This window comes from Melospiza melodia, chromosome 6, assembly GCF_035770615.1.
Source record: "Melospiza melodia melodia isolate bMelMel2 chromosome 6, bMelMel2.pri, whole genome shotgun sequence".
Lineage (NCBI taxonomy): Eukaryota > Metazoa > Chordata > Aves > Passeriformes > Passerellidae > Melospiza > Melospiza melodia.
Genome location: NC_086199.1, coordinates 28,693,732 through 28,765,820, shown reverse-complemented (window position 1 = coordinate 28,765,820; position 72,089 = coordinate 28,693,732).

The window sequence follows — 72,089 nt, the reverse complement described above, 5'->3', positions numbered from 1 at the left end:
CTGCAACCTCCCTGCTCCAGCAGGGCCATCCTAGAGCACGTGGCACAGGACTGATCCTGACAGCTCTTGAACATCTCCAGTGAGGGAGACTCCACAACTCCCTGCACAACCTGTTCCAGTGCCCGGTCACCCTCACAGGAAAGAAGTTCTTCCTCATATCCTGGTGAAGCTTCCTGTGCATCAGTTTCTGCCCATTGCCTCATGTCCAATTGTTTGGCAGCACCAAGAAGAGCCTTTAGATAAGAATACTAAACATTATTATGAGATTTGAAATGCTAAGGGAAAAATAAATTATAAGTTAAACCATTGCACTTTTCTTTTTAAAAATCCATTTTCTAGTAGAAATTAAAGATTCAGGAAAGTAATACAACTTATCAGTGCAATGCTTGGGATAAACAATCCTAAAATAAAACTTCTCAAAATCAGATGTTATTGCTTAGTTATGAAAACTTTATAATAGTATATGATGTCTGGATAAAAGTGCTAGTGGGCAAAATAATCTTAATTGTCTCCAAGAAAATGTAGCAATTGCTTTGGCATGAGTAGACTATAATGATAAAGATGTTTTAATGTGTCCTTAAGCAATCAGGAATTCTTGATGGCAGACCAATGAAAGAGAAAATTTAAATTTAAAGACTGCTGGTGCAAAGTCATCAAACCAAGATGTACTTCCTGATCTTTTGCAGCTGACATCACTATTATCCTTCCTGCATCTTGCAATTATTTCATCAGGTCTACTGTAGACTAAGATACTATTCATTGATGTTTTTCCCTGTGACACAATCTCCCTATGTGGAAAATCACACTTCATGTGCCACACAAAGTTAAAATAATTTTAACACCTTAAATAAAGAACGACTTAAACTGCCACCAAATGAGCATGGTTGAGAATATAAGCCATACACCAGAGAAAAAAGACAAAGACAACAAAAATTCAGTTTCCATCCTCTAATATGTACTACATCCTAAAGCTTCTGTCATGTGTTTAAAAGACATAATCGTGGCAACAGCTAAACAAGGTTCAATTACTGTATGGGCCATTTGCTTAGAATTTGAACTTGATCCTTGCAGGTCCCTTCCAAGTCAGAATATTCTGTGTCTCCACGATTCTTGCCACACAATATTGATTAATAAGGGTGGGAAAGGGCAGTCTGTTGAATTTTCTGTGATTTCATGACTGAAGTAGCAGGTGCTAGAGTAGATCTTGAAAAGTACCCCTCTTGTTCTCACATCATTTGGAAACAAATGCAGAGGCCAGAACAGGCAACTGAGCAATAGATTGCCTCTGCTGTTCCATGTCATGTCTGTTGTCCAGTAAGGCTAGCAAGGAAACAGCAAGATTTTATGATGTAAGACATAACTTTCATAGAGTCTCTACAGCCTCTAATATTAAATAGGGTCAAGACTTCATCTGAAGAACTTGAATTGAATGCATTTCAAAGATATTACTGATATGTTTTTCTATTATAGTAATTTTTATGGTTGTGTGCAGAATCATAAATAATATGAAACATCTCACTACATGCTCCAAAACAATTGTCTAAGATTACGAGAGGATCCCTCTGTGGACATCACCATATGATACGCTAGCTATACCTTCCTGAAAGGGCTGGTCCTTCATTATCAGCAGCTGAATAATAGTTTCTTGTGGACCGCTATTCTCTTCTACTGTTTCAATTTCTGCATGTCATTAAGGGCCAGGAGAGATCATCTACAGTTTGAAAAGAAAAAAGAGGAAGATGCTCCCAAACAAAAACACGTTTCTGCATCGGCACTGAATTCCTCTGTTGCATCTACAGGTTTCTGTCTTTGATATTTGAGAACTGAGTTGTCAAACTTTTTTTAAGAAACATTTTTGTAGTTTATTTATAGATTTACAGAAGTAATCATATCACAACAAGGGAAATCTTATAAAAAGATACTCAAAAACCTTATCATTAAAAACTAGTAAGCAACATCTTGCTGTGAAACAATCATAGAATGTCCTGGGTTGGAAGGAGCCTTAAAAGATCATCTGATTCCAATCCCCTGCTGTGGACAGTGACATCTTCCACTAGATCAGCTTATTCAGATCAGCTGAAAGCTTCAACCCATACACAGTAACACCACACCTCATCAGAAGGCTTCAGATGTCCACCCACACAGAGTAAAATCACATCACTTCAGAAGGCTGCAAGCATCTGCCCTTCTTGTTCTTTAGCCCAGCCTTTTATACCCCTGATGTTGATGCATTGCACTGAGTGCCCTCTGTTCCCTTTGGTGGTTGGCAGTGCCCCCTGGGCACTCCAGGGCTCATTGCTGTCAGTGCTGCTCACCTGCTGCTCACAGCTGTGCCCACTGGGGATGAGGCTCAGCCCCAGCCCCACTCCCAATTATTCCAAACTGTGTGCCTACACCTCACTACACTCACAGAATTTTTATTTTTTTTTAACTATCTAATCTAAACCTACTCTCAGTTTAAACCATTCCTCCTTGTCCTGTCGTGTTCTTGTAAAAGATCCTTCTTCATTCAGGTACTGGAAGGCCACAATCAGGTCACCCCAAAGGCTTCTCTTTTTCTGGCTGAACAAACCCAATTCAGTTAGCCTTTCCTGATGGGCAAATAATCTTATTATATAATTCTAGAATATATCTGCTTGCCTTCTTATTGCCTATGCCCGTATGTACATATTTGTTCCTAATAATGCTTATTGATTACCCGTTTGATTTACATATTTTAATATGCCTTTTACTTGCCAAAAAAATATGTGCCTGACATCACAGCTCTTCAAATTCTGTATTATTTTGTCAAGCTAAGACAAAAACCCTCATAGATATAACCTGACTAAAAAAGAAAGCACTGAGCTTCCTGAAGACCAGACAATCAATTGGACTTAGTATGAGTAGTGCACTCCATGATTAGAAGGAGTGTAAAACTCCTCAGTGCTCTGCAAAGCGAGCTGGGCAGAAATTTTTGCAAAGTGAACTGAAGAAAACAATGATTTTCAGTTATTTTTTCACACTATCATAACTGTGGTCCTTTCTCTAACCACCAGTTCTATCCCCTAGAGGAGAGTAAAAATCAAAAATCATTAACCAAAACATGTTAATGCAGGTGTATATTAAGTGAAACAAAACTTCTTGGCTTTACAGCCGAAATTCTGAAATGTTATTATACATAGTGTGCTGCTCTGAGGTGCACAGACGAGATTGTGGAGAGGAATAAAGTCTGCTTCAACTTTAAAATTCTCTGCTTTTCCTTACAAGCCCAAAAGCATAATGGGGACTGAATCTTATTCTCAAAGACTAGAAAGGACATCATAACTATTCAGGGCAGCCCTCTATATTCTCCATTAGTAGAATGTCTTCCACAAGTTGGAAATTCCATCTAATTGCGCTTTAATGAAACCATAACCATTCCAAGCCTTCCTATTATTCCATGTATTATTTCTAGAAGAATTAACCTAATTTCAATTCCCTGTAATTACTTTGTGTTCTTTTTCTGACTACATCGTCCAAAAGCTCACTTCTGTCAGATATAAATCCTACATGTAAACACTTATACTCATTTACCAACCCGTCTCTTCAACTTCCCTTCAATACACCAGATAAATTTAATTACTTACACTTCACACTGTAATGCAAGGTTCACAGTTCTGTAATCTTGGTTTTGGGGCTGCTGGGTTTTGATTTGGTTTGTTGGGTTTTTTGGGGGGTTGAGGTTTATTTGGGGGGGATGGGAGGAAAGGGATTTTGGGGGTTCTTGCCGGCTTGGGATTTCTTTTTTTGCATATGTTACCCAGAATTTCTCATCTTCATTCCCCTTTATTATCTATTCAAATATTTTTTTTAACTTTCTGTTCACAGGAGCACAGAAAGCTCAAACCAAGGATGTGATCTATGGTAATACTTAAAATCTAGTTCTAGTCATTTTTATTTTAAGACAGCTTTGATATTCTGTAGATACAAACCACTTTCATGAATTCATGACATATTCCTCTTCAGCTGGGCAGATTAAATAAATTTTTTAAAAACTTAAATCACTTGATTTGGATTACCATAATTGTAACCATCCATTGCATTTTATTATCCTACCAACCTAATAATTAAATTATTATATGTATAATAATTTTCAAACTGTATACTATATACACTGATAAAGCTAGCTTTTTTTTAGCAATTTTCATAATGTGAACCCCTGAGTTCCCTATTTCATTGTAAAAATAAGAATTATCATGTAATAAATCCAATTTTTTTTTTTTTTTGAGTTGCATGCAATTTATGAAAGTATTTTATTTGTGCATGCCCTCCAAGGATCTGGAAACCGGGACTACAAAATATAGGTAGCAAGAGTTTAGAACTGGAACAAAGAAAGGTATCCAAAATATCCTAGATATCAATAACAAAACAGTTTCTAATCCCACTACATCACGCCTATCAATGTCATAACGTAAAAGTATTTGATTCAAAAAGCTTTTACTTCATGTAGTAAGTGAATTAAATCTAAGTGTATATATAAACTCTGTTTGCCATCCCATACCCTAGTCAAAACCAAAACCAAACAGAGAGGTAGGTCACAAAACAGAAAAGGCAAATAAAAAGGACAATCTGAGTAGTAGTAATTATAATCTCTAGTTAATTACCAGAAAAGTTACAAATTAACAAATCCATTATGTATCTGAAATGATGGGTGGGATAGTTAATTTCTTATTCCCTATTATATCCTTTTGTGGATAGTAGGACAATTTTTGCAAATCTCACTCTTTCCCAGTTTACCAAGATAAGTTAAAAATTTGCAATGATTCATTAGTTCCTTTGAGACTTCTGGGCATAAATTACTTAGCAAGTTCATTTGAAACATTCTCATATGGGAGTAGATGTTGTCTTATCAGTGCTTTATTTCAGATAGAAAATGTTATGTTTCCACCAACTACCGAATGGTTTGGCCCAAAACCAGCCATTATCTCAGCTTCTCTTACTCTAAATGAACTTACAACCTTTCTGAGAAAGATACGACACAATGTTCAACCCTCCTTTTTCCTAGTAGATAATTCTGTAATCTTAGAGCTCAGATGAAGTAAAAACATTCAGTAAGTTGTGTACATGCTTCTTTCTCAAACACAGCTTTCCCAAGGAGCTCCTCTCTCGTTCCCTGTCCTCTACAGGACTTTCCTTCCCACCTGAGCTTCTTGGCAAGGAGTCAGAGTCCCACTTCTAAAAGAAAAAGAAAAGCTAATCTTATTTTGTGTTTATCTAGTTTTCTCCCAGATAATGCAGAAATATACACTGAAAAATCCATATTTTAAATTGTTCTCTGCCATGCTGATGGCTTCTTATAAGCTGTGACTTGATTAGACAAAACAAATGACTTTGTTAATTTGTTGAGGTTGGGCTACTTTAAAAAGAGAGGCAAAAAAGAAAGGGCTCAGAGAAGCTACTTTCTTCATTGAAAATGTTGTCTAGGGAGTTAAAACTGGATGTAATGTTAATGTTTTAGAGCAGTACTTTGGCAGGAAGACACTTTTAGTATGTGATATTTCAAAATCAGGAAAACATTCCTAGATGATATTACATATTTTAGAGACTCCCTGTGCTGATAGTGTTTTGTTGATACTTTTATATGTGTTTGGATGTTTTTGTTGGCATCTGTAAATTCCAGAATTATTTCTGCTATCAACAGAATAACAATAGGAATGCCTTAACACTGCTCTTTTCTTTTTGCCTTATTTTTTTCCTTCCACTAAAATAGATATAAAAACATCACACCAAGTTTGGGGAGACAACTGATTTTTTTAGAAAGTTCCCAGTTTCATAGTGGTTTCTTTGGCTATAATCAATGATTCTTCAAGAATTAACCAACTATACAGGAATTTGCAAATAAAAGCTAATAAATCTGGTGACTACATCTGGGAAGAGAAGAAAGGTGATCATCTGGGGAAAGGATTTTGGCTGAAGACAGAGTAATAGAATAAGAATGCCGTGGGAATGGAGAGTGAAAAAGGAAGGAGAGATGGAATGGGTTAGCAAAATTATTGCTGTCAGCTGACCTATAAAATTCTGAAATCAGAACAAACTGAATAAACTGAACAAAGAGAAGAAGCAGGACAGATTTTGCAAAGAAAAAAGTGGCATTGTAAGACAAACCGGGATGAGGAAACTTTGGAAGGTTTGCTAAATAAACAGTGAAAAAGATGGGAGTAAGATAGGAGTGTGAAGACCAGATCAAGGACAAAAGAAACTGTTTGGATGGAGAAATTAAATAAACACAGTTATTATCAACCTAATAGTTATTGGTACATTTTGCTTAAACCCAAAAAATGTGTTTCTCTTTGAGTCTTCATTTCTTCAGTTTAATGTAAAGGAAAATAGATACAAAATTATTTTTAAAATAATACATTAAAAAGATAGGACAGATAAGACCTTGAACAACCTGGTGTAGTGAAGATGTTCCTGCCCATGACAGAGGGTGGGACTAGATGATCTTTAAGGTCCCTTCCAACCCTTAAGGTCCTATGATTCTATGATGTTAGGAAAGCAAGCTAGAGCACTCAGATCTATATTACAGATATTTACTACCAAACTTAAGAGAGTCTACATTCCCCAGTCTGCCAAACCAAAGTACTGTGATACCAACTTTGATTAGATCATGCTCTTCTGCTCTTTCCACAGAAAAAAACTCAGCCAGATTATCAGTGTATTGTATGCATGAAATTAAACCCTAATATACATAAAACAACAGATTATTGAATATCTTCAGGACTACAAAAAAAAACCCCAAAAACATAAAATAAAACATAAAATATGAACTAATATACTTAGGTCTTCAACAGTCTCAAACTCTCAAACTTACGTGTGTTTTACTAATTATTCAGACCTAAATTAAATACTAAGTTAAAATAAAGTAAAATTAAAATATCAGAGAACTGTATTTTACACTTAGACTTTTGAAAAATCCAAATGAGAGCAATTTCTATTAATTCTTTTTCAGACTTCTTATTTAAAGGCAATACTTTCCACTCTGAATACACTCTTTTTATGTAGGATAATTTAAAGTGATTTCAAAGTATCTGAGGGTTTTAAATCTCTTCATCCTATTTTCATACTGATTTACTGTGATTTTTCTGATCCATTAAGTTCATTTAATCAACTATATTATGATAAAACTAAAAAAAAAATTGACACCAGTCAAAGCTTTTTCCAAACATTTTAATATGGTTTTAAAAAAAGCAAACTTTTTGAAACAATGGCTTCACCTCTCTACAATGGAATGAAATAATGCATCGTTGCTCTGAAGTTAGTATTTTGAATGTCTAATAATTCTTAGGATGGACTAAAAGCATCATAAGTTATTAGACATCCTTAATATTCATTTTTATGACTCAGTTCTTTTCCAAAATGTCCAATTTTAAGTTATTCTAATTTTTAAAATAGCGCAGCACTAGGAGAAATTAAAAGGAAAAAGGCATGATACTGTATGTGTAGAAGTAGAAAGACAGTGAACAAATAATGATGGACTCACAAGACATTGGCCCAGATATAGAGGAAAAAATACTTGATGCAAGCAGTAAGGTTTAATTAGGCTGTAACTTTTAACAATTGAATTCAGCTGGGACGTGTCCTGCAGTAGCTCAGACCACAAGGGTGAGCATTACTTATGCTTCCACTCATGGACAGCTGCTGCCAGTATTCACCACTTCACAGTCAGCCAGTTTCTAGGACCTCACATGTAAGAGAGCTGTGAAAGCTGTAAACCCGTTTTCTCTCCTTTAGATATGGCCTTTCTTTCATCTTCTTTAACTCCATTCAAGCTGCCAAGATGTGACAATGCGTGCAGCGCTCTAACCCACTCCAGCAAGCTGTGGCTATAGGGATGGCAGAAATACCTACCATTTGCATTCTGGAGGCATGAGAAATGCTCTATTCCACTTCCAAAGAAAGTGAAGGTGCAGTGTCCATAAAATTGTAAATTTTAATTAACATACTAATTACTATCAACAATAATTGTAATAATAATTCTATAGTAGCCACATCGGAAAGAAAGGGTTCAGTCTGGTGGTGAAGATTTTTGTTGCCTTTTCCTCATGCTGGAGATTAAAAACTGAACACAAAAGAACAGAAAATAAAGGTGTTATATTTGGGCACTTATTCCTTGACAGTTTTGCTAGATATTCTATTCTTATTATTTGAGTGGGCAGATTAATGGCTGCACAGTGCCTACATAAACCCCTATAATGATGTTCAAAGTCTTTTTCATAGGCTGTCTTTGTATTTCTCTCTCTCTCTCTCTCTCTCTGCTGGTACAACTGCCTATGAGATGCTTGAAACACACAATCCATAGTAAACAATGAATAGGAGAAGAAATTCTGTTAAATTCCAAAGAATATTGCAAATCAAATTTTTCTCATTATTTCTCATTAAAATGTAATCTACAGTGTATCTTAAATAAAAGTTGACAAATTATTTTAAGAAGTTTGTTAGCAGATGCCTAAGATACAGCTTAGCAATTTTATATATATCCTTAGCTAAGAAATTAGACTGCAGAATATTAAAAATAAATAAATACATCTTTAATCTCTACCGTTTTAAAACTACAATGAAGAAAGATGGAATAAAGCAAAAAAGTAACCTGCAAAAAAGATCTACAAATTTCTTATCTCTTAGGTCAGAGCATAAATACAGTAGCAGATTTGCCTACTCCTTTCCTGAGAGTAAGATCAAATTATAAGTATTTATAAAAAAGCACAGCCTTTGCTATTTGGAAGTTTTCAATGGGTAAATCTCATAGTATTTTTATTTCCTTTTGTCAACATAGGGAATGGCTCCTTTTCTCCCTCCTGGGAGGAATTTTTCTCTGCTTTTCTATAAAAATGACTAGAACCAGTGAACATCTGAAGCAGGAAAATAAATAAAATCTAAGAAAAGTAAAAAGTTTGAAGGCAACTGGAAATTGACAAATAAGAGCAGAAAACTATGGCAGTTTGCCAACCAGCTGCAAAAACTAATTCAGCTTTAGATAAAGAGATTTTAAAGGGGAAAAGGACAAGAAAACTTCAGAAAAAGGAAGAATAAAGGAGCAAAGAATAAATCCTTAGAGCTGTGTTAAAGAAGAAACATAGGCAGTGCTTTGTTGTTTTAACTGCAGAACTGCAAGAGGGGCTTTTCATTGAGACTTTGAATAGCACCAAAGAAACAGGCAGAATAAAGTGGAAGCACTGAAGTTTTCCTTAATGCAGTAGCTTATAGACAGCCACCCAAAAGGGATTTAAAATAAGCTTTTCTAGACAAACAGAAATTATTAATGTCAGTTAGAGTTTTCTTTGCTAGTCTACATATGGACATAAGAACAACAGTGTTACACACAGTCCTGTGTACAAATTCCTGGTGAAAAGTGACTGAGATTGTTAGACAAAGAAAATTAAGTAGTTGAAAATATCAATGGAGGCCATCTTTCCCTGGAATAGAAAAGTATTTTATATCATCTGCAAGATTGTTTTTCTTTTTAGGTACATCATATTTTTTATTTCATAGTCAGAGAGCATGTAAAAGAATGAAGGGATGAGTGCTGTCTGGTTACAACAGCAGACCAAAATAGCAAGCTGGCATATAAAATAGCATGGAGGAAGGTGGTCACAGGCTTGTCTTCTCGTCTGTCACTGGGCCTTTTCATCAAGCTGTGAATAGCAAGTCAGCATGACATACAGCTGCTGGTTATTGTGCAGAGATCTAATGACTGCATCTACTGTGCCCCACTGCAGCACACTCAGAAGTTCCCTTAGGACAACATCTCCTGACCAGTCAGACTATGCAGAGCGTGTGGGCCGCTCAGGGGCCCTCCAAACACCACCCAGAGCTCACAAGAGGATTCCCTGAGAGTGCCAGGCTCTGAGAGTGAGCTCACACATGCCCTCTGTATGAACCAGATCCTTTCACCTCCATTATTCACGGCGTGACTGCTGCGTGAAATTCCCAGGGCAGCGTAGCATGACTCTGCAGCTTTCATCTGGCATGGGCAGGGGACACCGGCTCTTTCACATTACAGCACGCACCTTAGGCACATACAAATTCTGGCATTAAGAAGGCAAGGGCAATTTTGGCTTGCATCAAATAAAAAGACTAGACATGTGTAACTGCTATGAAAACTGAAGTCCCTCATTTCCAACACGCTTAAGCAAATGAGGGATTGAAGCTATATTTTATTTTTTATGGCTACATTTTCCAGAAGTCAGCTGCTTCAGAATAGCGATAAAATTCCTAATGATAATTGTTTTTCCTTTCGGAAGTTTCTTTGGCAGTTTTTATCTGCTTAATAGTTATTCTGCCACTCATCAGTGCTGAAGGCTATGCTTTCACTGGGGTATAACAAGTGAGTATGTTGCCTTTGTGCCTTCCATGACCCGCAAGCTTCTAAACTTTGTCACCATCCTCATTTTCTCTTGTCTCATCCCATTCCTAATTTTTCATTCTGTATTTCTACTAATGTTTCAAATTAGATATTTGGGACTTTCTCAATAGAAAGTGCTTTAATTAATCTTTTGGCATATTTTTAATAAATATTTCTTCCCTTGGGTATTCATATCTTACAATAAGTATGTTATTTGAATATGTCCCAGCTGTGTGAGTGAACCATACCCAATGATGAACTGCAAGAGAAGGAAAATTATTCAAAAAATGTCATTTTTGTTCACATCCTCCCTATAACATAGAATTTTTTTGCAAAATCTTTTTGGTACATCACCAAATTGGGGGTGGGGGAGGTGGGGTGGAAGAGAAAGAGGAAACAAATTATTTGACAAAACATCTGGGCTGGAAAATTAATCTCACAGGTTTCAAATGGCATTCTTCCCATCAATGTCAGTGAGTCCATCAGAATGTCTTCCTAATTATTATCTGTCATTTGTGATGAGGAGTAAAAACTCCTTGAGTAAAGACAATTTTTATATAGCATTGAGAGTACTTACACCACTTGGTAATGGAAAGGAATTTTATTATCATCTGCTCTAGCATTTAAATGCTGTTATTTGTAATTTGTATGGTAAAGATGCTGCTAGTAACTAAGTGAGAATTTATGAGTCATGAAAAAATAACAGGAAGGCATCTGTTATGACTTTCCACGCTGTTATTCTAAGTATTTAATAATAATTGCTGAAAGTGACCAGGGGTGTCTGTCATTCCATTGTTCCATCAGACAAATGTCTCCACTGACATTAAGGCTTTGACTAATGTGAATAAGGGCTTGTGGACTCAAACTTTGCTTCCCCAGCTAAAGATCTTAATCTGTCACTGACCATATCACAGCTCTGGAACCACAGGAAGAAGAACTGTTGGAGAAGTGGCTGCCCATGTGTGCATCAAGTTCAAAACATTTTACATGTGTTCCAGGATGGTGGGGGTGTTACTGGCACTCTTGTCATCTCCCAAATGCATAAAATCACATTTACACCATATGGATTCTGAATTCCATTTAATATAGATGCTCATGCATGATTCACTACTGTATTACTTCTGGACTGTTCGTTGAGAATAGCATGCCATATTGTTATAATAACGTAACCTTATCTCTGATTGTAGCAGAGATAAGAGTTCCCTTTTTTTTTGTTTAGATTTGTCAGACCATAAAACTGAAATGTTTGTGTTGCCTTTAACAGTATCTAATTAGTAACTGTTCGTATTCAACAACTTTCTTTATTTTTATTGGCTTGAGTTACACTGTGTTTTTTTGAAAGTGTTCCATGAACTGACTTTTTGTACTTACTTTAAAACTTTGTTATATTTTGGATGACAAAGTAATTTTAATTTTTATATTTTTAACCTCCTCTATCTAACTTTTTACTTTGATTTTTCTCTACAGAATTGCATATGCTTACTCATTTATTTAGATAACATTTAATGGAAATTTGCATTTTCATGTGGACACCCTAATACTTTTAGATGAGTTGTGTTTGCTTTCCTAAAGATCATTCTAAAGGCTGGCCCTCTCCAGTCCCCTTTAAAAGTCATTAAACTCTGTCTCTGGGATATAGCTGTGATCGTAGGAGGTGAACAGATTAGCAAAAAAATGAAACACAAATAATTTGCAGCCATGTCAGATAGCTTTGATGGTCTCTGTAAACCACACTGGAGAATAGTCTTCTCCATCACTCAAACAGAGAGATCAGGTACTGCAAGGATTGACTTCTTGGAAATGTAATTTTTGTATCTTAAAGTTACAGATGGAAGCTGAAGAAATGTATAAGATGAGCATCTTGTTGAGAGTAGTTTGATAAGATTTTTCTACCTGTGGAACAGTTTGATAAATTTTTATAACCTTTTGCAAACCTTTTTGCTCTGCCTGTATTCATGGCCTGTTGTGTCTCCAAATCAGAGCTAGAAATTACTTCATCCTTTTTTGGATACTTGATGTTTATCATGAGGGCCTGAATTTTCTGTACAATGGAGAAATCTTTAAAGAATCTCTTCAAAATATTTTGCTTCTAGCATATTTAAACTTTGAGAGTTTTGAAAATGAATGGGTGACAAGGGCCGTGGAGCTATCTAGTTACAAAACAAACAAAAGGTAGCAGAGGCATATGAATTATAAAAGTTCATCAGAAGTGCAGAACTGGAAAACCCCTATAGAGAATTTAAAGAAAAAAATTAATTACTTTGAACATACTAAGATTGCATTTATTGGCTTTTCTTAATAAAATTACAGCTGAACAACAAGGCTATTTCATTTTTTGAAAAAATAATATTAATTTTTTTAGACAAGAAAGCTTTTTAAATTATGAAAAACCTGATTCCTTTCAATTAGTTGAAGGAACTAAATCAAATGTAAATCTCACCAATAAACTCACTGCTGGAATGTAAGTCTTAATCCATGCCAGTGGAGCACTGCAATATTTAATCTTTTTTTTGACAATCTGCATCATTATTTACAAATCACTATGTGTAGAGATGTACAAAGCAACTGCAGGAACTATTTTTAATTGCAGCTGGTTTTTGGTAACATATCTTACCTGCATCAGAGCCTTCAGCTAATAAACAAGCAATTTTCTACCTAGTTTTTCTTGCTATTTTTCCCTCTTTTATGCTTCATGAAAGGTAGAGTGCTGCCAGTGTTCTACCATTCCAGCAATGTGTGGAATATCCTAAAGCACAATATATAATAGAAATACTGCTTGTTCAAGTTAAAGTTATTGATTTGTTTCTTTGTCAAACTTAACACATTTTTATATTTTATCCCCAAGGTTTTTGGTTTACCACCTAAGCCATTAATATTATCTGTCTTTTAAATTATTTTTCAAATTTCTTTGGCCATTGATAGGATACAGTATTAGTTTTGTAATCTGGAAGCCAGTTTTTTCAACTAAGTAAAATATTTTTTATAAAACATAACTCTATCAGAGAATTCTAATAGGTTTATAACTGTATTAGTTTAGAGTTGAGCAGGCTGAAAATGTTCATAAAATTCGCATTGCTATTGGAAAGTACAAGAAGCATCTTCTCCTCCTTTTTAGTGCATTTCTGTTCAGCAATACCTACAAATGATTCAGTGTGCCCATCACACAGGTACTGGATGTAGGAGCCTAAAGCCTGCTTAGATTATGCTCTGAAACCTTGCAGTGTCTCAGGATCTCTGCTTCATATTCCTGTTGTTCAGTATCTTCTATGTAGATGCAAATTAATAGCAAACCAACTAATATGCAGAGCATAATTATTGTATTACAAATTAATACATATTTTCCCCATCATTTAAGTAAATTACTGATTACGACAATTAAAAATTCTTATTCTCCTAAGAGACGTATTATAATTGGCAGCAATATATTAGTAAAGATATTTTTGCAAATGTGCCTAAAGGTGCCATGCAGCCCGGTGGTTGTAGCGCTGGGGTTTCCATGGGTGTCTGGCACTCACTGCCTGTCCCAGCCCCTCTCCTCCGGGCAGGGGACAGCCCCCAGGGCTGGGCCATGGCAGGGGAGGGCAGACCCAGCCGGGGTCCCCCCATGGGGGATGCTCAGGGCAATGCAAGCACTCGGTGCTGTCAGAGCCATTCCAGTTGGAGTGCAATGGTCTTTCCGGCTTTGCTGTCTTGTCAGGTGAAATGTCATCCACAGTAATTGCATCAATGGTATTAGTGGAAATTCTTATCTTAGCCTGTCCGTGATGTTTCAGATGAATAAGTGAGTTTATATACTCTCTATGATTTAGTGCACATAGTCACTGCTGCTGTTACAGACTTGTACTTAAAAATAACATATCACTCCCACAATTTTTATTAGGATCCTTTAAAATAAAAGTGAATATTTTTGAAATTTTTTCTGTATGCTCATTAGTAATTTTGAATAAATGACTTTATGAATTTCACATTACAGATGACTAGATAAAGCTCTGTTACCATTTTTTTGATCTGTAGGCACATCAGAAATCTTAAGTCCTTACATATATAGAATTATTCACATGAGTTTGCTTCTTTCAGTTGATTTATTAGTAAAATTAATTTGTTACTTACATGCTGCTTTATCCTTAATAATTTACTAAGGCAACCCCTTGCACTAAATAATCTTTAGAACTGATTACTAAAAAATAAAAATATAACCTAAGTTTCAAGACAAAAAATCTTTGTGTAATACTATTTGTCTGTGCAGAGAAAATAAACAAATTATTTTTAATAGGTACATGCAGTTCTTCAATTTGGTAGCTGCTTTTGCCCACACTACCCATGCCTTGTGATTCATTGAGGTCTAAAAAATTGCTCCCAGAACATCTGATATACTGTTTTTATCCAATTAAGTCAATAGTCACAAGGATTTGGAGTTCTCCATTAATACTTTGTGGTACAAAATTGGTTGATACTAACCTGTCAGCTCAAGTGGATTAAAAGCTGGATGTCATTAGTAGGTTGTGGAAACACTCTTAATCCATTTTAGAATGAAGCCAGACATGTTAGTTTAAATCATCTTAGCTGGGTTTCAATTAGCCTAAACCCATACTATACTATGTACCAGTATGATGACATCCATATATGTCTTTTTAATCTATATTTGCTTCAGCAGTTTCTTTCTCACATGCATTAGTCAACATCTCTCTTTTGAGCATAAGTGCCCTCCCCTGTCTGCCAGCTGAGCTGCTCCGTGCACTCATATCTGCGCCCACTGCAGTCAAGTTATCAAAATGTGATTATCAGTTCAAGTGTTTCTAAAATTCTTTATAGGGAAGGTGCCACAGAGCTTATATGAGACTAAATTTAAAAATATTAGTTCATTATTTGTGCTACATTAAATTTCCTCTTGCATCTAAAAAGTTACATTTGACAGAAAGAAACTGCATTTAAGTGTTACAAACTGTACTTTGGGAATACTTGCCTGGGATACTTCTGTGTGCCTCCTTAGATATCAGTGGACCTATACTGATACACATAACTGAAAGTGGAGCAGGAGCATCATAACAGTGGAGAATGCATCAAAATGCCTCATGTTCCGGATATTTATGGAACAATATTAATTCTTCTGTCCCCCTAATCAAAACTACCCTATAGCAATTGTTGGAAATAATTTGCCACTCAAGCAATTTACTGTCATCACTTTGGGCAACATTCTAAGTTACTATCCCCTTATTTACTGAGGGAAAACATATTAGATGCGTTCTGATCTCCCACAGCTCCATATGATCCCCCCTGTAGTGACGTGACATGGCCACACACTTTAAACACTTACACTCAGAAAGCAGCACCTCAGACAGCTCAACCCTTTTGTCTGATGATGGATCTCTCCTTCAGGCTCATCTCCTTTTATGCCCACCACCACTCTTAATCTACTTTCTCTCTGTTATTGCCCAGTGATTCACTTGGTCATTAACCTTGTTATCATTCCAAGGGGGCCTTGGTTACAGCTGTTCTGCAGCTTCTCAACCACTCACTCCTCGAGTCCCAGAAAGTGAAATGGTCGCTGAGGAGACATCACAGGAAGCAGCTTAGGCTGGCTCCCAGCTATCTTGTACACTATTAGATATAAACCAGGCATGAGAGGTTACTTTTTGCAAACCCTTCATCATCTGAGGCCCAGTATTAAAACACACCTGATTTTTAGTGTTTGACAGTGTTCAAGGATAAGACAGCAAAGTAACCAAAAATCCTAAATGGCTAATATAGCACTTAAACTTCATAATAGTTGGCTGGTTTAGAGCAGCAAGGATAGGTATTGAATGGATTCAGGAGAGGGATAGAGGGAGAGAAGGAATGACCCAGCAATGTCAGTCTATTTCATGGACTGATACAAACAGTGGCCCTTAAATTACAACTTGCTGTTGCTAAGTTTCTATCCTGCTCTGTGTTTTCTGTCCCCTGGAAGGTGATTCTTTTGAATGAACAAATGAACATTTTTGGATTATATGTGCATAAACAAAAATTTGGAGCTATATCTGCCTTGAGACGGAGGTTTTTTTCACTGGTCACGGTTCTGGGAGCCAACCTAACACTGGTGGAACTGGACAAGGTAAGGCTTCTTTCATTTTTCAATCCTTGTGGAAATGTATTTTCTCAGCACTGCAGCCATCACCATGTGATCTAAAACACAGTGAAGCCTGATTCCTCAGAAGGAAGGGTTCTGCAAGTGTCAGCCCTGCAAACATTATCCATCCCTTTGGGCCAGTCAGTAATGAGATTCAAATTGCAAATCTTTATTAGCCCAACTTACTTTCACCAATGGGAAATTAAAATTTCTTGTTCTCTAAAATATTTGTATAACTATATAAAGTCGTTTTCTGTTCCATTTTCTTTCTTCAATTCCACTGGATCTTCCTCCCTCTTCTTTATTGTAACTGGAAATGGAGAATCAAATAATCTTCCTGATTTATTTTGATCGTGCATAATTTTAAAGTTAGAGCAAAATTTTAGTAATTTTAATAACTTTCAGGCATAGAAAATTTTGATTTTTTTAAAAAAATAAAAGAATATACTAAAATGTGCTTATCAGTGCCTCTCTCTTACTGCCTAGCTCTGCAGTACTTTCTTTGAATTACCAGACGGGAGGAGTTACATAGTTACAATACAACATTTCAGAGTGCAAGGCCTCAAGACAATACACATTGTTCAAGATGCTGTTCATGTTTTATATTTTATATATTTTAGAGTGTTCTCCCTTGGAGCACCGACACAGTGCTTAGAGGATTTATAGAAGAAGTTCTTGGAAGTGAAGTAAAGCAGTACATATAGTATTTTTGAGGTAGGGATTACTTTTTAGACATAACAAAGTCTAAACAAAAATAATGCTTCATGCTGACTGAGACAGAGACAAATCCAGAGTTAAGATGTTAGATGCTTTTATTCCAATAGTAATACACCTGGATATGTTAATCCAAATGATATTGCACTGAATATCACATTATATTCTTTAAATGTGTTTTGTTCTTTTGTTCTTCAAGATTTTCAGTATATAAGAATACTATGGAAGTTATTAAAAAGCCTGACACCAAAATGAGTAAACAGTTTACTTATTTACATGTTTTATTTAATGTAAAAAGTAGGATGTTTTCAATCTCTTGGCATGCAGTTACTGTCTATGGTAACATTATTGTGGTTGAGTCAAAACCACAAGAAAACAAAACTTTTGGTTTTTTTACTACATCTTTTTAATCAGTCTTCAAAGAGTGTGATATGTGTCAGTACTGAAGTATAATTACGTTCCAAACAAGATACAGGATGGTTTAGAGCACAAATAATCTCTTCTCAGTCATTTCTGGCTCTGTGATAGGCCAGCGTGACTCCAGACTATGTTTACTGGGAACCACAAGCCCTGAAGAGCATGGTGCTGAGATATCCCTATAGTTTTAGACTATGACAGCAGATTTCAACTTAGATTATTGGTTTGGGCATTTGGCCAACATCACTGGAGCTTCTGGCAACAGTGTGAGGCAAAGAACTGAAGACAGAAAGCAAGGAGTCAGTAATGAACCCTGGGGCTGGAGCAGAAACTAGTGACAACAAGGTGTGATTGAAAAAGGAGGAGAAACACTACTGAAACACTACTGTGCTACACATTTTATAGGTATTTTAAAACTTCTCCATTTCATAGAGAAAAAAATATACATATTTGCAAGCATGCATATTTTTAGGGGTGTACACACCCAACATACACACATAATCAGAAATATATTGCTGTATAAACATTAATTTTGCACTTATTGTCTATAACATCAGGTGAAATTCCAGCAACAGTTTTGTATTAAACTACAGAGAAGTGTGTTGGTAGACATTTTGAGAGGAAAACGAAGTAAAATGGATATTCTGAGCTACTGCAGTTTGCCAAGCTGTTCAGTTTTATTCAGGACATCTTAGGAATGTATAAATAAAGACAAAGTGGCAAAATATCCAAGTGCTTTCAGATTTAAGGAAACAACATACATTTCCCCTTCCTCAGAAAGCAATTATTTAATTTAAGAATGCTTGCTGGCATCAGTGTTGATTTTACTGGTAGACAGTGAGTAAACAAGCTATAATGCTGTCTACAATATAAACTTTTAATCCTAAAGTCTTAGCTTGCTACTGTCAAATTCAAGGGCAAAGCTCCAGTTGACTTCAGTGAAGCAGGGATGAAGTATGGGACTAAATAAAGTTCAAGCTAGCTTGAAATTTATTGCACAGAGATTCATTTTTATTGTTGTAAATATTTCCTATAAACCACTTTTCTCTACAAAAAGAGAAAAGTTTCTGAGCATCTGTTTAGCATTTGTACCTTACTCAGTGCAGCAGTTTCTATTTCTACCACCAACCTAATTTTTCAGAATTCATGTAAGTAACTAAATTCTTTTTGGTTTGACACTATATTTTGGACTTTTAGCCCCCAAATCGTAGATGTTTACAATAAGATATGCATAAGAAGAATGAAAAATTTGAGACCCAGTTTCCCTTAGTATACCTGTTAATCTGCTTAACTGAATCCTTCTTTCTCTGATCATTTGCCTTATATGTTCATTTTTTCTTCAACATTTGTCGTGGTGCTTATAAAAATTTTTCTCACCCTATGTACTTTACCATGTTGAACTAATAGTCTTCAAATTTCTTATATATCTTAATTCTTGACTAACTTTATATTCAGGTTTGGGTTGCCTTCGAAGTTGCAACTTTGTTTCTATTATCACCAATCCCAATTCTAGGCTTTTTTTAAAGCTATACCTAAAAAGGAATAGTTTTTATAGCTTTAAATAAAACCTAGAAATAAGAAAGTCTACATACAGCATGATCATAAGTCCATGTCCTCAGGTGCTTGTTCAGTTCCTATTTCTTTGTGTTCTGTTTTTCAGCTATTAACAGATCTTTTTCTGCCTGTAAAACCCTGCCTTAGAAATTTTCTGTTAAATTTGGAACAAATTTAAGATTAGCATTCAGTCTAATCCCAGTAATTAAAAAAATGGAACTTTATAACAAAACTTAGTTTCAATTTTGGAAACTCCAGATTACTCATCATTTGGTTTCCTCAATGAAAGCCTAAAATGGGAGAGTTCCTTTTAACTAAAAAACCTTATGAAATAAGGGAAAAGTATTGCTTGTTCCATTTACCTGAGAAACTAAATTCTTCACTTCTCATGAATCCAGAATGTTCATTAATATGTGTGGAAGTTTTTGATCTGTGAAAATTGCAGGACAAGCCCTGATATGCACCACTATTTATAATACAAAAGAAGGTTATCAGAATGCCTTGTTCTCTAAGAGAATAAGTAACTGACCCAGTATTTGTCACTCAGAAATGGAAATAAAAGACGTGTGTTACAGGCACTGTTATAAGTTCCTTTAAAAGGCCTAAAGTAAGTTAAATAAAAAGGCATGTGGGGTTTTTAGTATTGCTTTTTAAGAATGTACAGAAAAGGAAAGAAATCAAGTTTAGAAGCCTTATGTCACCTTCTTTTTTCTTAAACAAAATGTTGTTCACTGATTGATATAACTAAATGATAGAGGGTCTGGGGAGTGAAACATTATCCAGAAATTACTCCCATCCAGGAGATAGGAGACAGCCTAGCAAGTATGCACAACATGGAAGAATAAGAACAGGCCACTGGACCAAGCAGTTGATGAGTCCTTGAAATCTGCTTTCACTTACAGCTTCTGAGCTTAAGCAATTACATGTGCTGCTTTTCTTCAGAGGAAGAAAAAGACTGGAACAATACCTGCAGGGTCCCTCTCTTGATCTAGTCTAGACAAAGATCAGCATAAAATATGTTGTGCTGGCAGGAGGATTGTTGTTCAGCAGGATGCTTGCCTCATCTGGCTTACTGAGGTACTCTAGTTCTCACTTAGATGCTCAAAACACCCATCTGAAGGACATCCATTGACTAAGCAAGAAGACAAGCCTCAGCTTGTGAGAAAAAATATGGAAAAGGGAAAACTTAGAAACCATTTTATTCCAAACCCTGTGCCTCACTTCACCCTCAGGGATTTATTTACCTTTCTTTCTTTACTGCAGCATGGGAGGCAGAGTGAAACTCCCTTATTTTCCATGGCACAGCAAGTGTTTCTTGATGAGTCAGTAGGATTGTACAGACTAGTGCAGTCAAAGGATGAGAGTCCAGTTATTGCCATTCCACTTACTTAACCAGGTTTGCAGGGGAAATATGACAGCTCTGCAAGATCTACTTTTCCATTTCCTACTAAAACTTGTAGGAAAGTTTTAGTAAAAACTCCTGCTACAAGGTTATAGATATTTGTAGATTACATAATGGAATTGGAACTATTACAAAACTAGTACCTTTTTGGTTTTATTTGATTTAGAATTTTTCCAGATTTGTTGTTGATATGATAAATAATTTCTATGTTTGAATTTTCTTTTTTTTTCTTTTGAATTTCTTTGAAAATGTGTGGAAAAAATTACTCTTTTACATTGATAATACTTTGTTCAATGGTTTATTTTTCTCTTGTAGTAGACTAAGATTATATTATATCTGAACAAATTCTAGAAAAGAAAGGATAGACAGATTTTTATTTTAATAAAATAGCTCAACATTTGATATGGTAAAATGTACCTAAGTATTTTGTATACTTCAAGAAGTTTAAGGTGAAGTGGCATTTAAATGAAGTCTAGTCATAGAAGTCATGCTTTCTTTATAAGAATTTTGCATCTTACAAACAAATTAACACCTATTAATACACTTAGAAATGCCAAAAAAATATTGTTTGGCTTTTACATAATCTTTTCCAAGCCTGTGCGGCCCTGAACATTTTTATAAGACATTGCTTGAAATTTTCCCCACAGGTGATCCAAAATGACAATATGAAGACCGCCTTCTTTCCTAGCACTGACTTTACCCAGATTTCAAAATCAAAGACCACTGTATTAAAAAGGGTTGCTTGGAGTTCCCGACACCTTGTGACATACTTACTCTCTGGTAAGGATAAAGCATATCTTTGTAGGGCAGATCTGGATTAAGGTATTATTTTCTCAGAGAGTTAGGAACTATCAATATAGTCAAGCTCAACTGCAAGGAGAATTGCTGTTACTATTTTTCAAGGCGGTTAAATGACCTATTTAAAGGAAATGAAAAAAACCCCAACCAACCAACCAACCAAACAAGCAAAAACCCCACCAACCAAGTAAAAACTCCAAACTAAAATCCAAGAGAAAAAATATACAAGTGAATCAGAAAATAAATCTCCCATTCCTTACTACCATACCAAAATAAACACATGATTGCTTTGATACACAAAAACCAGTATAAAATAAAATAGTCCTACTGCACTGAAGTGTTGGATAAATAACAATCTCATAGAAAATCACACAGCTTGAATAATACTTTGGAAATCCCAAATTTTATATTTTAAACCCACTGTTTAACTGTAAGAAACAATATGTAAAAGACAATGTTCCTAAAATCAATGAGAAATTTCCAAAGAGCCTTTACAAGACCCAGGAATTTGAAGTTTTGATTGGTGCTAAGACATTAGAATTCTCTGCAACTGTAAACCTCAGTGTATTCTGCCTAAACATTAAAAAAAAACCAAAAAAAAGGAACAATGAGAGAGAGCAAGGGTAAGATTAGGAAGAGAGTGTTAGGCAACTATACAAGAAACATCTCTTTTTCCCCTTCAAGCTACATAAATTACTTGTCCTTTGGCATACACTTTCTCAAGTGTTATTTAATTAAAATAAATGAGAAACATTCAAGGTAAATTTAGCATAACAAATTATATTAGCCTCATGATATGATAAGAACATATAATACTGTTTCGAACACTTTTTCTGGTGGATTTATTCTGTTGTGTGAACATCATTCTTGCTCTTCATTTTAGGAAAGGAACTTATTGCTATTTAAATCCTTTTCAGATAAAAGAGAACATTTAGGTAAACATATTATATTATTCTGTCTCTATAACGAATTTTACTACACCGTGCTTTGTGAAGTGCATACATGTAAGCCATTGTAAGATTTATAACTTTGCAGAGGTTTTGCATACTTTGATTGGTCACAATTAGAATATATATATATATATCTTCTGATCCTAGCAAAGTGGGATCTATGTTCCTTTTAAGAATAAAAGGAGAAAAACAACCCCTGGTTATTACAGAAGTAATTTATCTGGATTAAAAATCAGATTTTTATACATAAATGTAGGCCATGCTTTTGCAAAATAATTATAAACTATTCTCATAGCTGCAGGGTTTTATTCCTTATACTTTTTCGTCCCAGTAGATGAATATCAAACCTTAGTGTACTTACAAAAAAATGCAGCTGCTTAAAAAGGTAAAAACTCATCAGATACAGAATTTAAGGTCACCTCAATAGAGTGTATTTTTAAACTCTGGCATGACAAATAGATATTTCCTACTTACTTTTAATAAGTGTAGATTCCTAACTATATTAATAAAGAGGACTTTTTTCCTCTTTTTAGTCCTCTATTGAAATTTGCATTATGAAAAATGAATGCATTCATTTAGGAGGAGAAAGGAATCAATAGTCATGTACTTTGACTTATCTATCTGCATGAAGTCAATTGGATAGAGGGAAAATATTGTTAAAGAAATTCTCAGTGTCTAAAAGAAGAGAGTTACTTCATAATTTGTAGGATGGAAAAATATCTGGTTTAGACTTAAATTTGACTTTTTAGGGTGGCATGAATTACATGGTATGCAAAACATAATTAGAATCAGGAGATATATCATTTATATGTTGTACAAGTTGATTTGCACTCACTAGTTATAACTTATATTTTGTATGTCTTCTAGTATTTTAAGATTTCTAGACGGCCCACTGGGAGGTGGAGGCTTTCACAGGCTGAGATACAAAGTCAGGAAGAGGCTTTAAAGGTATCCTTTTTACCCCCTGGCTATGTAGAAAATTTATGTGTTCAGTCCAGAGGAGTAAATTCAGGTGCCATCTAAAATTTAGGTGGTGCTAGAAGCCCGAGTAAGATCAAATGATTCCTAAGAAGTAAAAGAGGCTGCTTGGGAGTCCTATTCTTAAAAAAAAAAAAAAAACAAAAAAAAAAAAAAAACAAAAAATCAAACAAAAAACCATAAGCCACTAAATAACCAAAAAAACCCCAAACCCAAACCAAACAAAAAATCCAAACAGCCATGTAAGAGTTGTCTTTACTGTGCCAAACGGGACATGAATTTGGCAAAAAGGATTTGGCCATTCTGGAAGCCAAAAACAACTGCTTTCCTTTAATGCAGAAAGCTTTTTAAATTTAAGGTTTCATGTCCATAGTAAAAGATGATATTCAAGTGCAACATGAAGAGCTATGCCTAATGCAAAATTGGAAACCTAATAATAAAGCGAATTAATAAATAAAAAGAATGAAAATACCCACTGGACCTACCAAAATTGTTAATACATATATTGAACTGTAATTAGAAGAAAGAGTGGGTGTCTACAAGCAGCAGGAGCCTAGCTGGAATAAAGGAGAAAGCTGAATCTTTTCTTTTCTCTCTAGGTATTTCAAAATACAGTTGGATCCTTTCAAACACAAGTAATGCAAGACAAGGTGAATTCCTTCCATCTGAGAAATGCTATGCTTTGGACACCTATATATCTGTTGAATAACATATCCAAAATGTTACATTTTGTGCTAATAAGAAATATCTGAGGGTTCATGGGTCATAAATCAATGTTCCAAACATTCCCTTTGTTTTCAAGAATGATTCTAAATATTGATGCTATGCCCCTGTGGATCTCTTGTAAAATAATTCAGTTATCTGAACAGTTTTCCATCTGGGGAATTTAGGTTTTTGTGGAACTGCTTTATTAATAATAGTCTCTGCATAATTTTTTCCCTTTCATTTCCAAGTCAACAGTCTAAATTTATAAAAAAGATGGTGAATTAAGATAATCACTACTTCTCTGTGAGAAGGTTTAAAATCATCCTTCTTAAAGGTTTGATTTCTCATGGAAAAGAAATAATATAGGATTTTAAGCTGGAATTGTACAAGATGAAAAAGTGAGTAAAATGAGAGATAAAGAGGAATCCATAGGACTTAATTTGCAAACAAGCAGAGTATTCGTTTTGACATGCTATTTTTGAAACTGGTTAAGTCACAGGACTTTTGAAACAACACTGTTGACCTTTTATTTTTTTTCAAACAAATAAATTAGAGGGAGAATCTCCATAGTGCAGCTATACTTTAGTAATCAGGAGAGCGATCAAACTGTGCACAACAAGAAAATACAGCATCTTAAATTTCTGTCATTAAAATTTCAGAATAAATGCTAAACATACTGAAACCATGAGTTTTCTCTTTTGGCAGTACAGATTTCCTAAATAAATTAGCTAAGTAGATTTCAGTAACTTCTGAATATTTTAACCAGAATATTTGGGAAACTTAGGGCCATTTTGGAAACTATTTCTTTGCATTATATTTACCTCCAAGCTAAAACACAAGTACAAAAATCTTTACCATCAGAAAAAGGATAGAGATAGAAAACTGTGATATTTGCTCATAAAAAGATCAATGCTAATAAAAAAACCCTTCCTACTGGCATCTTCAAATAATACAAACATGCCAATCTATTTTTAACAAAGATGCAATATATATTTTCTGTTGAAGACCTTTATATCTAACATACAGAATTATGTACCTATGTTAATCAAAATAATGTAAAATAAAAGAAATATAAAAAGTAAAATAAACTGTAGTCAATAAAGTTCCTTGATATTGTGGTGTGTATTTTTGAGCCTGATAATATTGATAAAGCTACTTTGCTACACTTGATCTCAAACCTAAAAAAAATCAAAAATAAGCCCATTTTGCCCAATAATTTTTTTAGGTTATGAGACAGGGTTCCTAATCAACAAATCATTTTCTGATTTGTTTTTTGTTATGCCACCACAAGTAGGCAGTACATTTAACATTGGCACAGAAAACAATTGTACTGGGTTGACCCTGTCTGGATGCTAGAATCCCATGAAGGACACTCTAATACTCCCCTTCTCAGCTAGATGGAAAAGAGAAAATACAACAAAGATCCATGAATTGAGATAAGGACAGGGAGAAAAATCACTCACTCACCAAATACTGTCATGTACATAGCAGGGTCAGCTTGGGGATATTAATTGAATTTATTACTAACAAAATCAGAGCAGGATAATAGTAAGAAAAATTAATCTTAAAAACACCTTTCCCTCACCCTTCCTCCATCCTAAGCTCTACCTCCTTCTCCTTCAGCAGCTAAGGGAGATGGAGAATGGGGGTTATGGTCAGTTCATTACAAGTTGTTTCTGCTACTTCTCAGGGGGAAAACCTCGCGCCTTCTCCAGTGTAGGCTTCCTCCTATAGGTGAGAGTCCTCCAGGAGCTTCTGCAACGTGAGTCCATCCCGTGGGCAACAGTTCTCCACAAACTGCTGCCATGTGAGTCACTCTTCCATTGAGTGCAGTCCTTCAGGCACAGCTTGGTCAAGTGTGAGTCCCCTGGAGCATCACAAGTCCTACCAAGACACCTGCTCCAGTGTGGGCTCTTCTCTCCACAGGCCTACAGGTCTCTGCCTGGAGCCTGACAGGTTTCTCCTGGGTTTACAGCCTCCTTTCAGGCATTCACCTGCTCCAGGGCAATCTCCTCCATGGGTTTCATGGGTTTCTGCATCCCCATGGTCCTCTATGGGCTGTAGGAGCGCAGCTGCTTCACCATGGTCCTCACAACAGGCTGCAGGGGAATCTCAGCTCCAGGGCTTGGAGGACATCCTCCCTCTCCTCCTCCACTGACCTTGGTGTTTGCAAAGCTGTTCCTCTCACATACGGTCACTCTGCTCTTCTCTGGCTGCAATTACATCTCTCCAATAACTTTTGCTTGTTTCTTAAATAGTTTATCACAAACTCATTACCACCATTCTTGAATGACTCGGCCTTGACCAACTCCAAATCCATTCTGGAGCTGGCTGGCAATGGCTCTGCTGGACATGGCAGAAGCTTCTGGCAGTTTCTCACAGAAGTGACCCCCGCAGCCCCCCGCTACCAAAACCTGGCCACACAATACTAAAACCTTACATTGTCTTTGGAAGGCTGTTCTGAAGATGCACTGATGGCCAAATTTGTCCTCTGAACAAGATTGGAAACCTCAATGAGACCCAAATATTGCTGCAGGATGTGCCTTGTTATGTGAAACTAAGTGCTTAAATATACTCGTTGGCTCTGTATATGTTGCTCAAGAGGAAGTTTTTAGATTTGAAGTGAGCTTTTCAGAAGACAAAGTGCTACTGAAGATATTTACTGCTCCCAAAACTTCTGAAAGTACAGAGCAGTTATAGCCCTTTCTCACCCAAATACAAGCCTCTGTCCTTATGATTGGGCATATTCGTTTTCTCAAATACTTACTGTTCTAATAATTGTAACTTGGATGGAAAATATACTATGCTGTGTGCAAGAAGCAGGATAACTTTGTCAAAAAGAAATATTTTCTGAGATCAACAGTCAGAAGGGGAACTTCTTCTCTACGCTTGACTTCTTTATTGTCTTTAGCCTAGAACATTTTGTTTTCAGTCATCTTGCTGCTGCTGCTGATCTATAATGTGCCTAGACCTTAATTTTTGTCTTGTCACAGCCACTGCTTAATGGTACACTGTACATCCACTATGTGTTTCCCTGATGATATATAATGCTATATGTAGTTGTGAATATCATGTATATGTAGAAGTGAGATAAACCTTTGGGTTTTATTTTCACTCTTTTTTTTTTTATTCAATTGCAAATTCAATTCAATTTGTGCCAGCTTCCAGTCATATGTACTGGTTTCCCCTTCTTCAGACCCAAGCTGGCAATTCTCATCCTGAATAGCTTTAAAATTGCTCATAGCAATCAATGACAACTGAGGCATCACTAAAGAATTTCACTTATCTCCAAGCTCCAATTTAGATCTGTCATTAAGCCTGAGTAAGCCTGAGCTGTCATAGCATTGTCCCTCATCGCATGCTGTAAGCACAAAAAGTCAACTTCAAAATAAAATTTTTCTATCTCTTACTACATTTTGTAATGGTCTCGTATGGACAATAAAGTTTACTGAAATAGGACTGTCAATCTTTGGAACACAGGTAACTATACAGACTTTTTATCTAAGGAAGGTTCTCTACCTCAAATCTAATCCACATTTAAGCATTTCCTGATATTTCTTCTTTTATGCTGTTTGATCTTGTTATTGATGCATACTGCATTGCAGTGTAGAGCCTATTTTATATAAGCATGCAATTATCTAAATATGAGAAGGAAAATATCTAAGTGTTTAAACATATGAAGAATATAGGTATTCTTCTGCAGTCTCTCTATAGAAGTTTTCTTTCTTTGGGACCATATTCAGTCTTAAAAGGGACAGTTGCAATCTTCTGCCAAGGTTGTATTTCTGAATTTATACTGAAATTTCAACTGTGTCTTAAAATAAGGTCTGGTACTTTTTTTGATTCTTTTTATTCTTTAGACTCTTTTTCTGAGCAGATTGAAGCTGAAAATAAAAGCGTGTCTTGGATGGTTTTTTTTTGACTTTCTGACAGTTATCTGATTGTTTGGTTAAGGCCTAGTTTGAAGAAAAAGTGCTGTGAACACTCATGATTTACATTTTCTAAATGTTACAATATGCTTCAAATTAAATATTTATATGCTTCAAGTTGTTTTGGCATTTTTTGAAGATCCTAAATGTAGGATGAACAAATTGATGCATTCAAATGATGGGTTTTGGTTGTGTCAAACAAACAATAATTTGCTGGATTAAACACATTTATCAACTCTCCTAAACAGGCAGGGGGGGAAAAAATAAGAGGAAATGCTTGGTAATGAAATGAAGACAAGGAGGTCACTCACCTCCCTTACCTCCTGCCATCACAGGTGAAACAGACTTGATTTGGAGAATATTATTCGATTTCCAACGTAAATAGATTTGGATGGTGAGAAACCGTCCTTTTTTCCCAGTCTCCACTTCAATCCTTCATTCCCAATTCTTCTTCTCAGCAGCCTCTGAGCAGTGCAGAGGGCTTGTGGGGATGCAGGCTGTGGTTTGTAAGTAGCAATTCCTCTCTGCTTCTTGTTTCTTCTCACATTTTCCCCCCTGTTCCTGGATGGGTTCTCTCCACTGTCCTTCAGGAAAAATTCTGTTCCAGTGCGACCTCCCCATGAGCTCACATTCCTTCAGGAGATACCTGTCTGCCCCAACAGTGGGCTGCACTGCTATATCTGCTCCAGAGCTGTCTGATCCATGGGCTGCAGAAGGAATCCCTGCTTCTGGTGCCTTGATTATTGCCTCATACTCATTTTCCAAACCTGAATGTTTGTACTGGTCTCCCACTTTTTCTCCCCTCACTCCTCTGCCTGTCCAGCATATTTGTCCTTTCCTATTTTAAATAAATGGTCTTTTAACCTACAAAATTATCAGAAAGATTGATTTCAGGAATTCCTGTGGAGTAAGGAGCTTCTCAGTGTGAGTAAAGCCAGGATATGACACTAAAATATATATGTTTCTCAGTGAAAATAGAAAATGAAAATATTAGATATATTATTATAAGATCTTCTCTAAGATATTTTCCCACATTTTTCAGTCTCCCATTACAAAATTTAGTTAATAAAATTGGCTGTGATTTTTAAATCATCCCAGAATGCTCAATATTTGTGTGGAAAGATAGTAGCATATAGAGATATGGTTTAGGAAGGTTTTTGTACCATAGCTGAACATATACAATCTAATGCATTCATTTATCACTCCTTCAATTTCCCAAATTTATCTCTTTTTAGGCCTTGTCTTTTTTTATGGAGCTGTTGATTGCAGCAAGTTTCCTCCCACCTTAACAGGTAGAAAAGGACATGGCATTAGATGTAAACATAACCAGACACAGATAATTCTGATTACCTGCTATTCATCTGCAGTTATAGAAAAGTGAATAAATAAAAAGGAAGTAAACTGAAAAGCTTTCAGATGAATACATGTTATGATATATAGAATATACGGAATACAGAGTTGTAAATTGAGATTGGTTCTTAACATCTGTAACCTAGCCAGTGACTGACAGGTTCATTCTTCAGCTTTCGGCCCCCCAATGGTGAACCACAGGATATTCCTTCCTGGGAGATGCGTGTAAATATGTTTTGACTGTGCTGCAATGGTCAATGCAAAAAGGGGGAAGTAAAAAAAAAAAAATGCCACCAAATTTTTCAGAAAATCTTGGTCTGCACTTCCATTAATGCTTTGAAAATTGTTTCACATACTGCACAAAGACGTGATATAAATCTACAACTGGAGATCCACAAATGCTGTGAACAGTCTTTCAGAGAGCTTGCTGGTTTTCTCCCACACTGCAGTTATTTAAATGTTTGATTGCATATTTTATTAATACAAACAAATATCTACTAACTTAGTCTCATTTTCATAGTTCAGATTTATATGAAAGACGAATATTGAATTTTCAAAAATATCTAATGAATTTGATTCTTTTGGGGTTAGGGTTAGCCATTTTAGAATGAGAAGCTGGTAGAATATTTTCCATTTCTCATTTTGTGTCTAAATGCTTAAGACTGATCATAATCAAGAGAAAAATTTGAGAGGAGGAACCATTTTTATTATATATTTATTATATGTATAATATTTATTATAAATATGTCACTGTCTCAAAATGTTAAATAATAGATAAAAATATATTCATATATATTTCCTAATCTGTTCTAATATATCTCATAATTCAATTAACTACAGCACAGTAATTTATATTTAAATTAATATATATACAATTTATATAAATTTAGTAAATATGTACTTTATTAAAACTATATATTTATATATGTTACTATTATATATAATTTATAAAAAAGTATATATGCACACAGTCTAGCTTTTACAGCATAAACCTACCTGCAAGGGGATCCTTTTTTAAAATTTTTACTTCTAATTAAGTCATGTCAGATTTGCTTTGACTAATGGCCTGGATCTTGCAGATCAATAGGTCTCTGAGGAATTCCAAGGTTTGGCTTCAATCCTTCACTATGGAAGTAAAGCAGCAAAGGGTGGACAGTAAAGCCTGAACAACTGCATGTGCAGTGTGACTTCCACATCTTTGTTCAGTGCTCAGCAAATGTTCTAGCTCTGTCAATTAACAGCATTCCCTGACAGAAACACTTTTGCCTTGTGTTCTCAGTTCACAGCAGCATTGGTGGAAAAATCTAGTTTGTGAGCAATCTATATCCACTTTGAACAGCAGTAAATGATGACACGAAGGGAAAGTCAGCGGGGATCACGCCTCAGAGAGTCGCTCTGCTCTGGTGTCTGGCATTCATTTCACAGTCTCAAATTCCCATATAGAATTACATGAGTTCTGAACCTGGCAAAAGGTGCTGAACTGATATCCTTGGGAAAAGAAACTGGGCAACCATGTCATTGCAAATTCCTTCTGTAACAGAAAGAAACAAGATTTTGAATCTTGATTAGATGTCAGTCTCATTTAATTTTGGAGCAAAAGTAGAGACCATTAGCTCAACCACGTAAAAAAATCTTCTAATTTATTCTTGAAAAAGTTAGAACCCAAATAATGGAAGTATCCTAAATGTATTGGGTTTGGCTTCCCTTGGGCCATAAACAAACACAGTGGAAAAAAAAATGTTAATAGATAATTTGGGAATTCAATTTTTTTATGAATCCAGTACTTTTCAGATCCACAGGCTATCAGTAATTAATATGGTATGAAGTAGCAATAGAGCTGCAGTGATATAAATCCAGATTATCAAACTTGTAAAGAAGGAATATGAAGAATTAACTATAAATTGTAGCCATTTATGTGCTTAGTTACTTGTTTTATTGTGTATTGGTATTAATGTTTAATCCTTAAACACTCCTATTTTGTTTCAGATGGCAGAAAATGAAAATATACTAATAATTACTCCTGATACCACTGAGACAATTTAAAAACTGTACTTTTGTGCTGCTGAAACTAAAATTTTGTCCATGGTTATTACTTAAGCCAAAAAATTAGTAAATATCTTCTTTCCACATGTGTACAACATAAATATAGAAATGATGCAAGCTTAAATGCATAGGACTGGTATATTTTCTGACTGCTTTAGCTGAGTTTTATTGAGTTTCTTCTGTGAACTATTACAGACTGCATTTCTTCAAATGAAAATTTAGAATACATGTAAAAATAAGGAGGTTACATAATTATATTAATTTTCAATTATTTTTATTTAAATAAATTCTGAAATATTCTCATTGTCATTCTAATGCCATTCTTCAATTCCAAAAGTACATGTGAATTAGGTCCATGCCTAAATGAGGATTACTCACAGCTCTTTGCAGATACTAAAAAAAGCTTACACATTACAGTTAATCTTACTAGCTAATACTTGCCAACAATATTTAGTAAGGGATTAAGAACAGATTCAGGAAGTTAAATTCAGGGAAAAAAATCCAAAACAAAATAATTCCTCAGAGGTATGAAATATTTTTATTGATATTAGCAAAAGGAGCACTAGAGCCTGCTAAATATAACAAGGGAACCAGACTGACTGAAACAAAAAAAAGCTGCTTCAAAATAATTTTGAAGAAGTCGTTCCAGGATAGCCCAAGGACACAAGTGACTGACAAAGTTCAATCCAGTGACCAGTGCTCACCAGCCAGGCATAAATAACCATGTCTGTTGTGTCTTCAGCTGGTCTCTCTTAGGTGGCTGCATTGATAAAATCTGAGTGATCAGCTTGTTCTTATTTGTGAAGGAAAAATTGACAAAGCAGAAAAGCAGGTTTCTTCTTTATCATCCTATTTTTTTTTCATGTACTTTTCCTTCACTTAAAACCTTCTAAATTAGTGACTCTTTTGTTTACACAGTGCTGACAGTTGCTGAAAACATTTCATCTCATGCAGCACAAGGAAGAATACAAAAGAAAATAGTCAAAAAGGATTTTTATTCTTTTTCAGATTTTCCAGTACCTCTGCTTTCTTGGTGCTACATAACAATGCATTTTACATTACAGAACAAAATACAATATACAGAAGATAAGCTCCAAAGAAAAGAAACATTTTAGATAGTTTTGTTTCCTCCCATATCTTTTCCTTCTAAGATAAATGGGCTTGGTAATGAGTAGCAGCTAAAATTTAGGTCTGTTTTCAAATCACATTCTTCTTTTGACTAAGAGATTTCCAGATGATCAGAATTTAAAGGTAAAAAGACATCCCATCTTTCCTTTTTTCTTAAAAAGTTATTTAAATCTAATGTTAAAGATTTTTGGATACTAAATTGTCCACTGTAGAACAGTACATTGTATTGTAGAAGCTAGAACCTATAAAATCTTAATAAAATAGACATTTTCACATTTGCACTATAAGATTGTTGGCATGGGGGAATATCCACACACGGTTTCTGAGACATTGCCTTTTGTCAGTCAGCAAACAACTTGTAAATGTCCAATCACCAAATGAAGGGTCAAGGTGATTTGGAATGTAAGAGATGTTCAAAAGGAGATGAAGACTGCGCTCCAATCTGTACCCACATTCTCAAAGTATCTTTGACCGATGACCTCAAAAAGAAGGGAAAGCCATTCTTTTCCTTCTCTGTCCAAAAGTCCTTGTAGGTACATAGTTACCTTTCTTGGGTGGTCAGCTGGGATAACATTTTTTTCTCCACCTTCCTCTTTTCCAATCTAAGTCTGAAATATACTTTTTCTTTCTGGGTCTTACTGCCCTTCTAAGGCCTCCAGGGTAACAGAAGGTAAGAAATACTCACAGAATTAAAGATACTAAAATATAAAGAGAATAAAAAATAATCTCTGCATCACTCATGCAGATCAAACACATGCTCTCTGCATGTAGCAGTAAGAGGAGAATGAGTTACATCTTCCTCAGTTATTAATATTATACCTGACCTGTTACAACTTTGTAAAACTACTGTGTGCTTCAGCTCTTCTTTTAGATGTCTGAAGATATCTAGAATACTAATTATAAACATTTTTTATTTCAAAATCTTGAACCAATGTGTGTTTTCCAAAATCACAGTTTGTTGATAAGAAGGCCATACTCAACTTCTACCCTAGTATTTGATTTCTAATCATCAGTAGTGCTTAGTTGGACAAGACTGTCTGTGGCCAGAATACCATGATATTCCCTTTGTACTGCCTCTCAGCCTACAACAGTCTGAGGCCTTGAATGTTTCTAAGCTGGAATTGGCATTTTTATCTTTGAAAATAACATAAAATCTGTTTTTTCCTGGCAATTTGATAGCTTGATAGTGGGAAAAAAGCTTATATACTTACCTGAGTCCTAAAACCTTGCAAATGCATTTATTTTTTGTGTTCATCCCAGGCTATCTGGCATTTCCTGAGTTTTCTGAAGAATATAATTGCAGGAGTTGGAGTTTACATTAGACACATTATTTGCCTAAGACTTGAAGGTTATGAAAGACCTAATGGGATGATTACAAATACCACAGTGGGAGAAGCAGGGAGGGGACATGGTATACAGTGCTGAGTGGCAGCAAATATATATATGACAGACAGTGACTTCTAGTTTGTAATTACTGTAATTACTTAGTTCAAAACTAAGTGGAGACTGAAAATCTTTGTCCTGCTATCATATCACAGCTGTGAGGGACAGCTCCTGCAGAAAGCAAGAAGACTCAAAGACTACATGACACACTGCAGTGCCTTTTTTGTGGCTCTGAGAGGCATCTTTTATCTTACACAAAATACTGTTCATTTCCTGGTGTTTTAAGCTTGCACATATACATGGAGTGAATATTATGCACAACCATAAAACTGGTAGAACCAAGTTCTTTAAGAATTTTCCCAGCAATGCTAAATTCTGTCTAAAGAGTTTGTTCCTACCACTTAGACAGGAAAAGAGTTTTGAGCAGTTTTCATCCAGCCACCTTTGAATTCTCCATCTGTTTGAAATGATCATTAATATTTGAAATCCAACTCTTCTTTTTCTACATCATTCTAACATCCTCAGCAGCAGTAAAGACCACGAAGAAGTGAAAAGTAAGAGGATAACCAGAGGTAGCCAATCTAAGTGAAATTCAGATGGCTGGCAATTCTTGTTTCCTAGTTGTATAAAATGTTTGACATACAAAATGAGGGTCAGCTGGCAGGTATAGCAAATCTACACCAGCGTGGAGCAAGGAGAAATTGTCAAAAGTTCTGTATTTCCCTGTCTGTCTTTCTTGACTATATGTAAACAAAGGGGTTTTGATTACACAACTGAAGCTTTGCAATCTCCTCAGTGAAGTAGCATAAAGGGGGATGCAGTACTTTTACTGCAATTTTACTGCAGTCTTTTTCCTCTGCAAAGAGCAGAATGGTATGCAGCACTTGATGTTTTATTTCATCTTAAACAATGTAATTCTTTGGTACAGCAGCAATTTCTACCTGTCCTAATTGATCACAGACAATAAAAGTGTTCTTTTGGCCAGAACTTTGATAGAAAATCATCTGAGCAGACCACTGAGTTGCTGCAGCACAGTATAGTCAAAACATTTTAATAGATGCTTTACTTTCTACCTCACATAGTATTTTAAATTACAAGGCTTTATGTATAAAATTTCTTAAGAAGATTCACCCATATAGATGCAGAGACATTTTTTATGCAAGCAAAAAGTCTGATATAGACCACAGCTTGAACATTTTGTAATTTTAGCGGGTATTTATCAGTGGTTCTGTAAATTACCTGGAATTGTTTACCTCAAAATTTTCTCATCGCAATGAAAATTTTTATCCTACATTTATCCATGAAAGGGAATTTAAATTAACATGCAAAAATCCTCCAAATTTCTTGGATACATTAATATTACAATGAACAAATGTGTTGATTTTCAGTGGTCTGACAGAATTTATCTGAAAAAATAAGCCATAACTAGGATAGAAAACAATTTTTTAAACTGAGAATGTTAAAGATGGAAGAAAAAAATCTGCATAAAAACATAATCTAAGTAGAAAATATTTGCTGTGTCAAGTTTCTTTTTTTTTCCTTTTACGAATGCAGACCAAACTCCATGGCCATCAGAGTCAAAATACTAAAAAATACTGCAGGATTTTTTTTAAAAGTGAGATTTACTTATAGGGCTGTTTTCAGTGTGAAAATATTATTCTGTATTAGTTTAAGTCTTATCATACCACTCTTAGTCTGAACTATAAGAGCTGCTGAAGTGTGTTCCACAAGAACAAATGAAGACTTCACATGAAACAGATGCCTTAATCAATAAATATATGTGAAAAAGTGGAGAAAAGGCTGCAGGTCAGATGGATTCCCAGTGGGATATACCTAAACCTCATCAAAGTGATGCTTTCTATCTCTGTACAATTCTGCAGTGACTGAAGAAAAACTACATCAAAATCAGTTGCCTTGTTTATCTGGAACTTCTGAAGTGGACCTTTCTAACAGGCTGGGCAGAAACTGATTACTTTGAGTTCCATCTTGGATTCAGTAGCAGCTTGTCCTTCAAATCTCTTAATCGCTGTATGTGCTGTTCTCCCGGTAAGCAAATATTTTCTCACTTTCTCACTAGGGTTGAAGAGAAATAATGTGAAATCATATAAAAGTGAACATGAAATCCCAGAAAGCAGGAGTCAAAGTGGAAGAAACCTTTACGAATCCCTTTGCCTTAAAGGCAGCCTCAGCTGCATTTCCATGATGAGCTATGTATGTTTTTCTAAGAAGCTTTTAAAAACACCTATTAATGGCCATTTTGCAACCTCCTTTAGCAACCTGATCAGCAACTTGCTCAGGAACAGTTTGTGCAGAGCTTTGGTTAGGAAAAGCCATGAAGTCTTCCTTTAGAGGCAACAGAGCTTCTTCTGAGGAGATTCAAGAAAAATGCTCACTCCCATTCAAGCCCCTCTACTGAGTCTGGCAGAGTGTAAAGGATGATGACACACTTCATTTGGAAATCTCAGTTCACCCTCACACCAGCATGTGGAACTCAGGATGCCTGTGAGTCAGAATTTAATTCTTCTCATGGCCTTCTGCCCCATGTAGTCACTTTCAGCGCCACTGCAGGACAGCAACATTAAAACCCAGGAAGGATGATCCTTCTAATTGCAACTTTTGACAAACATCCAGTCTGATTCTTCTAGGTTACATTTTTTTTTTCTTTTCTAATTACCTATCTATCTGTGTGCAAATGCAAATTTATGCATAGTGATTTTTTTAATAGTTTCTGGTTTTGAATATTCCAATAATCCCAATAATCCACTAACAAAAAAATAAAAGCAGTCATCCTTGCTCAAAATTCACCATGGGGTTTATACCCATAGACGTGTCTTTCATTTGAAGATCAGCAGGGTGTCCTTTGCAGTAAAAGAATCATTAAAGGAGTTCAGCCCAAGTAGTATTTAATTAAAAGATGCTTGCATAACCAGTGTGGATAAAATCTCGGATTTACAAGAAGATCATGAGGAATGAACATATGTAAACATATACAAAAATATCATCTGAGGTAAATTTCTATTAAAAGAAGTTTTTAAGAAAAAGAAAGTATGAACAGCAAATTGAAACAGCAGCGCTTTGAGGAAGTAGTCATGCTGTGAGGTATGAAATACATACAAATATATGTGGTGTAAAAGAGAGAAAGAGAAAGAAGAAAGAAATAGAGGCCATTCAGGGTTTTAGCACCCTGAAGGACAAATTAGTCAAATTAAATTATCCAGGAAACTTACGACTTTCTATCGGAAAATTTGATGTTTTAACTGTTGTTAAAAATAACTCCTTATATAACGTCGTTGAATGCAATTAATACTGCAAAAGTGAAATTTATAATCTCTCACAGGATTAAATTCAGCTGTGATTTAGGTTTTAGAAATTATCCAGTTCCTAGTTGTTCTTCACCTATATTCCAAAAAAATACATATTCAAGTGTCGTTGCTAAATTTTCATTCCTCTTCACCTAGCCGATAACTGGGGATTTTGATGTTTTCATCTCCATATGTTTTCTTCTATTTTTATACTTGTGAAATGAAAAAAAAATCAACATATAAAATGTGATTAAAAGACCAAGTAATTGTTTCTTAATCTACAAAAATAGTGACTTAGATAGTGATGGGGAAGAAGAAACCCACAAATGTCCCCTCTTCCTAAACAAAAAAAAAAAAACTCAAACCCAAACTCAAAATGCACCAGAACTAAAAGTTAAATCTGGACTAAAATATGAAAGTATTATTATTTAGAGCATTTCTAAAATCCCTATTCAGTTCTTAATCAAAATGTCTTCCAGTTAGACTCGTATTGGGTTTCAGCACATCATTAGACTTGGCATGCAGCATCCAAACTAAGCCTCTAAGATTTTGTGCTGTACTTTATTTGATATGGATGACCAAGAAGACTCATCAAAAGTACAAGTTCTCTTACATTTTATTAAGATATAGGTTGATACTGTACTTAAAGGGTAAGCTTGCTTACTTCTTACTTCACACTGTAAATTCCTTCCTGTGGTAAGTATTCATGTGTTGGGGTTTTTTCCCACAATTTTCTATTAGTACATGCTTTAACACTGAATGAAGGGTGGCTACCATGCTCACTATCAAAGATGACTATTCAGGATAAGACCAAAGATTTTTTGACTAATTTTCTCTTTCCTACTCTGTTTTACCACAAGCAAGAAGGCATTTGTTCTTGTTTCACAAGGTGTACTAATACTTCCAATAACCCTAGATATAAGCATGGATGAGCTACTAAAATTTGCATTTTTTATAACCCTTTATATTGTGTTATGTATAATGTCATTTTTTATTTACCTGCATTCCATTTTGAACACAGCTATAAAATGGGGTTCTTAAATGTCAGTAATAACTCATACCACCAAGAATATGAAATGAAGGGCAAACCTTACGCAAAAGTAAATTAACTGAATTCAAATTTTATCAGGGATGACTAGGGAAAATGTTTTGCTGTGGATATGATAGTGAGTTATCTGCCTTTTGCATTTACCCTTATACTGCAGACTCATGTGGGATAAGCTATATGCCATAATATACTATCAGGTGAAAAGAGGCACTCTTCAATCGTGTTTGACTGCATTCAGTGTCAACATGTACAAGTCAGAGAGATTGTCTACCGCAGCTACACAGAGGCATTCAACTCCGCAGCATAATTAAAGTGCAGCAGGCTGCACGTCTCTACACAAATTAATCTGGCATGCAGCAGCACCTAGAGAGCAGGGTACCAGGAGTTTGTTGAAGGCAGCCTTTGGAGGGCAGGCAGAATCCCACGCTGCTGCCTGCTGTGCCACTGTTTGCAGCTACCAGACATGGGCATGGCTGGCTGGAGGAGCCCAGAGGACAAAGCCAACACGAGCGTCTCAAACACCAATTGTTGGATAGCCATGGAGCCAGCCAAGGGCTGGGGATAAGGGCACAGTGCTAACTGGCAAGAAAAAACAGGATGTGCTTGTTTTATACTTTAGTCAAAAATATGAAAAATCAGTTATAAGCCAAAGGGTAGTTCTAATACCTCCAATTTTATGGCAGAGTTATTTCCTATGTATTAATGCGTTTTCCCAAGTCTAGTTTATAGCTCATGCTGAGCTTCAGTCACTTATATGTTTACTGTTATTATCTTCATACTGATAGTTTAAAACTAGCTCAGACATTTCTACATAGGTTACAGTCATCTATTTTTTACTTCAATCCACATATTCTAGAGGCTTAACATAAAATTTCAGCCTTAGGCACCACGGTTTTATTCTACCAGTGAATCTCTAAAATTAATTAAAAATACATCTGTAGCTTGAAAATCAAAGCACAGCAAAACATTTGGTGACAGAACTCCTAACATATAAATTACTATAATATCACGTGCTTTCCTTCCAGGGTCAAAGCACCATGGTGGCCTTATTGTGGTATATAAATAAAACTATTATCAGATGCTGAACGTTTTCCCTTATATTTTCTACTAGGGAAAAGCTAAGATTTCCATTAAATTTTTTTTTTACAGCTGAGCTAGGAGGCTTCCAATGTGCCTCCCTATTGGTAGTCTGAGAAGAAACAAGTCAACATAGTAATAGTAAAATTAATGTCTGAAACTAGTTCAACAGAAAAATCCCAGGCCTCTGCATATGAACCCACCATGGACAAATAGATTAATACTTTCATGAATCATTCCTCCTTTAAGGTAATCTGAAACCAATCTGCACTCAGAAGTTATCTGATCTGCTTTCTATACTGACTGATTTTCTGAATTTAGTCAACTTCAAGTAATCTACTAAAAGATGTGCTTTTGGCAGAGAATATCTATTATGTTTCTCTTACCCTTTTCTTCAACCAAGAATTCTAAAGTATAATCAATAAACTGCATCTCAAACTGTCCAGAAATACATTGCTTGAAGAAATTAGGAACAGCTTCAACAAATTATTTTTATATTTCTCTCAAAAATATGCCATTATACTGCAGCAACTAATTACTTGAGTTTTTTCTCCAAATACATATGTTCTTCTTGCTATCATGTAATTCTATTACCATGAAAAAAAAGTACAGATATTCTTATTGTATAGGATCCATGTTTGATACAAAGAAAATATGGAAAAGATTGTTATCCATCTTTTCTGTTATATAGGAGCCTTTAAATTGGCTTTCCATTCTATACTTACCAGTTCTTTAGAGAGCATAGGTAGAACTAACAATTACAACAGTTACACAGTTGAAACCACACAAATCAATAGATCAATGATCATTAGTATGAATTTGTACACTGGCCCTGTGTTGAAATACACAAATCTCTAATGCTAAAATGTACACTTATGCTACCTTTGTATATTCATAATAGACAAAGTTCTGCCATGGGTACAACGTGTGTTTCTAAAGCAAATTAATTTTCTTTTGTTTTTCTCCACTAAATCACTAATCATGTAACTAGTTTATTTGATTAAAATTTCCCAAGCTAACCTCTGCAGCTCTTGGACTAATGCATTAATTCAGAAACTTGGAAAATCTCATCAACTTTTTCTGCACTGTTCAATGGCTTCCCAATTTATTGATCATCTTTAAGTGAGGAATTATTTTTGACAGACTATGAATCTTTAGCTGAACAACTAGTTAGAGAAATCAGCTGCTTAGAAAGAAACAAATCATACTTATTCAAATCAGAAATACTCAGTGAGAGAAAGAAAAATAGAAATACAATATTATTCTCCCCCAGTATAATCACAATGAATGACATAATCTTTAAAACTAATTTATTTTATGCTTCTTTTTTCAAAGGCAGTGTGTCTTATGGATAAAATATTTTTCTTTCTTACAGGATCAATCCTGATAAAATTGCAGCAATCATTAAAAGTATGGTCCTGGTTAGAAAATTATTCTTTAGAAGAGAATGTGTACAAGAGTCATTTGAACTGTAGCTCCTATGAAGTTAAACTATTTGGACACAGATGAATATGGACTTAAAATTTGAAATAAATTGACTTTCTTTTGAAATTATGATCACATGAATTGTTGATGAAAAAAGATTTTTGTGCTGTTTTCTTCTCTCAATGATTGTTACCTCTACATGGATCCTAAACATTTAATGAAATAGATTTGAAACAAATCCATGCCGTTTTGGAATCAATACACCAGCTGTCATATGCATGCATAATAATCTCCTAGTGAGTCTAAAAAAAAGTAAAAGTTTTGCACTCTATGTGTTCTTTTCTCCACTAATAAATGAATATTAAATAGGAAAGCCTAAACTTAGAGCTAAGATTTCTTAACTTTCATCTCAACAGCTTTAACAGTTTTCAACTCAACTGCAAATGTTTTCATATAGCAAAACTTGACATAAAGTCTTAGACTAGCCTTTTTTTTTGGAAGAGAATAATAGACTGAAAATTTTTGGAGTAATATATATAAAAGTTTGAAATAATATATGCAAAAGTATGAAGGGTGAAGTATTTTTTGCTAGCTACCATAAGTAAAATCAAATATTTTAATTTACCCTGTTTTAGTTACAGCAATGATCCATCCTGACATGAAGTTCATGTGGTGTGGGAGGTGGAGAAGTGTATTTTAAGTAGGGATTTAAGGCATATTTCCTGCCTGATCTCAATTATGTAGCCATCCCTTATTTTGGGGTTAATGAACACTGCTCAGAAGCACTGGATCAATTTTCCTTAGCCTGTTCCCCCAACAGTTCACTCATGAATCCTCTCCTGGGGCATGGATGGGCTCTGGACCTTTCCACACCACATTGCAGCCGCCTTCTGTGCGCTCTGGGCCAGCATGCTGCTCCTACCTAGGATTCCATAGTCGCCTTTCATACCTTAAATTTCTATTCTAAAGCAGTTAAAAAGGGATCAGTATCTAGAGAAGGTCATGAAAGTACTTCTCTCTCTCTTTTCCCCGTATTTTAAACTGTCCGATACATCTCAACATGAATGCTAGCTGTTATGAGTGGTACTTACTCATTAAATGAAGATACTGTCCTAAATGGGAAATAACCATATTTTTTAGATATAAAAAGACATTATTGTACTATATAAATTTTAGGATAGATGTTAAAGCAACATGAATATCTTCAGGCATTAAAATATTAACAATGAAGCCTCACAGAATGCATTCTATTTTCTTAAAATGCTTGAGATTATAATAGGTATTCCAGGGGCTTTGATTTTTCTTGTGGATCATATTTTTTAGCTTGAAATTATAAACATATGTTAGAAATTTGCATGTTACTTTGGTGGATAGAATAATTTACATTATATTATATTGAAACAAAAAAAAAGAGAAAGATTCCTACATAATTGCATGGTTATAGAGTCAGGGGCTTGCAGGAAAAGGACATAATGTTCAGTACAATCCATAAGAGCACAAGGAAAAAATAAAGAGACAGAGAACTTAAGGTATCAAAGGAAGTAAACAATTTGTGAATGAGGTGGATAAATTTTTATGTATGCAAAGGAAAAAATGTTCTTTATTGTTCTTGTAGTTTAAATATTGAAAAGTCAGGTCCAAAATATATATTAGCCAGATAAGTGAACACTATGAGTGAAAACTTAAGCCCCAAATCCCCTGCTACTACTGAAGTGAAATACCTGCACTAGATGAAAAACTAAATAAAATAAAATTCCAATGTCTTTTCATGTTTGGCAACCAACTAGTTGCATGTATGAGAAATCAAAGTTTTATCTGATCTGGGTGAAATCTTCTGGATTAAAATTCTGATGATAGCTTACAGGAACACAACTACCTGAGTGAGGGACCCCAAAGTTAGATTAGCAGGTGTAAACCTGAAATATTTTATTACCTTTGAAAAAAGAAACAAGTAACACAAGCAAAGTAGATGGATGGATGGATAGATGGATGGATGGATGGATGGATGGATAGATAGATAGATAGATAGATAGATAGATAGATAGATAGATAGATAGATAGATAGATGCATGTGTAACATATTTTAAAGGCAATCCTGAGAGAACATGGATTCTCAGTTGATGTAAAATCAGTGGCAGGGGGAATTGTATTTAAATAAAAATAATTTAATAGCTTATTTGACTAGCAATACTAAATGAAAAAGATCAAATATATTTAACATTAGCAAGACAAAATATCTCAGTAATTTTGGTTTTATGTGACAATTGTTTCTCTGCTTTTTGCATACTTTAAGATTGTGTTTTGTCCGATTTAACATAAGCAACTGCTGGATGGTAACCTAAATTGGCTGAATAAACAGAACAGACTGTTTCTTCCCTGTGGTCTTTATGTGTGCACTGGTTTCCATAGGTTTTGGAGGTTTCCTGATAGATTTATCAATAATGGTACTGAAGAAGCTTCTATTCTCTTTTAGTTTATTTAAAAACTTTATGGGATTTCATATAATATGTTTATACAGGAGAGTTTGTTTAACTTCTAAATACAAAACAGCTTGGATTTTTTTCATAAAATCTCTTTTTAAATTAATGCCTTTTTAAATTTGACAGTTACTCAGCCAGCTGTGTCAGGATCAAATGCATTCTTACTGTAAGATTCTTAACACAACGTAGGAAAAATGAACACTAATTATTGCTACAAACAATGCGTCAAAAGGTTTTGTCAGGTGATTTATAAGTCATTACTTTACCTATTTCTTTTCTGAGTTTCTGACAAATGAGGTACTGTGGGACTCATGGAATTAACACCAGAATTAGCAGCAAACTTGAATTGGTATGGTAAGATTGGTCGATGAATTTGCAAAATGCATAAGTGGAGAGACTATGGCCAAATACCTCTTCAGAGACTGAAGACTGATTAGGCGGCAACAGCAAATGGAGAATCCAGTAATATATTCTTTCAGCAGCATGTTTGATTTTTAATTTGAATTTGTGTGACTGCAAATTCCAGTTATTGGTTTTCGTTAGATGGGCATCGTAAGCAATCATAACCTGATTTTAGAGGCAATTTTCTGTGGTGAGGGGGCCTTAACAGACTGGAAACTTCAAGCCAACAACTTTTGCAAGTATCAGATAGTAATCCCAAGCCCAAGTTAACTACTTCAGTTTATGAACATTAATCATAATATTCAGCATAATTTTAATCTAACGTAATTAGGTCAGTATAACTAATTATCAGTTAGGAAATGCATGGCTATGTGTTCCCTTTCTTACAATGAGAATCCAAGAGCATGATGAAGGCTTTTAAAATTCTGTCCCCTTATTAAATAGTCAAGGTATCTTAAGATATTTCAGACAACACACGTCCAAATTTGCCTAGCTATACAGGAAGAAGGAAGGGCTGACAAATTACTTGCCAATAAACAATGGCTTATAAGTAGCAATTTTCTATGTTAAATTGAGGGATTTATTGCAGAAGTAGAAGCTGAGTCGGGAAGAAGATCGCAATTGACTGATTAGACTGAAATCACACTTTTAGAGCTTGACTAGGAATATCATCCATGTCCACTTAAAAACAGATTTATACCAAAATGATAGATTTTTGTATTAATTCATGTGTTCTCAGACTTCATTTTGTTGTCCATTACCATTTCTTTCAGCTTAGATGTATTTTGTGTAGATCTTTTGCAGGGCTTTCAGTGTGAATGCTGTGATATTTAAGATTATATTTATTGAAAGAATTTGAAAGCTGATGATAAAAATGGTTACTGCTTCTGGCTTTTGTTTGTGGCTGCTTTTCTACATTGGCACACAGGGAATGCTTATTTTTCTGTTGTTGCCATGAAGACTGAAACCCTATCTTTTATTCAATAAAAGCTTAGACCTTTTGTTCAATAAAAGTTAAGTATTGCAAGCACACAGTAACACCTCTCAGTTTGCAAAGATGTATTCTACATACATTTTTACATACATAATTTAAAAAGATACGTTATTGTTTCAAAACCAACAGCATTTTTAGACTTGTTTCTTATCATTGTTATATAAAAGTAAGCTTATGGGTAGATCAAAGTCAATATACTATCTGCTTCATCCAGTGCTAGTCATTACCTTCTTTTACTCCCTGTGTTCATACTTATTTACAAAAAGCAGGGCACAGAAAAAAAATCCTTCTACAAAAGTGAACTTGTTCTGTTTATTTAATAAAACATATTTATGCTACTGCAATTGCATTAAAGGTATTTGGAACAGTGTTCAGTAGCCATCAGCTGTATTCAGTTTTCAGTAGATTGGTATGATAATGTTACTTACATAAATTAGTGCTCCTGCTGAAAAGCTTAAGATAGCTGAAAATGAAGAAGAAAAATGTATCAAAAAACAGCACAGTAAGAGGATCAGAGGAGCAGGGGGTTGTAACAACATGCTGAAATTGATATAGTCACAATGATTAAGTATATTTGAGAATTTATAGGAATACAACTAGAGAGTTCTGAGCAGAACAGAAAAATGATAGGAAATAGACATTGTCTCATATTTAATGTTAAATTTCAGCATATCATGAAACTTGGGTGATTTTTTGGCAGTATTGAAAATTCCTCTGGACTTTTAGGCCAATGTTAGGATTTCATAGTATTAGAGTTATGGTTTTTGAACTATGTTGTTAGCAAGACTACAGCATCTTCTTTTACATATTAGCTGTCTCAAGAAAGATTTTAGGAATCAAACCTGTGAATAGATCATTATTTTTCTTTGTATTTCACAGCTGGTGTAAGAAAGAAACATTGAATTATTACTGTACTGTTAAAGGATATATGACATTCAAGAGTACACTGCAGTATCTTCTGTGGTGCAGGGAGGCTGAATTATGTCAAAGTAGAGAAAAATGTTGAGGAGATGCTAGAGCTTAACATGAGAATTTTCCTTTCTAATTTCGTTGTATTTTCACCCAGGTTATCACTTGGACTGCTGCTTCTGAATCTTCTGGAAGCACTTAGAATGCCCCTCATACACCCCTAATTTTAGTGGAGATAGGTATACCTAGCTTAGATGGCTAGCGAAGTTAAAGAAAAATGGTCTGAGGACTTGCTCTAAGTTGTCTTTGTGGCCCAAGACTCCTATGGCCTAGGTCATACTCAGAAGGTCATACAAAAGACTAGAAAGAGATAGTTTCATCTTGCACTTTTGAAATCACTCCTGAGTTATACATCTTTCAATGAAAAGAGGCTGTATGATTCTATGAGACCTTAATGGAAACACACATTTTAAAGCTTCTCCCATTCCTTCTTTTTTCAACTTTTCTTAAAATGCATTCTGAACAGAATAATGCAAAGCATTGTAAGCTGAATCACTTTCACAAGCCATGACCCTTGAAAGATTCACATGGCTAGAGAAGATGCCTCCAGCTGATTGACATTTACTCAGTCACTATTTGGAAGGGAAAAATTTATTCAATTGCTAGAAATTAGCAAAGAACACAGGTAGGCTTTAGGCATGTGTGATAAAGGCTGCTCAAAGATGTGCTGAAACCCAAGTTAACATGTGAGAGAGCCCTGTATCTGTAATCTGAGAAATCAAAACATTAGTTTTTGGAAGAAAAATTGAGTAGATTTCTGGATCTGTGCCATGTTTGCACAACAGGAGACTGCAATGGGCTTCGCTCCTCTCTTTTAGGCTATAAAAAGGTTTAAATTTGTGATAAGTATGTAATCTTTCTATTCTCAATGATATTGTTTATCCATTATTGAAGAATTCAGTCTGGATATATGCAGAAACACAACAGTCTTTTTACCACACATTCATTCTTGACCTAACTCAGGTTAAAAGGAAACATTGTTTTCAGTACAAGAAACCAGACATCCATCAGGAATTATTTAAATGAGTAATTACAAATTTTCTGTAAGCATATACTCTTATGGCATGTGAAAACATCAAGAGAGCAGCATAGTGCTCGCATTACACAGAGTGATTTGGATCAGGAATTGGTAAAATTTCAGTACCTCAGCCTGATCAGTATGACTTAATTGCTAAAGGTGAAAAGCAAAGTTTAGCCCATCCACTCTTACAAATGTGCTCATGGTACTGATTCTAGAACTGTGAATGGAAAATCTTTTCAAATTTCTTCCATTGGGTCTAACATTGGGCCAGCCAGCCAGTTTGCAACATTTTTATAATTGTATAGTGGGATCTTACCATTATGCTCTCCACATTTTTTCAAAACATTGTTTTATCAAGCACTTTTCTGAAAATCAAAATCTTTAGCCAATCATGCAGTCATTGTCACTAAAATCTGACTATTTTTCCGCTAATATGGGAGGCAGTAGAATCTAATTAACATCCCCTTAGTTTTTCCTACTAACAGTAAAACCAGGTTTTGAGAGTGAAGTAACAAATATGACAGACAGGGAGAAATGCTAGAAGCATATATAGCAAATAGGGGTGGCATTTTGCTCTTTTTACATAAAAGTTTAATTGACTGTAGTGGCGAGACAAAGTATAAGAAATATAAGGGACCAGCACAACTGATGTAAGTCAACATCACAAGTCAAAGCTCAAATGAGGACATTGCAAGTTCATTTTGGAGATCACTGATATTTATCAACTGAGTTTAGTTATTCTGGAATACAAGGGTGAAAGAAAGAAATCAGACATTGGTCTGAAGCCATTATGAATGACTGGAAATATTTCAATTTTTGTCTTTAGAGGTAAAAATTTATATCTCAGAAATAACTGATTTTTACTGTGCTTCAGATATCAGTGAAGAGATTGCCATTTCTTTGCTTCATGAAATAAGGTTAAAACAGTTTATCTTTTAGAGGGTGAGTGGAGTTAGTCATACTATGTGCTAGAAAATCCTTAAGAATATAAAATCCAAAAGTAAATAGAATCCTAAACCTTTTTTGCTTGGTCCTCTATTTTTAGGCATATGTAAGCCCTGAATGGATGCGTGCTCTGAAGATAAAACCAAGAAAGCACAAAGTGTTGTATAAAAACAAAGAAAAACATCAGTACATTTTGATTAAACCCAATAATCCCATACATAATATTTTGCATACTTTTTTGTTTTATTAATTTCAATTTTTCTTCAAGGTTTTCTAGTTCTTTAATTAAATATAAATAATAGAGAAAGTGATTTGCCTTCTTAGCACTCAAATATTAAATTTAGGGAGATAAATATAACTAGTTTCTGTTAATCACTGTTGAAGTGGTGTCTGTCTATCTGTCTGTCTGTCTATCTATCTATCTATCTATCTATCTATCTATCTATCTATCTATTTTTCTATCTTTCTGAGTGGACTTATCAATTTCAGAAAAAACACCATGTTTTAAAGGACTGTGGAGTAAATTGTGAAGGTTTGTGCAACAGAACCAATTTATATGATCTGAAAATTAAATTAATATAGGAATTCATATGCAGCAAGTCAAACCCAGTACATTTTAAAATATTTGTTTCAGTTATGATGACTAATTATTTCCATGGAAGTACAGTTATATTCTGCATATTGAAGAAGTATTTTTGTGAAAAAAAAAATTAATCAGAGATTTTAAAAAAGCATCTTTGACAGCAGAAAAACTGTGTGCAAAAAAGTTTTCTTACTAAGGAAATAGTTTCTAAGACAGAAAAAGTGGAAATTGATAGATATTAGTCATCCTTATCTGGGAATTTGAAAATATACTGATAAAAGTTCAAAAATTGTTTCCTAAGCTCAAATTTGGCACTGTTTTTTTTTGGGGGGTGGGGGGGGAGAAGAAACTGACACCCAAACTCCAGCAGTAACAAAACCACCACACCTATCTAATTCGTGGTTCTGATATTTTTGTACCAAATTCTTTTTGTAAGACCTTCTAGAAATCAATTCATTGACCTCACTGGACTTTGCCTCTACTTTTGTATTTATTAAGTTATAAAAATATTCCAATATCATGTATTTTCACCTGGATAATTACTGCTTTCTTTATTCAAAGGTGTAAGGTATGCTAAGCAATCTACCAGGAAGAAATATGAAAACACTTAATGTTACCTGTCATGGGTAGCTTTATTACAGTTAATAAGCTGCATAATATAGAAAATCCAACAATTTTATTAACACATTACCTTTCTTAGCATTTGCTTGCTCAATGAGATCCTTTATAAGTTATCACCCCCTGAAATTACTTACTGTATTCCTCAATTTCATTAGGAGGAATTGTAGCTCCAAGAGAAAGAAGCAAGGAAAGAAAAGAGTGCAGCAGCAAGAGACAAACACTACAATAACCACAGTAGGAATAAATGACTCTGTCTATATATCCTCATGGTGAATAGAAAGGTGAGGAATCAAAAATATTTGGTACTTTTATTTCCAAGTGGAAGACAGAAAGATATAATGATGTGTTAAGTATGTTTTTTCAGGAAAGAATTAGTCATACAAACATTCTCCCTTTGCTTTCTTTGTTTTTTCCTTTTACATTGGTATTTAATTGCTGTGGATATTCATTCAATGAAACACACTAATACTTTACAATCTTCCTGATGCCTGAAATAGAGAAAAGTAATTAATTTTTTTTTAATAAAGAAAAATTCAGAAGAAGCTTTCATAATTACTTATCAAGCCTTTTTACACTGGTCTGAATTTTGCTCTCTGAAAGGTTTTAGTTTAATTTTACACCTCTGAAAGGCACAAGTCTTATCAAATTCAGTTGGAAAATCCACTAAGTCAGTGATAGGATGCTGTGATGATCAATATTGGTATAACAACAGTATTTCAAGGATTGTAAGGATTTGGGCAAGGGGCATACTGAATGAAAAAGCCATTCTGGAGGAGAATATCACCACCATACAGTGATTTGATTAGAAAGTAACTCAATTTATCAAGCTGTATTAGAAGTTTCAATTATTCTGAAAGGAATTCATAGAAGGATCTGAGGAAACAGAAGTATGAAAAAGGGGAAAATATTAAGAAAACCTGGCAATAAAGAGTAATTTGAAGGAACTTCTAGATGATGATCATGATCTAGAAATCTATGGAATCTTAACATGTTAGCAAAAACACATCAAGTATACTTATTAAATTATAATAATTTAATAACCTCAGGAAAAAAAAAAAAAAAAAAAAAACAGAATTCAGACCATACTGTTTATATTTTTTCTGTTCTGTTTTTTTTTTTCTTTCCAGTGCTCTAGGACTCATCTATGATGACCTGTATCAGTTGTTCCCAAAAAATTGTAAAAAACCTTTGCCAGAAAATAATGTCATAACCTGCATTATGAGTAGCCTTCCTAACCCTTTGGTTTGAGAAGTATATCTCATCTTACAGAAACTTCATGTGGAGGGATAGAATGTAAGAGAATAGTGCAGAAGGCAGTCTCTCACCTGAGGAGTTGCAGCTCACCAATCACCAAAGATTAGCAACAGGCCTGCCCTTAACAGGCCGCAGCTGTGTCCAATAAGAAGAAGAGTGCCACAAAAGAGTGGGTTAGTGGGGTGAGGAGAGTGTTGGAGTTTGTTGGTTGTGTGGTGGAGAAGAGGAAGAAGTTGATGCTGTGAGGGACTGTCCATGAGAAATCACTGAGAAGGTATGGGACTTTTGCAATGAGATGACAACATTTTAATCTCATTTCAGCAGCAACCTTGGTATGTTTTGAGGGCATGTGAATAGAAACATGGTTTTCTGTTTCTTTGTCACAGTGCCTTCTACTCATATTTTCAATGCACTTTCTATGGACCCTCTTTGTGCTTATCCTTGTTGTATTTTTTCTCTGGATGCTTTAGTTTTTTGTAATTTATGGGTAGGGTGGCAGAAATTACTGGCATTCAAGGTGAGGCTGTGCTATTGGCATGCATAATATCTCTGTGGCACCTCTACAATTACTTTCAACTAAGGCTTTTATATGTGTGCAAACTGTTTTATTTTTGGTTCTTCTCTGATGTCATGCAGTTTTCTTTTTCCTTCATTTCCTCCCCTGAATCCTACAGTTAAATTGGAGTTGGTAGTTCAGTAAAGTCCTTTACTCTACTATGTTTGCTTGAAATCATCACAGTTGTATTGGCACAATCTAAAAATTAATAATCTGCAGACTTTCTGCCCCTCTGTTCTGGTGAGACCCCACTGCAGGGCTGCATCCAGCTCTGGGGTGCCAGCACAGGAAGGACACGGAGCTGCTGGAGTGACTTCTGAGGAGGGTTATGAAGAACAGAGGAATGGGACACCTCTCCCACAAGGAAAGGTTGAGAGAATTGGGTTTGCTCAGCCTGGAGAAGAGAAGGAAAAAAAAATACTGGAAAAAAATTTCTGTATTCCTGGGATGTTCTGGAGAACAGGACATATAGTGCTAATGCAGCATCCCAAGGGACTATGTTTGAGGCAGCAGCTTTGCCAGCTGTCTTTTGTCTCTGTCCATGAGACAATGTAGGACAGGAGAAACACAGCTCACGTTCTGACTCAAAATGAGCACAGGTCATCAGTTTCTGCCTGTTGCCACTTGTCCTATTGCTTGACACCACTGAGAAGAGCCTGGCTTCATCCTCTTGACACCCCTCCTTCACATATTTATAGACACAGATGAAGTCTCTTTCAATCACCTTTCCTGAGGCCCTATTCTTGATTGAGGCTGAATTCAGGTTTGCTGGATGGAACAAGCCTATCAAGCAAGTGGGTGTAAACCTAACAGGGTTGTTTGCCTTAACTAGCTGGAGGAATAGTGTGCTGCTTTTTGTGCTAGAAAGCTAATTAAAGTGTAGTTATATTAAAACTAAAAGGAACTCTACTATAGAATGCTTGCCTGTATTTACTCTATGGAGACTGAAACAGGAGGTTATGTTGGAAGACTTGTTTCAGCTGATGCAATAATGAAGAGTATATCAGTCATCTGAAGCAGAAAAAGTGCTGGTGACATAGGAGCTGTAGGGCTCTGTTCAGATGTGTTTTTCTTTTCAGTACATCAAATGATTGTGGTGAAACAGACTAACATTAACCAAGAATGTCTGTATACAGTCCTGTCCCCTTCTGCTGCAGAGTTTTGAATCACCTACAAATTGATGTATCACTTTCATTTAAAGATGTAACAGAAGAGATAGCCTGCAGTCATGAACACACTCCAGAAGTGTTCTCAGAAGCATTCTAATGCAATAAATACAATGTTGATGTCCTCCATTAGAAAAAAAGTCATTATGTACTAGACACACAGAGTTTGCAGAAGTATTTAGAAAGGCATTGGATGAAATTATATGTATATGGCATTCACTATATGGACCTATCTTTACAACACAAAATTGATTGTGATGGCAGTGGACTGCCTCTTACTTTCAACAAGCAGTATTTTATTTGGTGTTTTTATCGTGAAAAACCATTATTCATTTCGCTGAACTAAAATTGTAATCAATTGCCAATTTTGAAAGACAGATTGTCTTACAAGAGATTATTTTGAGAACCCCAGAACAACACAACACTGAGAAGTTTTTTGCTAATTTCTTTAACTCTGTTAACTTATAAATTGATAAAGAAATCAAATTATAGACTCATAGGTTCTTTCCAAAGGACCTTTAAAAATAATGTAGTCACAGACAGGGGTATGTCTTAAAAGATAGTTGTGCAGGGATATGTGTTTAAGAGATATTTGCACAACACTAACATGATTTAATTTTTTGTCAGCCCTGAAGTAGTCAAGACCCTAAGATGGATCTAATCAGGTCTCATGGACTTGTACATGGTCTATAGTGGTCTCAAATCTGATTTTCTCCTGAGATGGGTTAGATTTCACTTACCAAGTCCCTGCCTTGAAATTCAGGGACTTAAAGGTGTGTGAAGAGCAATTGCATTTGAAAATGAATCAAAAATTCTGAGTTTCTCTGGCTTCTTAATGTCAATTGCCACTAGGCTCCCATATAGTTTATTATTATTCCATTAAACATGAGATAAGAAACAGATTTCTCTCATCGCCCATCCTAGAAAGGACCATTTGCATGAAAAACCCCACAACTGTCTTTCATGCAAGATCTTTTCTGGATTGTAGTGGTAATGCTACAGAGAATGTAATTTACTTTAACACAAAAAATAAAAGTGCAGGTTAGCAAATGTGATCTGTTTTTGATCCAGTTCTCATCACAGACTAATTCCTTGTGGATGTTTTATCCCCTTTGTAAAAAAGCCATATAATTTACCACAACTGAAAGGCTTTTACTGAAACAGGGACACAACTGAAAAAGCTGACAAATTGCAGATTAGATGTATACTACCCTGGCAGAAGTTACATCACAAGCTAATCCTCTCCAAGGACCAAGTACTGTCCTTGAATGTGCATGATAAAAAGTCCTATTAAGTTCTGTGAGAACCGGTTATTCAGTTTTAGGAGGACAGTTTTCCTCATGCTTTTCTGGATTTGGGAAAAATCACTTCTTTTTATGAGCACTACTAATAATTTAGAAAGGAAGAAAAGTCCTCATAAAGAAAATTTTTCCATCTAAGAAGTGTTAAATGAATGGAATTTAATCCTAAAGATACCATAGCACTGGGTTTGATGACAATTATTTAACATATCTTTAATGCAACTCTTTATATAGTGCCTGCCTGGTATTGGAATTTATGTATGCAAAATTATTTATAAAATCAAAGTGATGGTATAAATACATATAGGATAACATACATCTGTGTGCTGATAATGAAACTGATTTTAAATTTCCACTGATTTCTAGAATAAAAGTGGTTTTTGTATTTTTTTTTTGTTGGGGCATAATGGAACAGTAAGATTTGAATTATCAATGAAAGAACTGGGTAATAAACGAATGTTTATTTAATGGTGGCAGATACTAGAGGTAAAGGCTTGTACCTAGAGCTGAGAACTATACAGACTGAATTTCATCCCTGACAGAGAATCAATACACCATTAAAGTCTGTTCCGAGATCTTCTGTGACATCTCAGAAGTACATTGATATTTTTCTGGCCTTCTAAATAAAATAAAACAGAGGCCATCAATACAAACATTTCACTCTGGACTTGAATTTATGCATGAAAATTGTCTGGGTGAAATTCATGTCCATAATTATATCCTTTGCCCATAAGTGATTTATGCTCAGTACCTTGGAGGTGGCATTCCATGAGACAAACAGAATCACCCTTCTACCAGATATCACTGTAGACCAATGTAGACAAGCTCAGAAATACAAGAAACAGTGAATTTTCAGTTTAACCTGACAGAGACAAGGGTCAGTTTGCATGGTTCATTCCTTACATCTGCAAATAAAGTATTATTCAGATCCTTTGAGATCTGTGGACAGAAAAGTGGGATAGAACAGCTGATTATACCATTAATATAATAATCAGGCCAAAATGCTATTTGTTAGGAATTATGCCTTTTTACACATTAATATGTAACATAGGTTTTCAGATATTTGGATCACCCTTATTTTGAAATAAATTTTTGTCTCCATTTGAGACAAATACAGCATGAAAATTACATGTAACTAAATTAACTAATTGGGAAGAAAACATTGCAAGTATTATTAGGGGAACTGATCATGAAAAAAAATACATTCCCAGAGATACTTTTCCTGATTTTTTTTTTTTTTTTTTTGCATGGGTATTAAAACCCCCCACAATTAAAAGTACTTGTAAGTATTTTTAAATTGCAAAGAGCCTCAGGAGAGTGTTTTGGGTAGTATTACACATGATGGTACCAGTTGCCTGGAAGCTAGAATCTATGACACTTATCTACATCTGGAAGGAGAATCCAGTGAACTTCCTGAGTGCCAGGGCAGCTCATGGAGAAGATTGAGTGCCATCATGTGGCACATGTGGAATTATAGAATAATTTCTGTTGGAGGGTAGATTTAAGACCATTAAGACCAATTGTAAGCTTAGAACCAGTATGTTCATCATACTAGCTAATCTCCAGTCAACTGGGATGTCCTTGATTGGCCAGGGCTGCTGGTAAAAGAATGAAAGTGGCTCGGTGATCTCTGCCAGCTCCTTCAGGACCCTTGAGTAGATCCTACCTACCCCCATACACTAGTGGGTGTCAAAGGGGAAGAGCAAGTCATTGAGCATTTCCTCCTGGATTATGGGGGCTTCAATCTGTCTTCCAGCTCAGGGGGCTGGTACCCTAAGGACTACTGATGTTGCTATTAGAGACTGAGTGAAAGACGACATCAGCCTTTTCCTTTTCCTCACTGTGGTTTGCCTGCATTCAGTATAAGATGGGGATTTTCTTTAATCCTTCTTTTGTTGCTTATGTATTTGTAAAAAAGGGGTTTGTTATCTTTTCAATCTGACAGCAGCCAGATTGAATTCTAGTTGGTCTTTGGCCAACTTGAACCTCATGTGACCTGATGGCCATGGCTCTTTTTAAAGAAACCCTGGACACATTTGGCTTTTTGGGCTGCAAGTGCACACTGCCAGCTCATTTTGAGCTTTGCATCAACTAACACCTCACCAAGTCCTTTTTGTCAGGGGTGATCTCCACCCTGCCTGTACTTGTATTTGGGGATTGCCCCAGCACATGTGCAGGAGAAAAGAATTTCTTGAGAAACGTGTTTCCATGAACTTGAGTGCGCAGAAAAATTGCAAAAAGATTTAAAGTTCACAAAAAGAAATACCAGACTCAGACCTAATGGATATGGTTTTTTTCTATGTGAGGTAAATTGGTGTATAGAAGCAAACTTGAATGCAGAGAAGTTATTTCATGATACTTTAGTTGTTTTGGATCCGTGCAAATATGCATTTGTTTAGAAATATCTATCTAAACTTTTGACATTTTTTAAATCAAGGGGTACTTATTAACTGCATCTATAATTAGTTGTAGCCTGCTACAGAACAGTGTACATTTCATGGGTTTTTTGTTCTGGTGTTTCCCAGATGAATCCAGTTAAGCTCATTTATGCTCCTTGGAGAGGATGGCAGCTGAAAATAAGTTGTATTATAGTAAACAACATACTTGGGAGGAGCTGTGGGGATTCTCCCTCTCTACCCCTTCAGTTCCAAAGGAAACATTCAGGAGCAAACTGAAAGACAGATGATTTATTTTGTAAGATTGGGGGTCTGATTAAATTATCTCTGGGTAGAGGTAGGTACGCAACCTGCTACTAGCTGCTCAGGCTGCATCCTCCATTTTGTGTTCTGTGACTACTTTCCATTGCTTCATGAGTAGTATTCTTTCCAAGCTGTCTCCTCTCTGCAGCAATACTGTGCTATGGAAGAAAACAAATGTCTTCAAATAATAGTGGTTTTTTAGTACACCAGTGAATGTGCATACAAGTTTACCTGTGAAAAGATCATGGGCACGACTGAATTGCACAGCCAGTGACAAGCATAATCTACTTTTTCCCAAATACTTCTGAAATCTTCACACTTCTCTCACATCAAGTGTTTTTATGATCTCCCAAAAGAAATCAATCAATTTTAAAGCAGAAAAGCACTTTTTCTCCTCTTAGTCGTACCTTCCGTACTGCTCTTGATACCATTCCTTTAATCCTGAAAATGAGAAGGCAGTCTCTGCTTGCATTTCTTTCCTTTGCCAAATGATAAGGTTCCTTTCTCAAAAAGCTCAAGTACACTTGTTCTTATCTCTTTTTATATTACACTGGAGAGAAGAAAAGACAAGTGTCAGAAGGGGTTGAAAATACTTAATACTAAGAAAGAAAAACATCAGGCCAAAGCATCAGGTATATTTATAACTCCCAGGTTATTTGTTTTATTGGTCTACAAGGTGACGTACTTTCTCACCTTCTTTTCAAGTAGAAAGATACCCAAAGTAAAAAAAGTCAAGTTCAAGCAGTGGGGATCTTCTATGGTTTGGGCTGTATTTGGCATTATATGTGAAAATGTTCTTCAATGCATGCTTCAAGGCTTTTCAAGATGTATTACAATATGTCTTATGTAAGGTTGCAAAAAAAATAAATGGTGAAAAATAAACCTAAGAAAGACATATATTATTAGTCTTTATTTTTATGATTTTGAACATAGCACATGATGTAGTGAAACAAGGGTCAAAATAACAGTATGTTGTAAATTACATCATAAGTGTATTAAGAATTGTAAATGACCAATGCTGAAGATTCGTAACATTTGAAAAATCACCCAAATTTGAGCACTTTAAATGTAATACTTAGAAGGAGAAGTCAAGAGTCTCAATTACTGAAATCCTAAACCAGCAGAGCGAGCCTTGGGACAATAACTTCAGAGGAAAAGAAAAAACCCCAATCTTATACTTAGTGGAAGTGTAGAAAGGTCACAGAAGAAAGGATATTTAATGTTTTCAGCTATACTTGAAGAATAGGTGAGGTGGCCAACAGAGAATATGGATGGACATCAAGGAGTGACACAGTAATGGCTTGCAGCAGTGATTCAGTGCCAGGCTAGAAACACTAATTTTCTATCACTGAAATGTACCAGTATCCTACAAAATTCACACAGAGCTGCATTAACCATGCTTGTATGCTGTGCAAGAATGTATCTGCTGTGATGCAGATGCACCCAAACTTTGTGGGAAACATTAAATGTTCATTGTTGCCTACATTCTTGAATATACAACTTTTCTCATGCTGAACATTTGTATGAAAGTTTTTGAGGTTGAGTTTGGTTTCTTGGTTTTTAATTTATTTTTTTTTTACATTGCTGGCTATTGTTTTATATTTTTTAAGTGATGTACTTTATTTTTCTGCTTTAAAATACTTTATGTTAGTGAAGAATTTTTTTGACTTCTTTTGCCTTGTTTTCAACTTTTAAAGCAGGAAAGTAAATAAACCCGTTTGTCCTGTGAATTTTCAGATATGAATGTTTGATATTCCTGTCCTTAAATTTTAAAATTCAGACTGTTTTAATGAAATTGTCATTACCTTAATATTTTAAATAATATGATAATCATTAATATAAATTTCTTTAAATTGATATATATGAAATGCCATAAGAAAGTTGTATTTTAAAAGGATTTTTGGAAATTTTTTAGAGGCATATTTTCCATCCAAATTTCAGAGAATTTGTTGGAATTTTTAAGATTTCAGATCCACTGATCCTTTAAACAAATGCCTCTAGAGAAATGTGAAAAAAAAAAAAAAGGTAATTAGAACTGGTGTGGGAACCCTAGCAATGGTGTCAGAGTCACCTGCAAATCATCAATGACCATATTCTTAGTTAGTGACACTTTAATTATGCTTTGTCTGTCTTTGCTATTTTACTTTTGGCCCATTATAGAAAAAATCTGAAATTCGTTAAGAAGTGAAATTCCTTAATAAATTACAAAATGAGCAGCTCAGTAGTGAGTAAGAAAGAGAACTGATAGTAAGGTAAATTCCATTTATTTAATAAGTTTTTTTTAAATTGTGACATAGCTCACAATGTGCCAGTGCATTGATTTTTTTTACATTTCCTCAAGGCTTCTAAGATAGCTGCTTGTTGTCTGGAATAGGTCTTATTCCTTCAAAATACCTTGAAATATCATTTGAAATGTAGTCCCAGCTGACTGTTTTGTAGAATCTATTTTGTTATAGAACCTATTTTGTTTTGTGCGAGTAAAGCCATATTCACATTCTTGTTGTATTATACAAAGTAATAGACATACTAGAATTTAAAAATAGCTGAAATAAAACATAAATTGAAAATTAAAACCAGATTACTTTGTTTTACTCTCACCTCATTCAAACAAAAAAGAATTATTTTTTCCTCAAACATACAGTAAAACGAAGCTTTTAGCTTAGCATTTAGTGAAATATCCAGCCAGTAAGCCTTGCTTATGTTGCAGACAGCTACCCTGAGGAGTGATTTGAATTTAAATGTGACTCCCTTATTAGTTTCTGCTAACTGCAAATATCCCAGTCTCTTAATTAAGTGGCTGAGTAATGTATGAATGCTCACTTCTTCTTGTCATGCAGAACAAAGTGATGTATTTAGATTCCATGCACAATATGAAATTTAATGACACAGGCAACAGTAATTTAGAAAACATTTTGGTTTTATTATTCTTGTTTTTTCTTAGCCAATCTCCTTGTAAGTGTTTGGCTGCAGCAATGTTACAAAAGTTTGCCCAAACACTGGATATTAGCTAATGGATTTTTAGATTAAAAGATCATGCATTACAAATGCATGGTTACCAAATGCATAATATGTTGTTTATATCTTCTCCCCCCTATATTTAGAAATAATATACAGAAATCAAAACAGACCTTGATGAAAGCTCCTTTCTTGGTTTGGCACAGAATCTAGTGTTAGATTCAGAGAGATTCTGAATGGACTAAATAGTGCACTGTAAGGGGTTTTACAAAGAAGAAGGAAAGAAGAAACAAATCAAGCTTTTCTTCTAGTGCTGGTGGTTCCTGCTCGCTCCAGTGACTTTCTGCAGTTCTCCTGATGTCTTTACAGATTTTATAGCTTATATTCAGTCACAAAATCTGCTTCTGCTCTGGTATTTAGTATGTATATTTTTCCCTAGGGGTATGATGCTAATTTTTCCCTATCCTGAAATTTTTTGTCTTTGCCCTGATATTTTCTCATGCTTGAAGAATCCTCTGCAGACTCATAATCTGAATGTATGTGTGCGATTTTGTAAAATCAGAGTAGCACAGATGTACAGTAATTTGGACAGCTGTTTGAGTTGTCAGAGTTTTGTGTTATTGTCATGTATAACTACATGAACTAATGTTCTGCTGCTTGAGTTTAAGCTCTAGAACTTGGCTATCCCTTTAATTAGAGCTCCAACCATCTCTCATGTGTTGAAATTCTCATTTAAATTGCCTGAGTAGTTTTCTCAACAAATCTTCAGCTGCATTCTTGGCAAATTGGTGTTCCTAAATGATGTGGATTTTAAACTCCCTGTATCCCCAAGCAGTGCCTAATAACTAAATGTTTGCCAAAGAATTTTTCTTTAAATATTGTCATCTAGATGTGTAGAGATAGATTTAAGTAGTTTTAATTTCTATTCTTTCCAAGGACTAATAGATAAAACTTTATTTGTATTACAGTGCTTTTTCCTAATCCTGACTAGGCTCGGGACAGTATATATTAAATGTTACATTATATTTTTATCTGCCTCTGCCAGTAGTAATTAATTGGGTGGTAATCTCCAAGATCTTCCTGCATCTCTAAAATTCATATATTTTTGACAGAATGCTCAAAATTTACAGAAAAACAGAGTGAAAATATGATTTATCACATTTATCTGTAGCCATTTTATAAATTAAGCATCCATTCTAAGCTAGTCCTTTAAACTTTTTAAGCCAAAGGGGGCAAATAAGATGTTCCAAAACATGATTCATCTCAGCAAATTTAACATGTATTTTAGGATGTCAGGAATTGCCCTCTGGAAATGACTACCTGTATGGGCCACAGAGATAACTCACTTAATGAATTCAGACTAAATACTTTTAATCTGAAACTACTTTGGAATCACTTGTTTATCATTATTTCTACCAAGCATTTGAAGATGGGAAAAAAGTTGATGAAGTGCATTTGATCTTTTCAGGTGGTTTGAGGTCAAACAGAAGATATGTATCTGAGGTAGAAATTGTATGTACAACACTGTAATTGGACCCCATCCTCTCAGATATAGAAAAAAATTCTGCTTTAAAGACCTTGTACTATGACATAGTTCTTAATTGTTGTCCTAATGAATTGCCCTTGTCCTTTGACCTTTGGCCACTGACCAGCTCCTTAAAACAAGATAGAACCATTTTCTTTCACTGTATTTTCTAAATAGAGATTAATAGACCAGTCAAATAAAGAGTGGAAGAACAGACATTTCATTTTGTATGGTTTCCAATCACTTACAAAATGTGATTGAAAACTGTTGACTAAATACTCTTAGTTAGTCCGTGAAATGGGTTTAGCTAGATTTATAAAATTAGTTTAATTGCATCTGTAAAATAGAACAATCAGAAGTGAACTGTTTGAGGGTTTGGATTTTTTTATTTTATTAAAATTGGCTATTTTGATACTATATGCCTGTTCTACATCTTGACATAATTTTGGACAACATTCTAAATAATGATTTATTTATTTATTTCTATAAAAACACTTATTAAATATTCAACCCACATATAAATATACTTTGTTTGTTTCCACCACAAATTGCTCATCATTACTAAAAAAAACCCAACAAAACCAAACAGAAATATGAAGACTACATTGCTGTAAAATTCCAACTAGTGAGAATTTGTTACATAATTCATCCCAGATCTATTTACATAAAGAATATTAGTTCTTGTGTATCTCATCTGTCATTATAAAATACACCCATATTATGGAGCTTGTGGAATGACTTGCTACACATATTTATTCCCTCAGCCTACTGCTTAATAATAGAACCAAGGAAAAGTGTTCCAGCTTTCCTGCCCTTCCTCACAGCAAGGAATTAAGGCAAGTGACACAAATTAGTTTTCAAGCTAAGACAAAATTAAATCTGCAAAAAGTAAGGGCTTATTTGGATCAGAAAGCATGAATCACTGTTTGATTGCACAGTTTGTACAGAACTTGATTTCTTCAAACATTTATATTCTTTCTGCAGTCAAAAGTGTTTTACCACTGGTGAACTTCTGTAATTGACCATGAAATTCCTAGCACAGTCAACTCAGCTGAAGAAATAGAAAGAGCAGGGCCTTAGAGGCTGGCTGACAAAACTCTTTATAGACTTTTTTTTAAATTGGGTTTTCTTTTTCGTTAGATTTTTTGGCTATAGCTAACTTGCATTGTGGTATCCTAAAGTATTAGAGTTGCTGCTGGGTAGAACATGTTGTTGAAAAGAACCTGGTTTCACCCAGAAGCAGCACGGAATTCCAGCACCATTTCTATAGATTCTTCCATCTTCTGACAATCTGAAATCCTGAAGTACCATCTAGCTTAAACACACCCTCACTACAGAAAGGGAATCTTTTTACTCTTTTCTCTACAATGTCTAATCTTGGCAGTTTTTCACTTATTGCTCCATCAGTCGCAGTATATTCTAATGTAGTACAATGAACAGTTGCAGAGTTAACTGACCCCAAATGAGTTATTTCAATTATTAAACCAGTAAAGGTATGTTAGACATGTGCCCCTGAGGAATTAATTTGTTCTGTTGTGAAGTGCTGCCATGAGATAGAGTGTGCTAATAAGACCATCCTTTATTTGGTAGCTAATTTAGCAGTGAATGCTAACTGCAATACCTGTGCATGGGAGCTCACTGTGGCTCTAAGTAACTCTCTTTAGACTGACTGCCTGGGAAGTACTGATCAGAGAAAAAAAATCACTTAATATCAGTTATTTATCTGTATAATGAACTGTTATGTACTGCAGGTGCTTTGACAGCTTATATTTCTAAAATTAGATTGACTTGTTATGTCTTTGAGCTCAGGAGTTGATTCAGAAAGTAGCAGTATTACAGGCCAAAAATTCATTTCTTATCCACCCTGTGTACTATTGGCAACTTCAAGTGTTTTCTTACGTTTCTCTTTCAAAGCTGAAGTTTTCCTGGTTAACGAGAAGATGTAAATACCATATTCATTCTTTTTCCATTTTTCATTTACGTGAGTTTTTATTTTTGTTTAAAGAATGACATCACTAATCAAACAGAAATGCATAGATGCAGATTGAGGGAAACAACGTGTCCCATGCACCATTATTTTAGTTAATAGGGACTAGTTAATGAATAAATTATGCCGAAATCAATTGTTCTTATACTTGACTGCCACTGGTCAAGTTGCATACATCAAATATAACTTAAAATCATCAGTCCACGACTAGCATAAACATATTTCTTTCTGCAGACATGTGGAAGCCTCAAAAAGTGTAGTGTGGTGAGGATTAATAAGCACAAATAATGATAAAATCTTCCATTAGTGAGGGGAGCCAGTTCTAGTGTGATATAATAGTGTGGTGGTAATAAAATGTGATAGATGGTGAATGGTTCTACAATGTAATAGATATTTACTTTGAGAACATAGAGCTATTCTTTTAGGTGTCTGAAGAAACTTCACAATTATTTATACATTTTTTTTGTTCTCTTATAGTAAATATAGTTCATTGTACATTTTAAAAATGAATGCACACTTCAGAAATGTGTAACTACAGAGTTTCTATGAAAACCACACACATATTGCCAGATAGAAGCTCATCTAGGCTGAAATAAGTAGATATGACTCCAAGATATATATCCTAATAGTAAAAAAGATTTGAATATCCATCTAAGCAAATCTGTAGTTAGGAATATCATTATCTGTACTAGCATTGTGAATATGTCTTACAGTCTCAACCAAAATTGCAATGTGAACATAGCTTGTGGTGGTACAGACAAATATGTTTAATAAACCTGTCAGAAAATAGATTTTTTTCCATAACGCAATTCCAGCACAATTTTTATTTTTAAACACTCAAGTATTTAATTTAAAATTTGTCTGGTAGTTTTGTTTTAGTAGAAAATAACATTAAATGTACACGAAAGTTTCTCAAGATCTCTTGCAGCCCCCTCTTACTTGATTTTCTGAAATGTGTCAAAAAGTTAAGCTTCTATTGATTTGTTTGGATTTCTCCCCACAAAATGGAAAGCCCAGAGGGCTTACTTCAGTGAGAAATCCTGAATCTGACGCTTGACACTCTCATATAAGAGTGAAGATTAATTTCAGAAGTCCTTCCTGAGCTACGTTGGATGCTTTTAGCAACCCAGTTACAGAAAGTATAGATGAAAATATATGCATTAATGTTTTAAGATAGCATATTATATATCTGCTTATATGCTTGATAACTGGTGTTAAAAATGTGGTTTGGATAATAGTAAAAAGAAAATAACAAAATGAAGTGCTGAGTTCTGATTTTCAAAGCATATATTTTTCTTAAAGTCCCCTTTGTGCGGCAGATATTCCATGTGCAGAAGTTTTCTTCCTTCAGATAAAAAAAAAAAAAAAAGCAAAACCCCATCACAACATTAATCCTGAGCTTGAAATTATCTTGTGAGAAAGGTGATCAGAGTCACAATATTATCTTGTATCCAGCTTTGAGTCTTGGGAGCTGCTAATTGTGATATTAGAACAGAACAAGTAACTCTTAATAAGAATGAAAAATGTTGCTTTTTCTCCTTTTCTCGTGAGTTATTTCCTAGAGATCTGATACATCTATATGCAGGGCATTTATGGTTTATATTTTTACATATTTTCTGTGTTATGTGTGCATGTGCTAATGTGTTATAATTAGTACATGAACCCAAGGCCAATCCAGTCTGAAAATATAGGTTATTTTCAATATGTTAGACTTAGAAAACAAGGGGGTTTTGTGCTCTAAGTTTTTTCCTCTAAACTTAGGAGGAACTGAAAATATTGCAGAGAAATATTTGGGATAACCCTGCAAAACTATTCTAAAGAAAGAGTTTAAAAATACAGGATCGATATTTGCACATACAGTTAAGCTAGTCTCCTCCACCAGCATGATCCAAGACAGGTGTTAAGTCCTGGTTAAAATTATGTAGTGCAGCATTATTTGCTGCAAGAATTGAGAACATAAAATAATTGGTTACTTCATTTCATCACTCCTGTGCTTTGCTTCCTGCTGGTTCTTTTTGCTTCAATGTAAGATTTATTCACAGTCAGTAATGCCATTGCAAATAGAAATCCTTTAACATAGGATCAAAAATATTCTGGTTTTATTATATTTTAGAAGAAAATATAAGTATCAAATCCATTCTGCCAGTAAACAAAAGATAAGCTGAAGCCTGTACGAAATCGGTTCAGCTTCTGCAGTTATATGCTTACAGCTATAGAAACACTTATGTAGATATGTCACCCTATATTGCCTTGAATAAAGTGACTTGTTTTTCTTTGGAGAGTCAAAATAAACATGCGGTTTTTCTATGTCTCTTGAAAATGTTGCATGCTCTTTTCAGAGTCCAGGTATATTTGTCTTTGTATATATGCTTTAATCATTATAGAACTCTTGTATGTACACACACCTGCACACCCTCACAGCCTCCACCCTCATTCTATGGAAAGGATTTTTATATAATAAAACCCACAGGAATATGGAAAAATGTGTGTCTAACATTTTTTTTTAATAAACACATGGACTTTGTAAGGTATCTTAAGGGTCTAGGCTCAAAATCAACTACCCATTAGTTTAAAACTAGGTTTTATATAATTTTTTAGTTGACTTTGGAGACAAATACTTTTTTTTACCTTCTTCAAGAGCTATCACAGGAAACCAATATGTGGTTACTTTCCTTTCTTAATTTTGGAGTGGAGAAAACAATGTATTTCCAAATAATTCAGAGATTTTATTTTGCTTGTGTCTTAAAACATTTGATTCATACCTAAGATAAACCTAATAATATAGCAACATAGACTTAAGAGTTCTCCACATTGATACAGAGATATTCTTCATGTTGCTCTAGGGTCTATTCCACTAATTTGTTTGGGTTACTCATTAACACCTACCACTAGTGAAACTGGAGGAGAAGTGTCCTATTCTTTTTGGGTGCCTGAAATCATTATTGTTAAACTAATTTCAGGTAGGAGTCTTCAATCTTGACCTGAAATGTTGAAGTGAAATTAAAGTGCAAGTTGTAGTAGAAATGGCACCAGTATCAGGGCTGAGTGTTTCCCTCCCAGCATTAACATTATTACCTGGCCTTTAGCCCCACTGTGGCAAGCTGAATATCTGCTGAACTACCAAACACTGTCAGAGAAAGGTAAACTAGGCAGCTTGAATTTAGTTATGAGCAGTAAGGATATATTCAAAATAATTTTTGAAAGAGTTAGTTAGCTACTATTCTTCAGACGATGTTTTATGTGGTCTTCCTAATCATACTAACACAAGGAAAAATCTTTCTGTCTTTCATGTATTGTTTTACATATAGGGTAAAATGTGTTGAAGAACAAAAACAGCAGAAGCCCTGCTCAGTTACAAGAGAGGGAAAAGGAATTCAGCAGTAATACTTGTGCTAAAGCAGTACCTGTCCAGCCTTTATGAAGCAGCATCTAGTACAGAAGAGAATGAAAGTATTCTGGACACATAAACTAAAGGTGAATCCAAGCTGGATTTATTTTAATGCAAGATGCATATATTTCAGAGTTGAACATATGTTTCTACAGAGTTGGTTCTATTAAACAAAAAAATATATTATGCAAGTTAATATTTAGATTTCACTACATCAACTGTTTTTAGAAAATAGATAATACCTGAACTGTATGCTTCTGTAATGATGACCTAGAGGCCACTTCAAGATGTCGATTATGTTGGTCCCTTAGGTGACCCTAAATGTAGTAAATATTAATTCTTGTAATGAAATCTGCTTTGAAAAATGTAATAATACAGGCTCTGTCTCAAATTCTCATCTATTGTGAAGTCAGCTATTACCTTTTGCCTTAACCTCCACCATTTTTAAAATGTATGTCAAAGTCTGCCACAAAGTCAAATTTTGATGAGTTATGTTTTACATACCACATGGAATACTGGTAGACTTCTTTTAGCTGAGCAGCTGTGGTCCAACATTACCCCAGACTAAATTTATCTGGTTAACTTAAAAATGCCAATTTGCATTAAGCTGTGTTTTTTATAGTTTTTATGATAGACAAATCAACTACTTTCATAACTGTTCAGTTTATCCAACTAGAGTCATGACAGACTGATACACATGGAACTTCCTTTTTATAAGAATTATTAGAAAATACTGAAAGTATGATTGATCTGTAAGCATATATTAAAATAAATTTCTGAAAAAAACCCTAAAACCCAAGAAATTTTAATGAATAAAATAGTGCTAATAAATCCTCCACAATGGAGGCTAGCCTTCACATAAAATACCAAAAAATTATTATAGTAAGAAGGTGAATTGCAAATTCTGTTAATTTTGAATGCTCTATATTGAAAATACTGGTCATGAAAAACATGCAGAAAAAATTTGAGATAAAAATATATACAAGTAAAATTATATTGACAGAATAGGTCGTTTCAAAGAACTTAGTTATTGTTATTGATATGATAGAGTATCTACTTATAGTTTAGTATGTATATTTGTGTACATGCATATATTTTTGCACATGTACATATTCAGATAAATGTACACCAATCTTTAACTTTCCATTTTGCATAAAATCTGCATATAGGCTCATCATGAATGCAGTTGATAACAGGGAAGACAAGCTTCTCATGAATCTTCAAATTTCAGATTGTTAGAAAAAAGTATAAATTCAAAGTTTTTAGGAAAGTTGCTTGGTTGTCTTAATTTCTTTATATCTTAGCCTCTATCTTAGGTTACTAATGTAACTAAGTGAAATTATCTGGGAAGTCCACTTAAACTATTCTCTGAAGCAGAGTTGACAAAAATATATCTTTGAATTCAATCTTCTACTTAGAATATCTCTAAGACGCATGTGATGTTGTAGCTGTCACTGCAACCTGGGATAAAAATTGTACATAAGTTGGTAGGGTATGGAGTGATGTCAAAGAGCTACAGCTTAGAAAAATACTGGAATGTCATGCTAAGAAAATAAGCAGCAGGCAATCAATTACTCCCCTGTATTGCCTCCAAGAAAAAAAAGAAAAAAACAAAAAACCCAAACATGACGAAATGTACCAAAATATGAGGAACTTAAAAAATAGGAACACCTAACACATATAAAAAGTATATATAAAGAGAGACTGTAAGTGTATATAGAGACCGAACATTACTGGATGAAAATTACCCCCAAATGCAACAATATAGCAACTTCTTTTATGTGAGGAAGTATTTTTCAAGAAACACTGGGTTGGGCAAGAACTTATTTCTTTGCTCTAGTCCTGACTTGCATGTAACACCTAGATTGATAGGGGAATGCAATTAATATCATTCTTTCCATAGGTATTTATTCAGTATCAAGGATTAATGGAGTCAGAAGGTCCACTAATAGAAAAAAATGAAATTAAGCAACAAAAACCAGCCAGGGTATAATAAGGTATATCTTTTCATTTAGAAGGCAGTTTCAAAGGGCATGATTACATGGTTTACAAAATATCTGAACTCCATTATAATATCTAAATTTCTATTATGAACATTGTCCTCCCCAGCCCAGGTTGGGCTCCCTAGAAATCAGAGGATGAGTGAGGGCAGTGCACCAGACTGTCCTGCACGCTGGTGATCAGCATTCTTAGCTAAGAGAGAGGGTGAAACGTGGTCGAATTCCTTCAAGTGAGTGGTGAATCTCCCTCAGCTGTCATTCCTCAGAAAAAGCTAATTCAATGTTGTCATTTCTACCAGTAGCCAGATGCCTCAAGCCAAGAACTTTTAATACAAAATATTGCAGCATTAAAATACCTTTGTAAATATATTCCTGAGTGCAATCATTTGGAAAATGTTATTTGTTACCACAGTAAATTAAAAAAATCCAAAAGTTTACTAGTTTTCATATTAACTTTTTTATATCATTTATTTTCTTAGCAAAGTGTTCACAAAATATTAACTGCTAGAATATTTTTTTCCAGGAATGCATTAACTTATATGTGCATAGAGACACCATTGTAAATGTTTTGAAACATGTGCTACAGCACTTATCCTCAGGAGACTTCTGAAGTGGAGGAGGAATCTATTGTCCTATGAATTATGACAGAAACTATAGAAAAGAGTAAACAATAACACCCCTACACTTTACCATTATTGAGATGGCTAATTAAATAACACATTCAGCGTATAATATATGCTTTAAGAATAAAATCATTACCCAATAATTAAAAAGTAATTAGCCAAATATATTATTCTGACTTTCTGACTAATGAAGACTTTCCTGAATGATATGGCTGATAGGGGGCTTATCTAATGAGAGATGAAAACTTCAATATAAGATGGAAATGAATATTTTCCTTTAACTATCCATTTGTGTGAAAATATTGGACACAGCATAGGTTTCAGTAATGTGTTCCCTAGCTTCTATTTTGTGATACTGCTTTTTTTTTTTTCTTTATATAATCATTAGATCTAGTTCTAGCTTTTCCTTAAGCTTCTGAACTCAATGCACAGAATTTGGCACACGGCATCTCCTAATCCTGGGTCCAACCACAATAATTCTCTCTGATTGCTTCTCAAAGGCAAAAATATGTGGAAAGACTTGAAATTCCATGGATAGTTTCAACAGTGTTATAACCAGTCAGACTGAATATTCAAATGGAACATCCTTGTCTAGAATGTTTCTGGATTAAATTAATATGGTTTCTGTGGAAATCAAAAATACCAAATATCAATAAGGTTAGCCAAAACTATCTTTACTACTACTACTATTATTATTATTATTATTATTGCTATTGATATTTGCATTTTTTTTCTGTTCATTTGTTTCCCAGTAGGTGTCTCTATACTGCAGCTTTACTGAAAAAGAAGGAAGAAGCAGGCTAATTGCATAAAAATATTTTTAAAAATTAAAGAAAAATATAGGCAAATGAAACCTTACTATGACATCACACAACACCAAAGGAAAAAAACAACTGTAAATAGATGTTTCTTATGAGCTTCTGGATACCATCATGCACCCATGTATGCAGAACCAAAATAGACTTAGTAACTACTGATTACAAGAAAAAGAGATGTTAAAAATGGTGCCCCATAAAACCAAAAACTAAAAACCTGAGTTTTTTGTACATTCTCTGAAGACCAATGATCTTTCCAATTTTCATATATATAAATATATAACCTAACAACTGCTGGAATTTATCTACAGCAGCAGCTACATTGAAAGTATTAATGTCTCACAAAGAAATTTTTTCAGCCTGTGTTGAGTACAAAAATGGGGAGGTTAATGAAGACTGCAGGGGTCTGGAGTAGTGGTGGGAAAAAAAGTATGAGCAGTAATGCAAAATTGTGATTGGAAATAAGAAATCCAGTTTGTTTTGACTTGGGGCAGACCAAAGTAACTTCAATTAATTTGCATAAGATGCAAAAATTAAAAAAAAAAGATCCCTTAATTGACATGCAATCTCTTTAGACAAATAAAACTTATGCTTTGATGGATCTCACTTGTATTTCTGTAGTGATTTAAGTTGAATAAAAAATCTTGACTTACCATATAAAACCACTAGTATTCTATTTAGCATTTGATTTTAATTGCAGATTTCACAGACCAGAACACTGAGATGAATAACTGATGATGCTGAACTGAAAGAGCTGAAATTCCACATATGATTCACAATCTAGAACTAAATCTATGAAAAGTTGCATTTTCAGGTCTTGCTGTTCACAGGAAAAGTATTTTAAGGTTAGTAAAAGCTGATAGTCCCCAGTTTGTCCATTAATCAATAGTTCACTGAGTATTTGGTAAGAGCTCAATGAGCCATAAAAAGGAACAACATGACAAGTTTTATTGATTTTCTCATAAAAAGGATAAAGAAGTGACAGATGACAGGTCCAGTTAGACCTTTACAGCAAGCAATACTCATGCTACATAACTTACAAGAATTTCTATTTTTGGAACAGGAAGAGATAGAAAACCACATGTCATTTGCATAAAAATTTTCTCTCTCTCACACACACACACACATGTACATAAACAGATCCAGAAACTGATTATGATTAAATAAGATGATATCACAGCTGAAGTCAGACTCTGGTCTTGAATTTTTCTTAAAGAATTTGGTTTTCTTGTACAACATTATATACAAGGCATTTCATGGTATTTATGTTCTTGCCCTCAATGCTTTTTATTTATGGACTCTCAGTGCTCTTGAACATTATTTATAAGGATTCTGTCAAATTCCAATGTGTACTCAATAGTTTTTGGTCATAAATCATTGTGCTCTTATTAGGACTTTGCTGCAACATTAATCCTCAAACTTTCAACTTAAGAGCAGGGAGTGGAACATGGAAAGTTAATGAGTCAGATAAGACCTTTACCTCATAGTGCTGTCAAAATCCAAGAGTTTAATAGTCACGTTAGGGAAACAACATTCTGCAATAACAAAAAAGCTCTTGCTGAGAAGTTGTTTAAGGGATTCAGTCTGAAGTAGTCACACAGATTTTAGATACTTCCGTCTAGAATTTTTTTGCAAAATTTGCTTTATGAACTTTTATTGTGCCTTCAAAGTCTCTACTTAATTACATTTCTCCTTGCTCCTTCATTTCTCTTTTACATTTTTGCAGGATCATGTTTCCCTAAGGAATACTGCCTGTTACCTGTTCAGATTCACATAACATGAAAAATGTACTTGAAAAATAGTTAGATCTGTAAAGGGGAACTTAAACATATAAATATATGTTTGTTCATTCTGAAGTAAAAACTGCTTACTTCCTTCAAATTTCTTAAGAGCAAGTGAAGCATGACTGAGCTTCCATTAGGAAAAAAGCTCTTCCTGGTTCTGTGGTGTAAGAATTAATTTATTTAAGTTACTTAATTTTTAGAGAAGGAATAAGCAAAAAAAACCCTTGAAATTCCTCTAGTTCCTTGTCCATATTCCACCTCTTGCAGCACTGAACATGGGCAGTGGGAACAAGGCAAACATAAGCAGTTCTTTTAAATAATGACCTAGAGTGAGTAATAGTGTAGCTGGATATCTGCTTCCCATCAAGGCTGCTATACATTAAAAACATCCTGATTTGATATATTACTGGGGACTTTTTCCATTTTTTATTCTAAAACTATTGAGAAGTCTGTTGTAACTTAAAGAAATATTTATTTGCTAATTGCTTAGATGGACAGAAGATGTTTAGATTAACATACAACTAAAATGTCAATCTTTCACACAATTACCTATGCTGGCCATATTTTATTGCTCTAGGTCAATTTCCTTCTAAAAAACTATTTTTCAGGCTTAGGTAGGGGTCATGGTTTAGGTTTTGAATTGTCTATTTAATTGAATAATTGTGGAGTTTTTTCCCTTCAAAAACACCTGTAGTAGCTAGTGTCCATTTAATAAATCTAGTTTCTACTCATTGATGCAACAGGGATATTCCAAGATACATCAGAGAGAAGCTGGGGAAAACAATGGTGTTAACTCACTTGCCCCATAGATTTTATGGTACTGAGGATACACTTGCCTAAAAGTGACTTATTTTTTTGAGCTATCATCTAATAGGTTTACTTCTGCTGTGTACTGAATAAAAGGTGTAGGGTTTCTATCTTCAGTTACAGCAATATTATCACAAGCCAGCACTGAGAAGTGGGCATGCCAAGATCATGCTTGAGTTAAGTATGTGCTGAAGTGCTTTTCTGAATCAGAGCCATAATTTATTTAGCTCATAAAGTGATTCCTTAAAGAAAAACAAATCCCAGAATGAATGACATTTATGAAGGCAAGATTTCTTTTCTGTAATCTTGTTTTTATGATAGGGTTTTCTTCTGCTCTTTTCTATATTCTGGCATCAGTAAGTATATATGAGTACTCAACACAAATACGTTATAAAATCAATGAAAATGGCAGTGTTTTTGCTGTCATTGTAGAATATCCTTCTTTAAATATCCCATGCCATTACTAAGTCAAGATATCAGAGTATTTGGAAGTGTGGCCTGGAACTTAGCCAGTGAGAAGTTTAAATCTGCACCGTTCTGAATCT